Raw genomic sequence first — 60,941 nt, forward strand, 5'->3', positions numbered from 1 at the left:
TTTGTTTATATTATGTTAGATTTTTTTATTAGATTAATTAGATTTTTTTTTTGTTAGATTAGATGTGTAGTAATTTTGATATGTAGTTCATAAATTTTTTTTGTTAAATTAGATTTTTTTTGGTTAGATTAGATGTGTAGTAATTAATTTTGTTCATAGAATTTTGATGATTTTTTTGTTCATAGTATTTGGGAAAAGGAAAAAAATAAGAAGTAGTTTATATATAGTTGAACTAGCTAGTTGATTTAATAAACTAATTTATTTTACTATATATAGAGGTAGTTTGTTTTTAGTAAGTACTACTTATTTATTTATAGTAAGTGCTTAGTAGTTGAACTAGATGGTTGATTTAATTAATAAAACTAGTTTTATTTAACTATATATAGAAGTAGTTGCCGCATCGACGTCGGCGATGCCTATCCCGCATCCTCGTCGTTGTCGACTCGGCGGTGGAGGCCTGCTTGATCAGGGCCATGTTCGGGACTGGGCTCCACCGGGCTGGTATTGGGAGGTGCTACCTTCCGGGGGACGTAGGTTGGTGAGGAGGCAGCCGTTGTTGACCCGATCCTTGTTTGGTGGCGGTCGCGTGGGCCAGTGACGGTGGTGAGGCATCCGGACACCGCGGAGGTGGTACGTCACCGTGTCAGCGAGGAGGACGAGCACGTCCGTCGCTACATGGTTGCATTGGAGGGCAGATTCGACAATACGTGGCAGGTTCTTCAGGGATCTCACAGGAGCTATGATCCTGTGATGGTTCCTTATCTTTGGGTGTCCACCGCCCGCGTCGATACCCGTCGGGCGCTACGGTTCTAGTTGTATTAGTGATAATATTCGACGATGTACGAACACCAAGAGATGATGTACTTTTGCTTATAATTATTGAATGCATGCTAATTTGAATACTATACTTTATTTTATGATTTGGTTTTGCTTATTTTATGATTTGGTTTTGCTTATTGAATGCTCATATTGGATAAGTTCTCCTTCATTCCCGTGTGCTAGACAATTTGATATAATAATGCATTCGGGAATGAAAGGAGGAGCTACGTACATCGATCATCGATAGTCAACCCGTGATTAATAATAATGATCTAGTTTAATATTTGAATTATGAACGTAGGCCGGAAATGTCGTACTCATCGGACGACGAAAACCGCCCGGGGGAGTGCGACTGGTGCCACGACGACCGAGGTATCTACGACAGGTTCATTGTGCTGGACGAAGATCGTCGCTTCAGCATTAAGCTCGAGGAGACCTTCGATGTTCATACGGTACGCAACCGACGATAATAGTTTTTTTCGTAATTACTCATGACTTCAACTATTTTAATCATGACAATATTTTTCATCTTTTCCAATTCGACTAGCTTATCCCATGTTTTGCAAGACGCTATGTCTTGGAGAGGATGGGTTTTGAAGACCATGAAAGTTTTGAAACCAAAAAAATTAGCCTAAGTACCCATCATGGTGTGGATTTTCAAGTAAAGCTGTACAATGCTCAGAGTGTAACCCATTTTGGTTGCAAAAATTGGGAAGCACTTTGCAAGATGTATGGTTTTGATGAGGGTATGCTTGTTACCATGTATCTTGGTGATCCTACAATCGAGCAAGAGAGACCTACGATTTTCGTCCTTGTGGACACACCTCCAATTCTTCCCCCATGTGAGCTTAACATAGTTATTAAGTAATTTATATTGTTTATTTCAAAATAGTTGACAACTTATTCTCCATTGACATCTTATTTTCATTCTTCAAAGAATGTGCGGAAGATGGTAGACAGAACCTACTACACCGAAGGCTCCGAACTAACTTATCAGGAGAAAAATCATCTGGTCGCATTTTGTACTGATCTTGAGAATTACAATGTCCACAATCGAACTCCTCAATATTATGGTCAATACGTGCCACTAGTGCACGTGTTGAACTACGGTAACTACCATGGAGATACCCTGGTAAGATTTTTTACTATTACAACATCCGTGCATCTTTTTGCACACTTCTAAAACTAGTACATCATATCATTGCTAACTACGAAGTTATTACTATGTTTTTCAACAGATAATCCCGGATGATTGTGTGCCTCATCTGATGTATACACACGGTAGCCTTCATGTTTTCAACATACAACCAGGTCGTCCTATGAATCTCAACTGTCCATATCGGGTTTCTAAAAGAAGTGGAGACATGACAATCAAAGAATGGAAAAAATGTATGGACAGTCGTAAGGAGCTTCTTGGAAGCAACATTCAGCGAAGGGCAAAAATTGGAGACAGGATGATCGCCATTCTTCATAATGGAGAGTCAGGGTCTATATTGTTTTATGCTATTTTACCTTAAGGGTGTTTAGCTCCTACCTGATACTGATGATCATGTGTTAAGAACAATTATGTAGGGTTGGGTTCGATGACTATGAGGATGATGATCGTATGACTTATTATTAATAACGAGTAGAAGTTGTATGATGATGCATGATTAGTATAGGACGAGTACTTGTTATTATATATGCTGATGTATGCGAGCATGCATGAGTTATTATATCAGCGGGTAAAATGAACATATATAGCAGCAGTGTTGGTAAACCAAGGACGAAGATATAAGAGAGGACACTTCTCTCTATTAGCTAGCTAATATAACAACCTAAAAATAACCCCTAAAACCCCTAAAGCAGCCACTTTCCAAAAAAACATGGACTTTTGGTCCCGGTTGGTGCCACCAACCGGGACCAAAGGCCCCCTGACTGGGCTGGGTGCACAGAGCCACGTGGAGGCACATTAGTCCCGGTTCTTGTTTGAACCGGGACTAATGGGTGGAGGTATTAGTAACGACCCATTAGTCCCGGTTCATGATCCGGGACTAAAGGCCCTCACGAACCGGGACTATTAGGTGTTTTTCTACTAGTGATTGCTAACTACGAAATTATTACTATGTTTTTCAACAGATAATCCCGAATGATTGTGTGCCTCATCTGATGTATACGCACGGTCGCCTTGATGTTCTGAACATACAACCAGGTCGTCCTACGAATCTCAATTGTCCATACCGGATTTCTAAAAGAAGTGGAGACATGACAATCAAAGAATGGAAAAAATGTCTGGACAGTCATAAGGAGCTTCTTGCAAGAAAAAGGAGGCGAAGCCCAAGAATTGGAGACAGGATGATCTCCATTCTTCATAATGGAGAGTCAGGGTCTATATTGTTTTATGCTATTTTACCTTAAGGGTGTTTAGGTCCTACCTGATACTGATGATCATGTGCTAAGAACAATTATGTAGGGTTGGGTATGACTATGAGGATGATGATCGTATGACTTGTTATTAATAACGAGTAGAAGTTGTATGATGATGCATGATTAGTAGGACTTGTTATTATATATGAACATAGCAGCATGATGTATGATGCGAGCATGCATGAGTTATTATATATCAGCGGGTGAAATGAACATAGTAGTAGCTAGCATTAGTAAACCAAGGACTAAGATATAAGAGAGGACACTTCTCTCTATTAGCTAGCTAATAACAACCTAAAATTAACCCCCAAAAGCCCTAAACCAGCCACTTTTTTTAAAAAAAAGAAGGAAAACCTCAGCTGCTGACACGTGGAAGCCTTTTGGTCCCGGTTCATGTCACCAACCGGGACCAAAGGACCCTTGCTGGGCTGCTCGCAGTGGCCACGTGGAGGGCCTTTAGTCCTGGTTCGGGTTATAACCAGGACTAAAGGGTGGAGGCATTAGTAACGACCCTTTAGTCCCGGTACAAGAACCGGGACTAAAGGCCCTTACGAACCGGGACAAATGCCCCCTTTTCTACTAGTGTAAATTAAAGCTCTTACATGGAACCTTCTAGAAAATAAGATGAATTGCAATTGTTTGATGACTGAGAGCATAGTTTGTTAGTTTTCAAGAAAGTTTATGGTCTATGCTTTAACTTGTGAATAGCTTGTTACTTGATCATGAGAAGCTTTATGATATGAGCTACTGTTATGATATATAATGATGCTAGAAAAAGTGATTGAAATTATCATTGATCAAACTTGTGAACTTGCTAGCATTCACACTTCATAAATTATTTATTTTATCATTTACCTACTCGATGACGAGCAGGAATTAAGCTTGGGGATGCTGATATGTCTCCAACGTATCTACAATTTATGAAGTATTCATGCTATTCTATTATCCATCTTGGATGTTTTATATGCATTTATATGCTACTTTATATGATTTTTGGGACTAACCTATTAACCTAGAGCCCAGGGACAGTTCCTATTTTTTCCTTATTTTTTAGTTTTGCACAAAAGAAATACTAAACAGAGTCCAATTGACCTGAAAATTTATGGAGATTATTTTTGGACCAGAATAAGCCCACGGAGCAACAGAGATGGACCAGAAGAGTCCCGAGGGCACCATGATGGTGGAGGGCGCGCCCTACCCCCCTGGGCGCGCCCCCTACCTCATGGCTGCCTCGTGGACCCCCCCCCCTTACTTGTTCCCAATGCCAACACCTCTTATATATCCCCAAACTTCCAGAACAGAACCTAGATCGGAGTTCCGCCGCCGCAAGCCTCTGTAGCCACCAAAACCAATCGGGACCCTGTTCCCGCACCCTGCTGGAGGGGGAAACCATCAGCGGTGGCCATCTTCATCATCCCAGCACTCTCCATGACGAGGAGGGAGTAGTTCACCCTCGGGGCTGAGGGTATGTACTAGTAGCTATGTGTTTAATCTCTCTCTCTCTCGTGTTCTTGATATGACATGATCTTGATGTACCGCGAGCTTTGCTATTATAGTTGGATCATATGATATTTCTCCCCCTCTACCTTCTTGTAATGGATTGAGTTTTCGCTTTGAAGTTATCTTATCGGATTAAGTCTTTAAGGATTTGAGAACACTCGATGTATGTCTTGCATGTGCTTATCTGTGGTGACAATGGGATATTCATGTGATCTACTTGGTGTATATTTCGGTGATCAACTTGCGGGTTCTGTGACCTTGTGAACTTATGCATAGGGGTTGCCACATGTTTTCGTCTTGACTCTCCGGTGGAAACTTTGGGGCACTCTATGAAGTAATTTGTGTTGGTTTGAATAGATGAATCTGAGATTGTGTGATGCATATTGTATAATTAAACCCGCGGATACTTGAGGTGACATTGGAGTATCTAGGTGACATTTGGGTTTTGGTTGATCTGTGTCTTAAGGTGTTATTTTATTACGAACTCTAGGGTTGTTTGTGACACTTATAGTAATAGCCCAATGGATTGATCGGAAAGAATAACTTTGAGGTGATTTCGTACCCTACAATAATCTCTCCATTTGTTCTCTTCTATTAGTGACTTTGGAGTTACTCTTTGTTACATGTTGAGGGATTGTTATATGATCTAATTATGTTATCATTGTTAAGAGAACTTGCACTAGTGAAAATATGAACCCTAGGCCTTGTTTCGAAGCATTGCAATACCATTTTTGCTCACTTTGTTACTTGCTACCTTGCTGTTTTTATATTTTTCAAACCTATATCTACCATCCATATTGCACTTGTATCACCATCTCTTCGCCCTAACTAGTGCACCTATACAATTTACCATTGTATTGGGTGTGTTGGGTACACAAGAGACCCTTTGTTATTTGGTTGCAAGGTTATTTGAGAGAGACCATCTTCATCATATGCCTCGCACGGATTGATAAACCATAGATCATCCACTTGAGGGAAATTTTCTACTGTCCTACAAACCTCTGCACTTGAAGGCCCAACAACGTCTACAAGAAGAAGGTTGCGTAGTAGACATTAGTAGGCGGCCAGGGAGAGCGCGTGGGCGGCGACAGATCAGGTGGCGAGAGAGGGAGGAGCAGCGGAGGGGGGAAGAGCATTACCGGCGGCGACGGGTGTAACCCTAACCGCTGCGGCGTCGGGCGATATCGGAAGCAGGGGGCGGGGGCCGCTCGGGGTTTTCTTGTGGTATACTAGTAGTGCTCGGTACGGGCCGGCACTACTGCTAAGCCCACTAGGTGTAGCGTTAGTGGACAAGCCACGCTACAGCTAAGTGAGCTTCCGTTTTAGCCCTGCGGCCCACGTAACAACAACGTTGCCCGTGCTGACCAACGCTACTGCTAAGCCGTACCAGTAGTGTGCTTTGTAACCAGCGCTACTGCAAATTACTAGTACTTGGGGGCCCAAATGAATGCTACTGCTAAAATTCTATGTATAAGCATTTTCCTAATAATGGCGGCGGCGGGATGCGCATGCGTGTGCGTGGGTGGATGTGTGTTTGCGTGTGTGTGTGAGGGCCGGCCGGGGTGGCTATGAGGGATGTTTGCCGAGTGCCCGTGATCTAGCACTCGACAAAGCCTAGGTTTGCCGAGTGTTTTTTGTCTGGCACTCGACAAACCCATTTTGTTTTTGTTTTCATTTTCAAACCCTAAACCACTGTGCGAGTGTGTGGGCTGGGTTAGGGGGTTTGCCAAGTGTTCCATATCTGACACTGAACACTCGGCAAACCCTATCTTTGCCGAGTGCCAGATAAGGGCACTCGGCAAACCTATTTCTTTTCCATTTTCCTTCTTCTTCTTCTTCTTTTCCATAATGAGTTTTTCTCTATTTGTTCCGATGTAATTTGAAAATACCTTGTCAAATTCACTCAACAATATATATTTGATTTTTTTAGGAGAATATTTTTCTATTATTTTATGCAGTTGTAACTCAAATTTAATTCATATCAATTATAATTCTATAATGGCACTTAATTATTAAAAGTATCAAAATGTACCAAAATTTCACATGTAACAATCTATGTTCTCTACTGCCTATAAAAAAAGTTTTGAAGTTAGACCCCAATTCGACCGTCACTTTGACTCCAAATCTCACCGAATCCTTCTCAATGCTATGATTCTTCTTTGAAGATGCTTCGGTTTGTAGGCATCATACGTGACAAATTGTGTGAAACCTTCTCAATTTTTTACCCTAGCCTCCACGTATGAGATCTTGACAAATCTCATGATTCAGACTTTGTTTGCTTTTTTTAGAATTTAAAAACCATTCGGCCACACATTCGTGGTCGCGTTTCGTGAACAAGATGTTCGGAATTTCCTTTCATCTCCGGGATAAGCCCTCACACTGGACTCAATAACATGAATATCATTTTTCTACTCATTCTATTCTACTATTTGAATCACTTGCAGTTCAAATTTGACTGATACCAAAAAATTCCGTTAAATGCAATAAATTAATTAAATATAGCAAAAAATCAAAAAATATACAAATTATGACATGGAGTACCACATGTTGTATGTGGAGAGTAGACAAAGTTTCGAGGGCAGAGGAGGAAAAAGACTTATTTCTTTGCGGAGTGCCAATAAAAAATACTCGGCATAATTACTGATTTGCGAGTGCCAGATAAAACACTCGGCAAACCTATATCTTTGCCAAGTGCCACTAACGGACACTCTGCAAAGGGCTAATGGCCCTGACGGCCGGCACACGTGGTCTTTTGCCGAGGGCCTATTCTTTGCCGAGTGTTTGGTTCCGGTTTGCCAAGTGTTTTTGTCCTGCACTTGGAAAAGATGTTTTCTGCCAAGTGTAAATAGTTTGCCCAGGGTTTCTCTGGCGGCACTCGGTAAATATGTTGTTTTCCGAGTGACCAAAGGAATGCACTCTCTATCTACTGTTTCGGGTAGTGAGGTTGTCAGGGAAATTAACCCCTGGATCACTCAAACGCACGCGGTCTCGTGGACTCGATGAACACTCACACACGCAAACACACAGGAGACGAAGACAGCAGGTTTTGCGACGCGCTCAACTTGCGTCTTTTCTGTTTCTCTTCCCCTTATTCTCTCAGGCATCACGGAAAACAAAACGTGGCCCAGTACAACGCAAAAGCCTCCTCACAATCCTATTTTCCCGTGCCATCCCACGGAGCATCGCAAGGAGGGTGACCAAGTAATCTATTACTCGATCTAATCCTATGCGTGCACATACACGTGACAGGTCCTATTTATTTTCAAGGTGCAAACTGCAAAGGGAAACCTACAGCACATGTGACATCACCACAACGTGTCAGCCTACTGAAAATAGATTTCCATCGTGACAGAAACTAAAACACAACAAGGTTTATTATATGACAGAGGTGTCATCACAGGGATCACCTTTAGTCCCGGGTCAAAAACAACCGGAATTTTATTGAGGATGGAAGATCGTTTTTCTACTAGTGAGTGCTAGCAGGAGCAGCAATCTTAGAGTCGCATAAGGTAAAGCACCAGCATTGAAAGGTATGACAGGTGCCGTTAAGGTTGTTGCCTTCGTTATTGCATACTCTGTTGCAGTCGTCGTCCTTAATCCATGGCCAGCACGTCCCTTGATAAGTACCGCTCAGGTGCTCGTTGCAACCATCCCAAAAACCTTCCGATGACTCTGCATGTTCGGATGATCCAGACATGAAAGTATTACGTATATAAGTATATGCAAGAGCGTCGTCGGTTAGCCAGCGAAAAGAATAATCGAGAGACGACATCGCGTCATTCGACTTGTTATAGCTTGTGCGTGTACCGTACCGGCAGTCAGGATGACGAGTAAGAGGACGATGGCGGCGGCTGCAGAGAGATTCTTCCTTGCTGAAGGCTCCATTGGTACGTTGTAAGAAGCAAAGATCCTGGTGAGTGTGAGCCGATGAAGGATGAGTTACTACTAGTGAGCAGAAGTTTGGCAACATATATAGGATAGAAAGGGAGCTAGAGAGACCTCATGTAAGTAGCTAGATACAAAAATATTCGGAGAAAGCAATGCAATAGCACCTCCGGAAGACCGGAACTAGTTTTTCCTTGTGCAAAAGCAACGTGGGAAACGAAGGCGATGAGTAGGTGGCCGGCGCAGGAGGCGAGCAGAACCGCCGTGAGCACGAGCGGCCGCCGGAACCTGTAACGCGCCAGGAGGGACTCGGAGTCGTAGCCGGCAGCGACGCGGCCGGCGTAGTTCCAGTGATGAGGGAGACGAAGGCGTCCAGGGTCTCGGGAGGGTACGACCCCAGCGACTGCCTGATCTAACCCATGTTGTCGATCGCCGTCAGCATGCCTACGGGATCAGAATGTTTTTACTGGTGCCTACGGGATCGAGTAGTCCTTGCCATGCACCCACTACGCCAGAAAACGTTTTTACTGATGGGTAAAACAACAATGTGCTGACGGGTGCTCGCCCGCCAGCACAGAGACCCGCTCTGCTGTCGGGTGATATAACCAACTGTTCACTCTGCTGGTGGATGACATAACCAGTCGCCAGCACAGTGAACCTGGGCGACATAAGCACCCGCTAGCTCTGAGAAATACTGTGCTGGCGGTTGGTTACGCCACCCGTCATGAATATTTATTTTCCCACCCTATTTATTATTTCATGTAATTTATTTATAATTTTTATTTTCCGCTAGGTTTTAGCCGTGGAATTTAAATATGTATCTCCAACCACATAACAACTAACTTAAATAGTAAATAATTCACATTACTAAACATTCCATTATTCTCATTATTCATCAAAATTGAATAGTAAATAATTCACATAATTCAACAAATGGAATAGAGCTATACTTCCATCTACTACTTATATCGTCCATGCACGAAAACACCTGCATCCGTCCGCCACCAACTCGCCTTTTGGATTAGGGTTTCTGTCCTGTTCAGGAAGGCGAGACGGCGACGGCTTCGTGAAGATGGAATAAAGGTCTTCCCTCCTAGCCCCCGTTCCGGTGATGCATCTAGCATCATCGGTGGGCGTGTGGAGGTGTGTCTTTTGTGGATTTGCTCGGATCCGTTCGTCGTTCGTGCTCGTTCGTGTGTACTCAAGTTGGATTCTTTTGATCTACACTCTTCATCTACGGTGGCTGCTGTTCTGGTGCATTGGTTCTATGGGGTCTTAGCACGACGACTTTCCGACTGTCTACTACAACAACGTTTGCCCGGCTCCGGCGAGGGAGGGGCGATGACAGCGGCGCGTCTTCGGCTCGCTTCAGTGTTTGTAGTCGTCGCTAGGTGGTGTACGGATCTGGATGTAATTTTTTTATCTCTAGTGTTCGTTTGTACTACCATGATTGAAGATAAATAGATTGGAAGTTTTTCTCGTAAAAAAAAAAAAGAATAGCCCTTTCTCGTGACAAATCTCAATTTGGATGAAATGAGCCATGTCCCTACAAATGTTGACGATGCCTGTTCGTTTACATTGCCTATACGTCACCTGACTTCTTAAAAAAAGATACATGCATAAATACATGACCTGGGCTTATTTCTTTCTTTCCATATGGATGCATGTCTAGGACTTTTCTCATAAAAAAAAAAGCTACATGCAGGCATACATGCTTCCTTAACATAAGGACTCTCGCCGCCCACCAAAATGATTTGTTTATACCTACTATCGATCGATTGGTCGTTCCAGCTCGAGCACATCAGGGATCTTATATTTAAATCTGCCTGATGTATGCACCGAGACTTGTCGTTGATGTGTAAACTGTCGTGTTGGCTCGGTACCTACGGCCGACCGATCGGACGTTCACCCCAACTTCATCTATGGCCTACGCTCTGGCACCACCCTCAAGTTTCCTCTACAAATTGGCTCTTTGCGATCAAATAAACACCAAGTTCTTAATAGGTTACCTACAACCTCATAAGCGTAGGCAAATACTGGGCAAAGGGCCACCACATCGTACACAAACTCATAAAACTTTTGATTGGTCGACCAAGTAGCGCCGATCCACTGACTCTCGATCATCGTGGTGCATGTAAATAGCATGCAAGTAAGCATGAGCAATCCGAGCGTAGATATGCAACTTGACCGGATTCCTTTTTTTATCGGCATGTTGCATATGACATATTAATAAATAGGTATCAGTAAATAAAATTATTCATACACAAACACATTCTCATCTCGGTGTGTACATGCACACATCCTACAAGAGTGTAGGCACCTCTTATCTCAGTTTTCATGTCTCATTAGTAACTTTGGTTAGGTACACTAGTAGAAAACAGGCCTTTCGTCCATAGCATTAGTCCCTGCTGTGTTTTGAACCCGGACTAAATGTAACATTAGTTCCGGTTAAAAAGGCTAGTCATTAGTCCCGGTTCATATGGGACCAATTGTTCCGGTTTGAGATGCAAACCGAGACTAAAGGGGTGTTGGCAGGCTGGTCTCAATCTAGGGCCCCCACGAGCCCCTTTAGTCCCGGTTTGTATAACAAACCGGGAATCCGGGAAGCCTCCGCCAAGATCCAATTTATTTAAACCCATATTAAAGTTCTATCGTACGAATGAAACATAGTTTGAAAAAGATGACTAAACAAGTTTGCTTAAAACTTATTTATTCTTAAATTTCCACCCTCAACTAGTAGAAAACAGGCCTTTCGTCCATAGCATTAGTCCCGGCTGTGTTTTGAACCCGGACTAAAGGTAACATTAGTTCCGATTCAAAAGGCTACTCATTAGTCCCGGTTCATATGGGACCAATAGTCCCGGTTTGAGATGCAAACCGAGACTAAAGAGGTGTTGGCAGGCTGGTCTCGGTGTGGGGCTCCCGCGAGCCCCTTTAGTCTCGGTTTGTATCTCAAACCGGGACTATAGGTGGACCTTTAGTCCGGGTTTGTTATACAAACCGGGACTAAAGATGTCCCTATATAAACCCTTCTTCCAACCCAAGCCCATTCTCTCTGTTTTTCCCCTTCCTCTCCTTTGTTCTTCCCCTTGGTCGAGCTCACCTCCATTTTTGCCAAAGATTTGTCAAGATTTGAAGGCACCCCATCTATCCAAGTGTTCACAAAGGTTAGCAACTTTGTCTTTTCATCTCTAATTGCTAGATTAGCTCATTTAATGCTCTATAAGTATAGTGATTTGTGGGATTTAGTTTGGGAGTAATTATGTGGGAGGTTATTTAAATTATATGCAATTTGAGCTCAAATTAACTTCTTAGTTTGGATATTTGTAGTTGTGGTTTACCTGATCTAGTGCCTAAGATTCACAATCCTACATCCCTGTTGGGGAACGTAGTAATTTCAAAAAAAAAATCCTACGCACACGCAAGATCATGGTGATGGCATAGCAACGAGAGGGGAGAGTGTTGTCCACGTACCCTCGTAGACCGTAAGCGGAAGCGTTAGCACAACGCGGTTGATGTAGTCGTACGTCTTCACGATCCGACCGATCCAAGCACCGAACGTACGGCACCTCCGAGTTCAGCACACGTTCAGCTCGATGACGATCCCCGGGCTCCGATCCAGCAAAGCTTCGGGGATGAGTTCCGTTAGCATGACGGCGTGGTGACGATGATGATGTTCTACCGGTGCAGGGCTTCGCCTAAACTCCGCGACGATATGACCGAGGTGGAATATGGTGGAGGGGGGCACCGCACACGGCTAAGGAACGATACGTAGATCAACTTATGTGTCTATGGGGTGCCCCCGCCCCCGTATATAAAGGAGCCAGGGGGGAGGAGGCGGCCGGCCAAGGAGGGCGCGCCAAGGGGGGAGTCCTACTCCCGGTGGGAGTAGGACTCCCTTCTTTCCTAGTTGGAATAGGAGAAGGGGGGAAAGAGGAGGAAGAGGGGAAGGAAAGGAGGGGCACCGCCCCCCTTCCCTTGTCCTATTCGGACTAGGAAGGGGAGGGGCGCGCGGCCCCCTCCTGCCTCCTTCCCTCTTCTCCCTCGAGGCCCATGTAGGCCCAATAACCCCCGGGGGGTTCCGGTAACCTCCCGGTGCTCCGGTAAAATGCCGATTTCACCGGAACGATTCCGATGTCCAAATATAGGCTTCCAATATATCAATCTTTATGTCTCGACCATTTCGAGACTCCTCGTTATGTCCGTGATCAAATTCGGGACTCCGAACAAACTTCGGTACATCAAAACTTATAAACTCATAATAAAACTGTCATCGTAACGTTAAGCGTGCGGACCCTACGGGTTCGAGAACTATGTAGACATGACCTAGAACTATTCTCCGTCAATAACCAATAGCGGAACCTACATATTCTACGAAGATCTTTATCGGTCAAACCGCATAACAACATACGTTGTTCCCTTTGTCATCGGTATGTTACTTGCCTGAGATTTGATCGTCGGTATCCAATACCTAGTTCAATCTCATTACCGGCAAGTCTCTTTACTCGTTCCGTAATGCATCATTCCGTAACCAACTCATTTGGTCACATTGCTTGCAAGGCTTATAAAAATGTGCATTACCGAGAGGGCCCAGAGATACCTCTCCGACAATCGGAGTGACAAAATCTAATCTTGAAATACGCCAACTCAACATGTACCTTCGGAGACACCTGTAGTACTCCTTTATAATCACCCAGTTAAGTTGTGACGTTTGGTAGTACCCAAAGTGTTCCTCCAGTAAACGGGAGTTGCATATTTCTCATAGTTATAGGAACATGTATAAGTTATGAAGAAAGCAATAGCAATATACTAAACGATCAAGTGCTAGGCTAAAGGAATGGGTCATGTCAATCACATCATTCTTCTAATGATGTGACCCCATTAATCAAATGACAACACATGTCTGTGGTTAGGAAACATAACCATCTTTGATTAATGAGCTAGTCAAGTAGAGGCATACTAGTGACTATATGTTTGTCTATGTATTCACACATGTATCATGTTTCCGGTTAATACAATTCTAGCATGAATAATAAACATTTATCATGATATGAGGAAATAAATAATAATTTTATTATTGCCTCTAGGGCATATTTCCTTCAGTCTCCCACTTGCACTAGATTCAATAATCTAGATTACATAGTAATGATTCTAACACCCATGGAGTCTTGGTGCTGATCATGTTTTGCTCGTGAGAGTGGCTTAGTCAACGGGTCCGCAACATTCAGATCCGTATGTATCTTGCAAATCTCTATGTCTCCCACTGGGACTTAGTCCCGAATGGAATTGAAGTGTCTCTTGATGTGCTTGGTCCTCTTGTGAAATCTGGATTCCTTTGCCAAGGCAATTGCACCAGTATTGTCACAGAAGATTTTCATTGGTCCCGGTGCACTAGGTATGACACCTAGATCGGAAATGAACTCCTTCATCCAGACTCCTTCATTTGCTGCTTCCGAAGCAGCTATGTACTCCGCTTCACATGTAGATCCCGCCACGACCCTTTGTTTAGAACTGCACCAACTTACAGCTCCATCGTTTAATAAAAACACGTATCCGGTTTGCGATTTAGAATCGTCTGGATCAGTGTCAAAGCTTGCATCGACGTAACCATTTACGACTAGCTCTTTGTCACCTCCATATACGAGAAACATATCCTTAGTCCTTTTCAGGTATTTCAGGATGTTCTTGACCGTTGTCCAGTGATCCACTCCTGGATTACTTTGGTACCTTCCTGCCAAGCTTATTGCTAAGCATACGTCAGGTCTGGTACACATCATTGCATACATGATAGAGCCTATGGCTGAAGCATAGGGAACATCTTTTATTTTCTCTCTATCTTCTGCTGTGGTCGGGCATTGAGTTTGACTCAACTTCACACCTTGTAGTACGGGCAAGAACCCTTTCTTTGCCTGATCCATTTTGAACTTTTTCAAAATTTTATCAAGGTATGTGCTTTGTGAAAGTCCTATTAAGCGTATTGATCTATCTCTATAGATCTTGATGCCCAATATATAAGCAGCTTCACCGAGGTCTTTCATTGAAAAACTTTTATTCAAGTATCCCTTTATGCTATCCAGAAATTCTATATCATTTCCAATTAATAATATGTCATCTACATATAATATCAGAAATGCTACAGAGCTCCCACTCACTTTCTTGTAAATACAGGCTTCTCCAAAAGTCTGTATAAAACCATATGCTTTGATGACACTATCAAAGCGTTTATTCCAACTCCGAGATGCTTGCACCAGTCCATAAATGGAACGCTGGAGCTTGCACACTTTGTTAGCACCTTTTGGATCTACAAAACCTTCTGGCTGCATCATATACAACTCTTCTTCCAGAAATCCATTCAAGAATGCAGTTTTGACATCCATTTGCCAAATTTCATAATTATGAAATGCAGGAATAGCTAACATGATTCGGACAGACTTAAGCATCGCTACGGGTGAGAAAGTCTCATCGTAGTCAACTCCTTGAACTTGTCGAAAACCTTTCGCAACAAGTCGAGCTTTACAGACAGTTACATTACCATCAGCGTCAGTCTTCTTCTTAAAGATCCATTTATTCTCAATTGCTTGCCAATCATCGGGCAAGTCAACCAAAGTCCATACTTTGTTTTCATACATGGATCCCATCTCAGATTTCATGGCCTCTAGCCATTTTGCGGAATCTGGGCTCATCATCGCTTCCTCATAGTTTGTAGGTTCATCATGGTCAAGCAACATGACTTCCAGAATTGGATTACCGTACCACTCTGATGCGGATCTTACTCTGGTAGACCTACGAGGTTCAGTAGAAACTTGATCTGAAGTTTCATGATCAATATCATTAGCTTCCTCACTAATTGGTGTAGTTGTCACAGGAACCGGTTCTTGTGATGAACTACTTTCCAATAAGGGAGCAGATACAGTTATCTCACCAAGTTCTACTTTCCTCCCACTCACTTCTTTCGAGAGAAACTCCTTCTCTAGAAAGGATCCGATTTTAGCAACGAAAATCTTGCCCTCACATCTGTGATAGAAGGTGTACCCAATAGTCTCTTTTGGGTATCCTATGAAGACACATTTCTCCGATTTGGGTTCGAGCTTATCTGGTTGAAGTTTCTTCACATAAGCATCGCAGCCCCAAACTATAAGAAACGACAACTTTGGTTTCTTGCCAAACCACGGTTCATAAGGCGTCGTCTTAACGGATTTTGATGGTGCCCTATTTAACGTGAATGCGGCCGTCTCTAAAGCATAACCCCAAAACGATAGTGGTAAATCAGTACGAGACATCATAGATCGCACCATATCTAGTAAAGTACGATTACGACGTTCGGACACACCATTTCGTTGTGGTGTTCCGGGTGGCGTGAGTTGCGGAACTATTCCGTGTTATTTCAAGTGTAGACCAAACTCGTAACTCAAATATTCTCCTCCACGATCAGATCATAGAAATTTTATTTTCCTGTTACGATGATTTTCTACTTCACTCTGAAATTCTTTGAACTTTTCAAATGTTTCAGACTTGTGTTTCATCAAATAGATATACCCATATCTGCTCAAATCATCTGTGAAGGTGAGAAAATAACGATATCCGCCGCGAGCCTCAACATTCATTGGACCACAAACATCAGTATGTATGATTTCCAACAAATCAGTTGCTCGCTCCATAGTTCCGGAGAACGGCGTTTTAGTCATCTTGCCCATGAGGCACGGTTCGCAAGTACCAAGTGATTCATAATCAAGTGATTCCAAAATCCCATCAGTATGGAGTTTCTTCATGCACTTTACACCGATATGACCTAAACGGCAGTGCCACAAATAAGTTGCACTATCATTATTAACTCTGCATCTTTTGGTTTCAACACTATGAATATGTGTATCACTACTATCGAGATTCAATAAAAATAGACCACTCTTCAAGGGTGCATGACCATAAAAGATATTACTCATATAAATAGAACAACCATTATTCTCTGATTTAAATGAATAACCATCTCGCATCAAACAAGATCCAGATATAATGTTCGTGCTTAACGCTGGCACCAAATAACAATTATTTAGGTCTAAAACTAATCCCGATGGTAGATGTAGTGCCGACCGCGATCACATCGACTTTGGAACCATTTCCCACGCGCATCGTCACCTCGTCCTTAGCCAAACTTCGCTTAATCTGTAGTCCCTGTTTCGAGTTGCAAATATTAGCAACAGAACCAGTATCAAATACCCAGGTGCTACTGCGAGCATTAGTAAGGTACACATCAATAACATGTATATCACATATACCTTTGTTCACTTTGCCATCCTTCTTATCCGCCAAATACTTGGGGCAGTTCCGCTTTCACTGTCCAGTCTGCTTGCAGTAGAAGCACTCAGTTTCAGGCTTAGGTCCAAACTTGGATTTCTTCTCTTGAGCAGCAACTTGCTTGCTGTTCTTTTTGAAGTTCCCCTTCTTCTTCCCTTTGCCCTTTTTCTTGAAACTGGTGGTCTTGTTAACCATCAACACTTGATGCTCCTTCTTGATTTCTACCTCCACGGCTTTTAGCATCGCGAAGAGCTCGGGAATAGTCTTGTTCATCCCTTGCATATTATAGTTCATCATGAAGCTCTTGTAGCTTGGTGGCAGTGATTGAAGAATTCTGTCAATGACACTATCATCAGGAAGATTAACTCCCAGTTGAATCAAGTGATTATTATACCCAGACATTTTGAGTATATGTTCACTGACAGAACTATTATCTTCCATCTTGCAGCTATAGAACTTATTGGAGACTTCATATCTCTCAATCCGGGCATTTGCTTGAAATATTAACTTCAACTCCTGGAACATCTCATATGCTCCATGACGTTCAAAACGTCGTTGAAGACCCGGTTCTAAGCCATAAAGCATGGCACACTGAACTATCGAGTAGTCATCAGCTTTGCTCTACCAGACGTTCTTAACGTCGTCAGTTGCATCAGCAGCAGGCCTGGCACCCAGCGGTGCTTCCAGGACGTGACTTTTCTGTGCAGCAATGAGGATAATCCTCAGGTTACGGACCCAGTCCGTGTAATTGCTATCATCATCTTTCAACTTTGCTTTCTCAAGGAACACATTAAAATTCAACGGAACAACAGCACGAGCCATCTATCTACAAACAAACATAGACAAGCAAAATACTATCAGGTACTAAGTTCATGATAAATTTAAGTTCAATTAATCATATTACTAAAGAACTCCCACTTAGACAGACATCTCTCTAGTCATCTAAGTGATCACGTGATCCAAATTAACTAAACCATGTCCGATCATCACGTGAGATGGAGTAGTTTCAATGGTGAACATCAATATGTTGATCATATCTACTATATGATTCACGCTCGACCTTTCGGTCTCCGTGTTCCGAGGCCATATCTATATATGCTAGGCTCGTCAAGTATGACCTGAGTATTCCGCGTGTGCAACTGTTTTGCACCCGTTGTATTTGACCGTAGAGCCTATCACACCCGATCATCACGTGGTGTCTCAGCACGAAGAACTTTCGCAACGGTGCATACTCAGGGAGAACACTTCTTGATTATTAGTGAGAGATCATCTTAAAATGCTACCGTCAATCAAAGAAAGATAAGATGCATAAAGGATAAACATCACATGCAATCAATATAAGTGATATGATATGGCCATCATCATCTTGTGCTTGTGATCTCCATCTTCGAAGCACCGTCGTGATCACCATCGTCACCGGCGCGACACCTTGATCTTCATCGTAGCATCGTTGTCGTTACGCCATCTATTGCTTCTACGACTATCGCTACCGCTTAGAGATAAAGTAAATCAATTACAGGGCGTTTGCATTTCATACAATAAAGCGACAACCATATGGCTCCAGCCAGTTGCCGATAACTTCGGTTACAAAACATGATCATCTCATACAATATAATATAGCATCACGTGTTGACCATATCACATCACAACATGCCCTGCAAAAACAAGTTAGACGTCCTCTACTTTGTTGTTGCAAATTTTACGTGGCTGCTACGGGCTTTAGCAAGAACCGTTCTTACCTACGCATAAAAACCACAACGATAGTTCGTCAAGTTGGTGTTGTTTTAACCTTCGCAAGGACCGGGCATAGCCACACTCGATTCAGCTAAAGTGAGAGAGACAGACACCCGCCAGCCACCTTTAAGCACAAGTGCTCGTAACGGTGAAACCAGTCTCGCGTAAGCGTACGCGTAATATCGGTCCGGGCCGCTTCATCTCACAATACCGCCGAACCAAAGTATGACATGCTGGTAAGCAGTATGACTTGTATCGCCCACAACTCCCTTGTGTTCTACTCGTGCATATAACATCAACGCATAAAACCTAGGCTCGGATGCCACTGTTGGGGAACGTAGTAATTTCAAAAAAATTCCTACGCACACGGAAGATCATGGTGATGGCATAGCAACGAGAGGTGAGAGTGTTGTCCACGTACCCTCGTAGACCGTAAGCGGAAGCGTTAGCACAACGCGGTTGATGTAGTCGTACATCTTCACGATTCGACCGATCCAAGCACCGAACGTACGGCACCTCCGAGTTCAGCACACGTTCAGCTCGATGACGATCCCCGGGCTCCGATCCAGCAAAGCTTCGGGGATGAGTTCCGTCAGCACGACGGCGTGGTGACGATGATGATGTTCTACCGGCGCAGGGCTTCGCCTAAACTCCGCGACGATATGACCGAGGTGGAATATGGTGGAGGGGCGCACCGCACACGGCTAAGGAACGATCCGTAGATCAACTTATGTGTCTATGGGGTGCCCCCGCCCCCGTATATAAAGGAGCCAGGGGGGAGGAGGCGGCCGGCCAAGGAGGGCGCGCCAAGGGGGGAGTCCTACTCCCACCGGGAGTAGGACTCCCTCCTTTCCTAGTTGGAATAGGAGAAGGAGGGAAAGAGGAGGAAGAGGGGAAGGAAAGGGGGGGGGGGTGCCGCCCCCCTTCCCTTGTCCTATTCGGACTAGGAAGGGGAGGGGCGCGCGGCCCCCTCCTGCCTCCTTCCCTCTTCTCCCTCGAGGCCCATGTAGGCCCAATAAGGGGTTCCGGTAACCTCTCGGTGCTCCGGTAAAATGTCGATTTCACCTGGAACGATTCCGATGTCCAAATATAGGCTTCCAATATATCGATCTTTATGTCTCGACCATTTCGAGACTCCTTGTTATGTCCGTGATCACATCCGGGACTCCGAACAAACTTCGGTACATCAAAACTTATAAACTCATAATAAAACTGTCATCGTAACGTTAAGCGTGCGGACCCTACGGGTTCGAGAACTATGTAGACATGACCTAGAACTATTCTCGGTCAATAACCAATAGCGGAACCTGGATGCCCATATTGGTTCCTACATATTCTACGAAGATCTTTATCGGTCAAACCGCATAACAACATACGTTGTTCCCTTTGTCATCGGTATGTTACTTGCCCGAGATTTGATCGTCGGTATCCAATACCTAGTTCAATCTCGTTACCGACAAGTCTCTTTACTCGTTCCGTAATGCATCATTCCGTAACCAACTCATTTGGTCACATTGCTTGCAAGGCTTATAAAGATGTGCATTACCGAGAGGGCCCAGAGATACCTCTCCGACAATCGGAGTGACAAAACCTAATCTCAAAATACGCCAACTCAACATGTACCTTCGGAGACACCTGTAGTACTCCTTTATAATCACCCAGTTACGTTGTGACGTTTGGTAGTACCCAAAGTGTTCCTCCAGTAAACGGGAGTTGCATATTTCTCATAGTTATAGGAACATGTATAAGTCATGAACAAAGCAATAGCAATATACTAAACGATCAAGTGTTAGGCTAACGGAATGGGTCATGTCAATCACATCATTCTTCTAATGATGTGATCCCATTAATCAAATGACAACACATGTCTATGGTTAGGAAACATAACCATCTTTGATTAATGAGCTAGTCAAGTAGAGGCATACTAGTGACTATATGTTTGTCTATGTATTCACACATGATCATGTTTCCAGTTAATACAATTCTAGCATGAATAATAAACATTTATCATGATATGAGGAAATAAATAATAACTTTATTATTGCCTCTAGGGCATATTTCCTTCAATCCCTACATGCACTCATCGAATACTCCCTCTGTCTATAAATCATACTAGCAAAAGTGTCCGTGGGTTGCAACGGAAGAAAAACATACCACACTCCTCTTACTCAATAACCATCAGTGAAGACCCCAATAAGTCCACGTCCTTTCTTTCAACACATGGCATCCCATTATTTGTTACCATTTCTTCTCCTTCCCACCCTCGTCGACAGTGGCCTCAATGCTCAGACAATCACAACGCGTTTGAATGTTGACGACGTCTCTCTCTCTCTCTCTCTCGACATTTTTTTCTTGTGAGGTTATATATGGTTTCTTTCATCTCCAATTTGGTTTGCCAAGGTGTTCAGTTTCAATCTGGACTGGCACCGGTATGAAAGAAAGATGGATCATGCACTGCCGATTAAGGTTGCACCCTAAATTGCATATTTTTTTAATGGTTCACATGTAAAATAACATCCTATTCGTATTCTACACATTTTTCTATTCAAATTCCATATATAACATGTTAAATCTGGAGTTAGGGTTTAAAAGATATAACTTTTTAAAAGCATTTCATATGTACTTCAGGTAGATTGAGGCAAACACAAGGGATGTTTTTCTGTAAAAATGAAAATCGGAGTTAAAATTGGGTTTCAGGTTGATTACCCAATATCGGGAAGTTTTCTAAGAAAGTGAAAATCTAATTTAAAACTGACTTACGGGTTCACGACCAGAAACATCAGGGTGTTTTTCATAAAATAGCATGACAGACCAAGAATACTTATTTCTTTTATTAATAAAAAAGTAGGTATAGGTATATATACATGGATATAGATATGTGCTATTTGGACTGTGTTTAAGTCAATTTCTTTTATGTTGACACTTCATTGGTACTTTGGTTTTGATAACAAATATACATACTTTTTTTTAGGTTTAAGTCAATTTCTTTTATGTTGACGCTTTATTGGTGCTCTGGTTTTGATAACAAATATACATACTGTTTTAGGTTTTCGACAATGCTACGCATCCGCTGGATGGTAACCGATTAGTCTAACCATCAGATGAATCCCGAAACAGCCGTCCAATCTACCGTCCTAGCCAACTATGAACCTTTGCAATAGCTAGCTTGTTGCGCTCATGGACTTTGCAACAAGGACCTTGTTGCAAAGGTTCACCGAGACAGCAGCGCTCCCCTACCATGGCCTAAGCGGCTCGTCCATGGAGCACCGACGGCTATTGGAGTTGCCGCGCCTTCTTCGACCCAGCACCTTGTGCAGCTGGAGTTGTTGCACCTTCTTCGATCGAGCAACCGCCTCTACTCCAGCACAACGAGGACAAGCTCTCACGTCGGGCACTCTAGCGATTTCTACAACAGAAGGTATGTTTCTCAAACATGTGACGTGTTGCAATGGTTGGTCTTGCACGCTCTAAAGCTGAGCGCTCCTTCGATGCTTTTCTGGAATCGGGGTTATGTTTCTGAAACAAAACCCCTATTGCAGAGGAAAAAATATTCATCGTCGAGCCATTTCTTTTTCTTTTGAAAACAAGACCTCTGTTGCAGAAATCTTCTGAAACTAGATCATGTTGCCAAAAAAACTTCATCACCGAACCTTTTTTTTTTCTTTCTAAAACAAGACCTCTATTGCAGAAACCTTCTGAAACCATACGCTTGTTGTAGTAAGCAATCCAAACAATTAAAAAAACAATATGCTTGTTGCAAAGAAAAAAATGGTTGTGCAGGGCTTGTGATCAGCGTGAGCGTTCGATCAAGATCAATCCGACGGCTATGCAGGTGACGGGACGTTGTGCGTGCATCAGCCGGCTGAAGGATAATGTTTCCCTTTTTTAATGATAATAAATATACTTCGAAATTTCAGCTGACTCGTGGGGCCCAGTCGTCAGCACCTCTCAGTGGGAATCGATCCCCAATCTCCTCCTTCCGAACCTCCCATGGCGATGGCGGAGACCGACCGGCGACCAACCCTCGGCGCCTCCCTGCCGTGGCTCCGACCGGCCACCGCGTCGCCGATCCAGCTCTCCGTATTCTGGGCGTGTAGCATCCCCGTCGCTGTTGGCGGCCGTGGTTGGTCGCCGACGGCGGTCGCCGTGGGCGTGCGGCGCAGGGGTGGGATGGGAGAGGAGCGACTGGGTCGGCTCCGAGCACCTCGGCGCCTCTCCGATGAGCCGCGTAGGAACACCACGCGGCCGGAGGAGGGCCGGCCACGCCGCTCACGCCGCGGTGCTTCAGTGAGTTTCCCACAATCTTCAGTGAGTACTATCTGAATTTCAACGGGCCATACGATTCATTCCATTTCAGAAGCAAATGTACTAGTTCAAAGTACTAGTAATTTTGTCAGTCTTTGTGTTTAGATCAACAGGGTCTCTGCCCTGTTACGGTCTTCATCAGCAGTTTAAGCCCAAATTAGATCTGGCTGAGCATAGAAGAGCAGTGTCAGTGTGGCATACATCAGAAACTACTGCAGCATATCTTGCTAGCCACAGCTCAGGACAGTAGAACACTTGAACTAGCACAGGAGTAAACAGGGGCCTGGCATCAAGGAGTTGAAGTCGATGGTGCCAGAGGGCGCGTCGGGGCTCCAGGTGGGACTGCCGTCGCTTTTCTCTCCGTCAACAGCAAGCAAGCATTGTTCCATCGACACGTCCACCTCTCGGGGCATAGAGGCAAAGCATCGCTTCAGCGGACGCAACAGCCGCGTTAGTTCTTGTATTAGTCCATTCTGATAGCAGCCTCAACAAAAAAGGTTAATGTTGAACACTGGGGAGTCCAACAGAGGAAGCGAGCAGTTTGCTGACCCTTGGCAGGTCGCGGAAAACCGTTATCTGTCAAGACTGCAAACAGGAGAAAATTCTGAATGTTTTGTTCTTCATGATTGCAGGGTCACTTTGATGCTTAGAAATGTTGGCCAGTCAGGAAAGGGATATGCACTCTCTGGTGGAAGGTTGAGTGGCAACTGCAGAAAAGGAGGGCGTCATGGGATTGAAACTTCAAAACAGTCAAGTCTTGTATGCTCCTTCTAGACTAGCAGAAGTCACTAGATGACCATTTCCAAAAACATTCCATGCGAGAAAAAGATAGGACACAAACTTCTTTACATATGTCTCTTTCATTTTATACATTTGAACTCTTTGATCAAAGCAAAGTATAACACGACTTCAATGGAGAAGTAAGATGAAGACTCACGGTGTCCATATATATATATTGCTTCACCCAGCTTTGGCAGTTCATCCTTTGCAGTACAGCATTCCTCAAGAGGCAGTAAAGCGAGGAGGCTCTCAAACACACACACACACACATGGAGGTAATATTTTCTTCTGCTATGGGTGAGCTTGTCAGTAGATCCATATCTTTCCTGGTGAACAGATAGTTGAAGCAGCGGATGGCTGCGACAACTGAGGAGGAGAGGCTGCACAACCTGCAACGGCTCCTACTGCGGCTTCATGTCGTCGTTGAGGAGGCAGATGACCGACTCATCACAAACCAGGCCATGCTGCAGCAACTCAGCATACTGAAAAAGGAGATGTACAGAGGATATTACACCCTCGACATCTTCAGTTGCCGAGCCCATGGAGAAGGAAGGGCAAAAGATCATGAAGTCGACTACTCTTTTGCACCATCTATATTCAACCATGCAAAGCGTGTATGTTTCTGCAGGGGCAACAGTGAAGGTGCAGCACAAACTGAGCTGCTGGAGCAAGTTCTTGGCAGCATAAGGAACAACATTGAAGATGTGGGTGAGTTCATCATGTTTCTAAATAGATGCCCGCGTTTGACCCGCCGACCGTACAACATGTATCTGCTGCTGAACAAGTGCATGTTCAGACGCCAGATGGAGATAGAACATATTATGAACTTCCTGTTGCAAGCGGAGACTGCTCCCGGTGCTGCTGGTCATCATGCTGTCCTGCCGATCATCGGTCCTGGGAAAGTTGGAAAGAGTACCCTGGTCGAGCATGTGTCTGACGATGAAAGGGTGCGCAACCACTTCTTTCAGATTTTGTGTTTCAGTGGGGATGATCTAAAAGATGCAAGTGTAGAGACCCTAAGAGATGGCGGTAGAATCAAGCATCAAAACCATGGTATCGGCGGTGGAAGGACACTGATCATCATTGAGCAATTTCTGGACATCGACAAGTCTGAATGGACAAGGTTGTATTCAGCTGCAAGAAGCTGCATCGGAAAAGGCAGTAAGATCATAATCACGAGCCGGTCCGACAATATCGCAAACTTTGGAACCACAGAACCCCTCAGATTACAGTTCTTTACTCAAGAAGCATACTGGTACTTCTTCAAGGTGCGTACATTTGGGACCATGAGCACGGAGGACTACCCGAAGCTCGCAGCAATGGGCATGGAAATGGCCAGGCTAGCGAATGGGTGCTTCATGACTGCGACCATCTTGAGTGGATTATTGAAAGCAAATTTTGACCACAGTTTCTGGAGCATTGCCCTTGCAACCCAGAGGGATTTTATCCAGACAAACATCTCAGTGTATGGGGAGAGTTTCACTGACCCTTGGCAGATGGCGGAGCCTATATATGTTAGGAGAGCAAAGAAAACTTCGTCTGAATGGTTAATAATTTTTGGTGACTACCAGACATGTTGTGCTGAAACTGAAGCTGAAGATCCCGAGATGATTAACGTACAGGACCTTTTCTTAGGAGGCGTGATGCCTCGAGGAAAATTCAAGGTGCACGCATGGACATCTCACCTGGAGCCTCACTACAGTTACATCTTTCACTGTGAGATTCAAAGACCACAGCGTCTGGTCGCCAGGAAGAAGCGTTGTTAGAATATATATATGGGAGCAGCTGACTAGCTGCCTAGTCTTCAATTTCTTCTGTCAACATGATTTGAAGTGATGCAAAGTGGTGAATGCTCTCTTTACTGAAGTATACATACTACGGATGTATCTAGACGCGTTTTAGTGTTAGATACATCCATATCTAGACTAATTTAAGACAAGTAATTTGAGATAGAGGTTGTAGTGTGCAATCTCAATGTTATTTTGTTCTTGTTCCTGCTGTAAGTGTATTAAGCAATTAAGAACACTGTGTGGGCTAGAAGTTTTGGAAATTTCTTTGGGAGGGTGATCAGCCAGGCACTGTGGCTGATTAATTGTCTAGTCTTCATTTCTTGTCTCAGCCGTGATTTGAATTGCACCAATCCAACGCTCCAAACTCATGAATGGTTTATGGTTCTCAAACAACTTGAAATGATAGTTATTGTGAGTTGTGACTGTCATCTCATCCGTACTGAAATACCATATTCTCCAATTCTTTTTGGACAACTGTGAAATATAAGAAATGTCACTGCTGTTTTTTGTATTGTTCATGCTGCAAATAATAGCAATTAAGCACACCGTAGCATCTGTGCGTGTTTTTGGAAGTACGGAGTATTTATGTGGGGCCTAGCATTTAGCTCCTGCTCTCAGCGTTAGAGCATCTACGGCCGCCCAGTCAATGCCCTGATAGAAAAGGATGACTCAATGGACCCCTCATTTTCTCCTTAATTGTCCGGACCGACCGGCACACCTCAAACGGCGACCAAATATAGGGGCGATATGAGGGTGACCGGACACGCCCGGACACCCGGCTTGGTCCCACCTGCAGCGACCCACACCTCCTTCCTCTCTCATCTATCTATCGCAGAAATGACATGGGCAGAGAAGAAGTTGCCTCGCGGTGTCAACGGCATGAGCGGAGGAGGCGGCTGAACCTCGTGCCCGCTGGGGACGGAGCTCGTGTCGCCGGGGCTGGAGTTCGTGCAGTGTCAGTGTGGCATGCATACATCAAAAACTACTACAGCAGATGTTGCTAGCCGCAGCTCAGGACAGAAAAGCACTTGAACCCGCATAGGAGAAAACAGGGGATGGTGCCAGACGGCACGTCGGGGCTCCAGGTGTTGGCGGCTAACTCCAAGTGCTGCCGTCGCTTTTCTCTCCGTCAACAGCAAGCAAGCATTGTTCTCAGGGCATAAAGCCAAACCATCTCCGTCAACAGCAAGCAAGCATTAGTTCTTGTATTAGCCAATTCTAATAGCAGCGTCAACAAAGAGGTTAATGTTGGAGCACTGGAGACTCCAACAGAAGAAGCAAGCAGTTTGCTGAACTGTGGCAGGTCGTGAAACACAGTTATCTTTCAAAACTGCAAAGAGGAGAAAATTCTGAATATTCTTAATATGAAGCAGCACATAACTTGGCTCAATCGTCACTCCGGTCTCCGGGTTTGCAAAGTCATCGCAGGGTCACTTTCATGCTTAGAAAATGTTTGCCAGGCAGGAAAGGAATGTAGACTGTCCGGTGGAAGGTTGAGTAGCAACTGCAAAAAAGGAAGGGCGTTAAGTCTTGGTTGAACACCAGCTCCTTCTAGATTAGTAGAGGTCATTAGATGACCATTTCCAAAGTTCTTTCCAAGTCAGAAAAGATAAGACACACGTCTTCTTTCGGTTTATACAATCTCATATTCAACTCTTTGATCAAAGAAAAGAACAACACGGCTTCAACGGAGAAATAAGACGAAGCCTCATAGTGTCCTTGGGCCAATCCTCTGAGAAGTTTCAGATATATATAGCTTCACCCAGCTTTGGCAGTTCACCCAGTTTCAGATATATGTAAAGTGAGCGGGATCTCAAACACACATACATGGAGGTAATTTTTTCTGCTGCTATGGGTGAGCTTGCCAGTAGATCCATATCTTTCCTGGTGGACAGATACCTGAAGCAGCGGTCAGCGGAGGCAACCGAGGAGGAGAGGCTGAACAGCCTGCAACGGCTGCTACTGCGGCTTCATGTCGTCGTCGAGGAGGCAGATGACCGGCTCATCACAAACCAGGCCATGCTGCATCAACTCAGCATACTGAGACAGGAGATGTACAGGGGGCATTACACCATTGATATCTTCAGTTGCCGAGCCCATGAAGATTACAGGACAAAAGATTACTCTTTTGCCCCATCTAAGTTCAACCCTGCAAAGCGTGTATGTTTCTGCAGTGGCAACAGTGAAGGTGCAGCACAAGCTGAGCTGCTGGAGCAAGTTCTTGGCAGCATGCGGAACACCATTGAAGATGTGAGTGAGTTCATCATGTTTCTAAACAGCTACCCACGTCTGCACCGTCAACCGTACAACATGTATCTGTTGCTGGACAAATGCATGTTCGGACGCCAAATGGAGATGGAACTTGTGATGAACTTCCTGTTGCAAGCACAGACTGCTCATGGCGATCCTGATCATCTGGCTGCCTTGCCAATCGTCGGTCCCAGGAAAGTTGGAAAGAGCACCCTGGTCGAGCATGTATGCAACGATGAAAGGGTCCGCAACCACTTCTCTCAAATTTTGTTTTTCAATTTAGATGATCTTAAAGATGCAAGTGTAGAGACCCTAAGAGATGGAGGTAGAATCAAGCATCAAAACCGTGGGATGGGCGGTGGAAGAACATTGATCATCATTGAGCTACTTCTGGATATTGAGGAGCCTGTATGGAAGAGGTTGTATTCAACTGCGAAAAGTCGCATCACGAGTGGAAGTAAGATGATAATTGTAAGCCGCTCCGACAAGATCGCAAGGTTTGGAACCACAGAACCCCTCAGATTACAGTTCTTAACTCAGGAAGCATACTGGTACTTCTTCAAGGTGCGTTCCTTTGGGAGCACGAGAGCAGAGGACCACCCGAAGCTCGCATCAATGGCCATGGAGATGGCCAATTTGACGAGTGGGTGCTTCATGTCCGCAAACATCTTCAGTGGGATACCGAAAGCAAATTTTAACCCCCATTTCTGGCCCTTGCAGCCCTCAGGAATTTGAAGAAGACAAACTTGAAGAGAAGCAAGCAGAGTAGGTACAGGTTGTGAGCTGAGAGCCTGAGACTGTTCTCCTTTCTGAAATACCATATTTTCTCTTCTTTTTGGACAGCTCTGAAGTAGTACAAATTTCACTGTTATTTTTTATATCCCAACTATAAGTAATAGGCAATTAGGCACACTGTATGGGTCAGTAGTGTGGGAAGTTTCTTTGGGTTGGTGATATTAGCCAGGTACCTCTGTTTTTTTTATCATGTGTACTGACCGGTGAGAAAGCATGCAAGTTTCTTTGACTGTTTCCATTTGTCCACCTAATCTTTTCCAATTTCCATGATACCACAGGCCGAGTCAAAGATATCCTGAAAACACTAAAGGTTATCCTGATATCGACGGTCAATGCATTGTTTGTTTATTTTACTTTTTGACAAAATAGACCGCAGATGGCCACAAAGTTTGAAATCAAGTCTGCATCCACATCGGAAAAGGAAAACGAAACCAAGAGCCAGACCAACTTCAATAGTGAGGCCTTTCGGGTTCTACAGTGGTGTCAAGTAACTTAGAGACGGTGACAAGTCAAACATGCACATGTTTTTGGAAGTAAGAAGTATTTCCGTGGGACCCAGCATTCAGTGCCGACTGTCAGTAGTAAGAATCCAATCTAGTTTGTTCGTTCTCCTTTTTCGGTTTTTGAATCTGAACTGATTCCGGTTTCTGTATTTTCGCAACTGAATTTCAGAGTCCAGTTGCAGGATTCATACAATAACAGAGATAAAATATATACGTTTGGGAGTGATTTTACTGAGATTGATTCGATTACAGAGCAAAGTTGAGGCCCAACCATCACAAAGGTGCGGCCAGGATTTAAACGAATACAAGGATAGATGCCCAGTGCTGCTCCCAAACCATGGCTTTAGTGCAACAAAGCTGTTGTTGGAAAGTTAATGTTTAGAAAGCCGTTAGCCGTCAGATGTAGGATCCACGTTCGCGGTGAGACTGCCTCGCGACACAAAACAGCAAGTAGTCACCTAGTCATTCTTTGGAGTTAACTGTTGATTTCATCAGGTTTTTCAGGTTCAGATGCGGACAAAAGCTCTGCACTTGCCACGGCTGCTACTCAAGTTTGTAGTGCCATCCACCTCCTCGTAAAGCAGGTATCGCATTACCTGGAAATAAAGCATTGGTTGATTGGATAGAATCTTAAGTATTACACACATATATAATATTGTTGGTTGGTCCTTGCATGGTCTCAATGATAGCAAATGCTCATGGCAATCATGATTTTGGTATTTGAATCTGAAACTGGTTTCAGTTTTATGTATTTTCGCAAAAAAAAAAAACACTCGTTTTGGGAACGCACTGACCCGGGATCTTGCTGTGTGTGTAGTCTGCAAGTTTAACCCAGCAGATTGGTAGTTTCAGCCTAGCAACTTGTCAATACGTTTTCATGGCACCCATCCAGGCAGGCATGCACATGTACAATTTTTTGTTTTGTTATTCTTTTGAAAAACAAAGGAAAGCTCTGCACTAGGCATACCTGCTACACCCCACTTTGTAGTGCCACCCACCTCGTACTGCACTAGGCATACCTGCTACACTCCACTTTATGATCTAGAATTGAAGTATTAGCTGATTGGATAGAACCTTAAAGATTAGACTTATACTCCCTCCGTTCCGAATTACTTGTCGCAGAAATGGATGTATCTAGAACTAAAAAATGTCTAGATACATCCATTTCTACGACAAGTAATTCCGAACGGAGGGAGTAGTATTGTTGGTTGGTACTTGCATCGCATGGTCTCAATAACAACAAATGTTTATGACGGGGCCTAATGACAATCATGATTACTAATTATATCCAAACCACAGCCGCCCCAGAGTGGATAATTATATTTCCACGCATACGTAGTGTTGGTTGGGCCCTTCTGTTGGAAGCAGAAATGGCCAACAGGAACTGGATTGAGCAAAAAAAAAAAAAAACTGGAGAAGGGCAAGGTTGTTCATTGAGAATTAATTTCTGATGGCAGATTCCTAATTTTTATTGGTTTTTGCTGGTGTGACTTCTGAGTATTTGGTGGTGAAACTCTGAAACTGGAGGTACAAAATTCTAGAGATACTACTTCCTGGCTACAGTTTCCCATGAGATTATATTTCCCATGAGACTACAGTTTCTTTGGAGGGACTCACGAAGGTTTTTGCAGATGAGATTATATTTCCCATGAGACATGGACTCCGATGCAAACCAAGATATGCCTTGCTATAATTCTTAACCAAGTGCTGTAGGACCTATCTTGGCTACCGAGTAGGTAGATATGTAGCAATAGTGAATGGCTGGTGCATGTCTTAATTAATTAAGCCACTGTGACATTACTTTTAATTAAGTATGGTTGGAGGCTCAAAAGTAGTTGCTTTATTCCATGCGCATTGCTTGCTTTTTTTTTTATGTAATAAAGAAAAAAGGGTACATACTGTTCCACTTTTGAATTCTGGTATTTAAGTTCCAGCCAAGCACTGCCCTAAGTGCCGCCATCTCTCTCTGCCGCTACTTCCTGCTTGCTCTTCGGTACAGCTAGCACTGGTGCTGCTGTTACAGGTATTGCCACTGTCACATTTCACTGCACTTATATATATGCATTTCGATATCGATTGTCTATGCCATTTATTTTGGCCTGTCACAGGTATATATCCATTTCGATATCGATTGTATATATGCACTTGTACGAGCATACATTTTAGTATTAGTAGTGAAAACACTGGTAAATTCATTAGTTCCCACCGATTTTCTTCACGGGACCCAGTGTTCAGGGCCTCTCAATAGGAACCAATCCTCAATTCCCTGTTAGTTGCTCCTGCTCCAGGATTCACCCTCGTTGCCTTCTTGCCGTGGCTTGGACTGACCAGGCTGTTAACTACCTCCTATGCCATGACATGCTCCTGGAGTATAGTATTGTTGGTTGATTGAATGCAGCCTGTGCACTGCATGGTCTCAACCATAAAAAAGAACTCATGAGAAATAATGGAGGCACATGCTCGAGACTGTATTTATCCACCTAATTCGTCTTTTCCTTCCTAATTTAGTATTGACAAGCTAAACAAATGATTAGTTGGCCTGACAGAAGCATCCAGCGCACACGTTCACATGTGATTCCTCACTATTTTCAGTGTTCTTAATTTCTTGATTCTTTGGTACTCCTTGTTGCCTAGCTCTGCATTGGTCTTGACTTGGCACTTGATGGTCGAATTCACTGTTTTGACCTTTTTTGTAAACTTTAGCGCAATCTGACCTCGATCTGAAAAAAAATCGTGATCTGACCCTTTTCCTACCACCATCGTCCTTCGCGGTAGGGTAACACAGCCTACCGCTGAGGGCTATGGCGGTAGGATTTGATTGCACCGTCACGGTCGTTTGAGGTTGAAAATACCCTACCGCCATAGTCCTTGGCGGTAGGGGCTGGAATGTATATATTGGCTAGCGCGTGTAGGTTTACCTGGTTGGCCTTGGGTTCGAGCATTCCTTAGGTCACTTTTTGTTTATTTTTTATTTTCTGCAATAAACAATAAATAATTTGTACAATTAATATTAGGATGTGAATTGTTGATAAAAATATAGTTTTACTTATCTGTAAACGTTTTATAAAATCCTCGCAAAGATATAAACGAATATGATGTAATAAAAATATTGTCCAATTAATGTTAAGGCATGGATTATTTATATAATTTTTTTTGAAGCTGCTCAATCCATTTTAAACTGCTCAACACTTTTGGAATCAGCCGGACTTCTAATTTGCAGTTTGTATATGTTCTTTTGAAACTTGTGTTCTGACATTGGAACCCAAGAAAGGATGAAATATGGCTTTATGACCGTTTATTTATCCTCTTCCATATCCACAAATAATTTGCTTACCCAGTGGTTGTACTACTTCCTGCTATTTTTCTTAGTTAGTTTAAAGTTTGAAAGACCATTGCACACCATGATTTGTAACAGTGTTTGGATGATAATACTGAGAACAAACTTACATCGTATTTGATCTTATTGGAGAGGTCATCTTTGTATCGCAAAATTTATAACTATAGTAGCAACTAAACCATCGTCTGTGATCATTCAACTAGTTAAATTAAAGGTCAGATCTTTCTAATTATTGTGGGAATTTCAAGATAATTTCTATATTTTTAAGCGTGCAGGACGAGAGCAATGGCTGGAGGGCCTATAAACTTCTGGAATGCGTGGGCGGTTCAGAGCCTGGTGCTGACGAGCCTAACTCTGCAGGTTGCCCTCGTCCTGTTAGCGGGGATCCGGCGGCGTGGCACATCCTGGCGTACGTTCAGGTTCATGCTCTGGCTGGCGTACCAGCTCGCCGACGCCACCGCGATATATGCTCTCGGCCACCTCTCATTCGATGGTGCCACACCCCGTGAGCATCGCCTGGTTGCATTCTGGGCGCCGTTTCTCTTGCTGCATCTTGGCGGCCCGGACAACATCACCGCCTACTCGCTCGAAGACAACATGTTGTGGTTGCGACACCTACTTAATCTCGGTTTGCAGGTGCTGGGAGCTTCCTACGTCCTCTACAAGCATTACATCGGCACTCAAGACATGCTCCTTCTCGCCGCCATCTTGATGTTTGTCGTCGGTGTTGTCAAATATGGCGAGAGGACGTGGGCGCTCAGGTGCGGCAACATGGACATCATCCGGGGCTCCCTCAAGAAGAAACCACCTCCTAGATGTGACCTTGTTTACCTTGAGTATGAGCTCCCACAAGGTGGATGCAAGGGTAGTGTCGATGAAGAAGAATTCCTCATGCGGCATGCTCATTCCCTGTTTCAGTTCTGCAAGCGCGCAATAGTTGAATCGTCAGAGGACAGGGACAAAGACAACCCTGAAATCAAAGTTCTTGACCACATCACCCATGAACAGTGGTATGTGGTGATGGAGTTGGAGCTGTCACTGCTCTACGACATCCTGTACACAAAGGCAGGTGTGGTGCATACCTCATTTGGTTACTGTGTCCGTATCGCCTCACCAGCCGCTACTGCAGTAGCGCTGTTGTTCTTCCAGTTGAGTGGCAAAGATGGTAACAGCAGAGTCGATGTTGCTATCACCTACATCTTACTGGGTGGTGCATTACTCCTGGAGATAAGATCCCTGCTGAGTGCACTTGGGTCTAGTTGGACACTCCCCTTCCTGTGTGCCACAAGATGGAGTTTTCTGAAACATGCATTTCTCTGCATGGGGAGATGGGATCGGCTTCGCCGTTGGATAGTATCTCTTCACCGGCTCATAAAGGTGATGAGAGTTGGTGGGTGCTTGAGGCCGGCAAGGAGGTGGTCAGGTACTGTGGGGCAATATAACATGTTGCATTTGTGCAGCCGTCCCAGCAAAAGGAATAGTCCTCTGCCCGGTAGATTTGCCATGATGCTGGGATTCGAGGAGTGGTGGAACAGGGAGCATCACTCGCAGACCGCCAGGATTTCAGAGTACCTGAAGGAGGAATTGAGGGTTTACATTCATGAATTAGTCACGGAGGGCCACGTGAGCACCCAAGGCATTGTCAGGAAAAAATGGGGTGAGTATGCAATCCAGACGAAATGTACTAATATGTACAAAAAGCTCAAAGACAACCTAGGCGTTGAGTTCCAAGAGGGCATCATTATCTGGCACATCGCCACCGACCTCTACCTCCTCGACGACAAGCACACTGGGTTGGAAACCATGGAAGGCCAAGCAATGTATGAGGCGGTGAGGGTGTTGTCCAACTACATGATGTTCCTCCTGGTGGAACGTCCCTACATGTTACCAGGCCTTGCTCAGAGCAGATTGTACCGGCGGACCTGTGAGAATCTAGTCCAAATATGGGCCCAAGAAGGCCGAACGCACCAAGCCCCCAGCTGGCGCGACATGTTCCGCCTTCGTGATGGCCCCAATTCCCGCTCTAGTCTCCAACGGAGAAAGAAGCTTGCCGGCATGGTACAAGACAAGAAACCAAAAGCCGGCCCTGGAACCCCCCGTCTCAGTTACGCAATCGACGTAGCCAAAGAACTTGTCAGTAACGACCATCAGTGCAACTCATTGCAGGTGCTCCTCTACGTGTGGATGGATTTCCTGGTCCACGCGGCAAACAGGTGCAGCAGGGAGTCCCACGCCAAGAAGCTTAGCAGTGGAGGTGAGTTCACAACCGTCCTCTGGCTTCTCATCGAGCACCTCCACCAACTAGTCGAGCCTAATCCATCGTCATCGTCAGCGGAGGACGGCGATGAAACTAAGGGCACCCAGCGTGCAGCCGTGGACAAATAGTTGTAAGAATGCAATGTGTCCCTCGATAAAAAAAAAAGGTTTCCTCTTAATCAAATAGCTCACAGTCACAGGCTATATATTATTGCATGTACTGTATAGGAGTGAGGACGTCCTGCACACGGCGACCCCTCATGCGTGCTATCTCGCCATTCATTTTTTAATTGTTGAGATCCGTGCCTTTGTATTCTTTTTTTTCTCAAAGAACCTCATACGAGGGCGGGGTTCCTGCATTTCATTTCAGTAAGAGGAATAGAGATGATCTAGTTTATAAGAAAAACCGGATCCAAAAAACCGAGTGAGCACCCAAGGACAAACACACACAAAAAAAGGACACTAGAGCTTGGAGGTAAGGACTAGGACATGCACGGACGATCTCAATGAATGTCGTCTGAGCCAGACACAAGCGCGCCAAGGCCTAAAGCGATTAGGTGTGGCTCAAGTGCAACCGGACTGACCACCTTACTTTTCGAAAAACCTTACTTTCGAAAGATACACTAGTAGAAAAGGGGGCAATGGTTCAGGTCGGGCCAGCCCATTAGTCTCGGTTCAATCCAGAACCGGGACCAATGGGGGCATTGGACCCGGTTCGTGAGCCCCGGGGGCCGGCCGGGCCACGTGGGCCATTGGTCTCGGTTTGTCTGGACCTTTTGGTCCCGGTTGGTGGGATGAACCGGGACCAATGGGCCTCGTTCCTGGCCCACCACCATTGGTCCCGGTTGGTGGCATGAACCGGAACCAAAGGCCGCCCTTTAGTCCCGGTTCAAGCCATCAATCGGGACCAATTAGTTGCCTATATATACCCCTCGCCCGCGAGCAGAGCACTCCCCGTGCTCTGTTTTTCGTGGCCGGCGAGGGGAGAGCTTTGTGGTGCTCTAGCTCACCTCCTATGCACACGAGGTGTTCGATGGAATGCCCGAGCCACACTACTTAAGCTTTCTCCTCTCCAAGCTCGACCTCCAAGCTCCATTTTCTTCAATATTTGTCTAGGTTTAGCGGTCCGTCACGTCCCGTCCCCGTCTTCACCGCCGTCGATCGCCCGCGCCGATCTCGTCGCCGGCACCACCGTGGTGAGCCTCTTGTTCTTATCTTCTTTCTGAAAGGAAAAAAATTCTTACTTGTATGTTTATATAGATACTTGTATAATTTTCTTACTTTTATTATTGCATCTTATATAATGCAATGGTTTTCGTATCCGTCCCCGTCGGCCCTCGTCCTGTCTATGATTTGGATGTGGTATATATTATCTTTTCATAACTATTGGTTCATTTATTGTTTATGACAATTATGCCGACCAACGTGACATAGATTTTATTTATCTAGGAGGTTGTTGAACCGGAAATTCCAACCGACCCTATTGTCGAGAGGTTAAATTTAGTTGAAGAAGAAAACAATTTGTTGAAGGAAAAAATTAGAAAAATTGAGGAGGAGAAGATGATATTGGAGTTGCATGTTGCGGATGTCGTCGATGATCACAAGATCAAGATGGATGCAATGCGCTTGAAGATTAGAAAGATTAGAAAATATGCCATTCATACCGAGGCTTGGTATCATTATGCCGTTGAATCAGTTGTTACATTGGTTGCGATTATGATCGCATTTGTTTTCGCATTGAAATGTTTTACATAGTTTCAGTGTATGGTTTAATTAATTTAGATGCTCTGCAGAGCTTTATGTTGTTAGATGAGAACTATGTATGTACTTTGGTTTTAATGTGATGATGAACTTCTATTAATTTGATCACTTAATTATCTATTCATGATGTTCTGTAATAATTTTTGACATACTTAATTATATATAATGCACGCAGATGAACCGGCAATGGATGTACGGTTCAAGACACACCTCCGAGTACATTAAGGGCGTGCATGATTTTCTCGAAGTGGCTGAGGCAAACAAGCAGAATGGTTTTATGTGTTGTCCATGCCCTATATGTGGGAATACGAAGTCTTACTCTGACTGGAAAATCCTCCACACCCACCTGCTTTACAAGGGTTTCATGCCACACTATAATGTTTCGACGAGGCACGGAGAAATAGGGGTTATGATGGAAGACGACGAAGAAGAAGAGTACGATGATAACTATGTGCCCCCTGAATACGGTGATGCTACTGAAGATCAAGAGGAACCAGACGATATGCACGATGATGCTGCAACGGGCGAAGCTGCTGAAGATCAAGAGGAACCGGACGATGTGCCCGATGATGATGATCTCCGCCGGGTCATTGTCGATGCAAGGACGCAATGCGAAAGTCAAAAGGAGAAGCTGAAGTTCGATCGCATGTTAGAGGACCACAAAAAAGGGTTATACCACAATTGCGAAGATGGCAACACAAAGCTCGGTACCGTGCTGGAATTGCTGCAGTGGAAGGCAGAGAATGCTGTGCCTAACAAAGGATTTGAGAAGCTACTGAAAAGAAGCTTCCAAAGGATAACGAATTGTGAAGGAAATATGCCCTAGAGGCGATAATAAAGTTATTATTTATTTCCTTATTTCATGATAATTGTTTATTATTCATGCTAGAATTGTATTAATCGGAAACATGATACATGTGTGAATACATAGACAAACAGAGTGTCACTAGTATGCCTCTACTTGACTAGCTCGTTAATCAAAGGTGGTTATGTTTCCTAGCCATAAACATGAGTTGTCATTTGATTAACGGGATCACATCATTAGGAGAATGATGTGATTGACATGACCCATTCAGTTAGCTTAGCACCCGATCGTTTAGTATGTTGCTATTGCTTTCTTCATGACTTATACATGTTCCTATGACTATGAGATTATGCAACTCCCGTTTATCGGAGGAACACTTTGTGTGCTACCAAACGTCACAACGTAACTGGGTGATTATAAAGGTGCTCTACAGGTGTCTCCGAAGGTACTTGTTAGGTTGGCGTATTTCGAGATTAGGATTTGTCACTCCGAATGTCGGAGAGGTATCTCTGGGCCCTCTCGGTAATGCACATCACTATAAGCCTTGCAAGCAATGTAGCTAATGAGTTAGTTACGGAATGATGCATTACATAACGAGTAAAGAGACTTGCTGGTAACGAGATTGAACTAGGTATTGGATACCGACGATCGAATCTCGGGCAAGTAACATACAGATGACAAAGGGAACAACGTATGTTGTTATGCGGTCTGACCGATAAAGATCTTCGTAGAATATGTAGGAACCAATATGGGCATCCAGGTCCCGCTATTGGTTATTGACCGGAGACGTGCCTCGGTCATGTCTACATTGTTCTCGAACCGTAGGGTCCGCACGTTTCAGGTTTCGATGACAGTTTTATTATGAGTTTATGAGTTTTGATGTACCGAAGGAGTTCGGACTCCCGGATGAGATCGGGGACATGACGAGGAGTCTCGAAATGGTCGAGACGTAAAGATCGATATATTGGATGACTATATTCGGAGTTCGGAAAGGTTCCGAGTGATTCGGGTATTTATCGGAGTACCGGAGAGTTACGGGAATTCGCCGGGGAGAAGTATTGGGCCTTATTAGGCCATACGGGAAAGAGAGAGGGGCTGCCTAGGGCAGGCCGCGCGCCCCCCATGGCCTAGTCCGAATTGGACTAGGGGGAGGGGCCGCACCCCCTCCTTCCTTCCCTTCTCTCTTCCCCTTCCTTGTCTCCTACTCCTACTACTTGGAAGGTCTCCTAGTTGGACTAGGAAAAGGGGAATCCTACTCCCGGTGGGAGTAGGACTCCCCTAGGGCGCGCCATAGAGAGGGCCGGCCCTCCCCTCCTCCACTCCTTTATATACGGGGGCAGGGGGCACCCCATAGACACACAAGTTGATCTTCGTGATCATTGCTTAGCCGTGTGCGGTGCCCCCCTCCACGATATTAGACCTCGGTCATATTGTAGCGGTGCTTAGGAGAAGCCCTGTGACGATTGAACATCAAGATCGTCACCACGCCGTCGTGCTGACGGAACTCCTCCCCGAAGCTTTGCTGGATCGGAGCCCGGGGTGCATCATCGAGCTGTACGTGTGTCAAGAACTCGGAGGTGCCGGAGTAACGGTGCTTGGATCGGTTGGACCGGGAAGACGTACGAATACTTCCTTTACGTTGCGTCAACGCTTCCGCTTCGGTCTACGAGGGTACGTAGACAACACTCTCCCCTCTCGTTGCTATGCATCACCATGATCTTGCGTGTGCGTAGGAAATTTTTGAAATTACTACGTTCCCCAACAGTGGCATCCGAGCCTAGGTTTTATGTGTTGATGTTATATGCACGAGTAGAACACAAGTGAGTTGTGGGCGATATAAGTCATACTGCTTACCAGCATGTCATACTTTGGTTCGGCGGTATTGTTGGATGAAGCGGCCCGGACCGACATTATGCGTACGCTTACGCGAGACTGGTTCTACCGCCGTGCTTTGCACACAGGTGGCTAGCGGGTGTCAGTTTCTCCAACTTTAGTTGAACCGAGTGTGGCTACGCCCGGTCCTTGCGAAGGTTAAAACAGCACTAACTTGACGAACTATCGTTGTGGTTTTGATGCGTAGGTAAGAACGGTTCTTGCTCAGCCCGTAGCAGCCATGTAAAATTTGCAACAACAAAGTAGAGGATGTCTAACTTGTTTTTGCAGGGCATGTTGTGATGTGATATGGTCAAGACGTGATAAGATATAAGTTGTTGTATGAGATGATCATGTTTTGTTGAAGTTATCGGCAACTGGCAGAAGCCCTATGGATGTCTCTTTGTTGCATAAGATGCAAGTGCCAAATAATTGCTTTACTTTATCACTATACGATAGCAATAGTTGCAAGAGCAATAGTTGGTGAGACAACCATGTGATGACACATTGATATAGATCAAGATGATGAAGATCATGGTGTCGTGCCGGTGACGATAGAGATCATGACAGTACTTTGGAGATGGAGATCAAAGGCGCAAGATTATCATGGCCATATCATGTCACATATTTTGATTGCATATGATGTTTATCTATTATACATCTTATTCTTGCTTTGATTGACGGTAGCATTTTAAGATGATCTCTCACTAATTATCAACAAGTGTTCTCCCTGAGTATGCACCGTTGCCAAAGTTCGTCGTGCCCAGACACCACGTGATGATCGGGTGTGATAAGCTCTACGTCCATCTACAACGGGTGCAAGCCAGTTTTGCACACGCGGAATACTCAGGTTAAACTTGACGAGCCTAGCATATGCAGATATGGCCTCGGAGCACGGAGACCGAAAGGTCGAGCGTGAATCATATAGTAGATATGATCAACATAGTGATGTTCACCATTGAAAACTACTCCATCTCACGTGATGATCGGTTATGGTTTAGTTGATTTGGATCACGTGATCACTTAGATGACTAGAGAGATGTCTGTCTAAGTGGGAGTTCTTAAGTAATATGATTAATTGAACTTAAATTTATCATGAACTTAGTCCTGGTAGTATTTTGCAAATTATGTTGTAGATCAATAGCTTGCGTTGTTGCTTTCATATGTTTATTTTGATATGTTCCTAGAGAAAATTGTGTTGAAAAATGTTAGTAGCAATGATGCGGATTGGATCCGTGATCTAAGGTTTATCCTCATTGCTGCACAGAAGAATTATGTCCTTAATGCACCGCTAGGTGACAGACCTATTGCAGGAGCAGATGCACATGTTATGAACGTTTGGCTAGCTCAATATGATGACTACTTGATAGTTTAAGTGCACCATGCTTAACGGCTTAGAATCGGGACTTAAGTTAATATTTCAAGCAAATACCCGAGTTGAGAGATATGAAGTCTCCAACAAGTTCTATAGCTAAAAGATGGAGGAGATCGCTCAACTAGTGAGCATGTGCTCAGATTGTCTGGGTACTACAATCGCTTGAATCAAATGGGAGTTAATCTTCCAGATAAGATAGTGATTGACAGAATTCTCTAGTCACCATCACCAAGTTAGTAGAACTTCGTGATGAACTATAGTATGCAAGGGATGATGAGAATGATTCCCGAGTTTTTTCATGATGATGAAATCGATGAAGGTAGAAATCAAGAAAGAACATCAAGTGTTGATGGTTAACAAGACCACTAGTTTCAAGAAAAGGGCAAAGGGATAGAAGGGAACTTCAAGAAGAACGGAAAGCAAGTTGCTGCTCAAGTGAAGAAGCCCAAGTCTGGACCTAAGCCTGAGACTAAGTGCTTCTACTGCAAAGGGACTGGTCACTGGAAGCAGAACTACCCCAAATATTTGGCGGATCAGAAGGATGGCAAAGTGAACAAAGGTATATTTGATATACATGTTATTGATGTGTACTTTACTAGTGTTTATAGCAACCCCTCGGTATTTGGTACTGGCTCAGTTGCTAAGAGTAGTAACTCGAAACGGGAGTTGCAGAATAAACAGAAACTAGTTAAGGGTGAAGTGACGATGTGTGTTGAAAGTAGTTTCAAGATTGATATGATCATCATCGCACACTCCCTATACTTTCGGGATTAGTGTTAAACCTAAATAAATGTTATTTGGTGTTTGCGTTGAGCATGAATATGATTTGATCATGTTTATTGCAATACGGTTATTCATTTTAAATCAGAGAATAATTGTTGTTCTATTTTAATGAATAAAACCTTCAATGTTCATACACCCAACGAAAATAGTTTGTTGGCTCTCGATCGTAGTGATGCACATATTCGTAATATTTATGCCAAAAGATGCAAAGTTAATAATGATAGTGCAACTTATTTGTGGCACTGCCGTTTTGGTCATTCGGTGTAAAGCGCATGAAGAAACTCCATAAAGATGGATTTTCGGAATCACTTGGTTATGAATCATTTGATGCTTGCGAACCGTGCCTTTTGTGCAAGATGACTAAAACTCCGTTCTCCGGAACAATGGAACAAGCTACTAACTTATTGGAAATAATACATACCGATGTATGCGATCCAATGAGTGTTGATGCTCGTGGCAAGTATCGTTATTTTCTGACCTTCACAAGATGATTTGAGCAGATATGGGTATATCTACTTGATGAAACATAAGTCTGAAATAGTTGAAAGGTTCAAAGAATTTCAGAGTGAAGTGGAAAAATCATCGTAACAAGAAAATAAAATTTCTGCAATTTGATCGCGGAGACGAATATTTGAGTTACGAGTTTGGTCTTCAATTAAAACAATGTGGAATAGTTTCACAGCTCACGCCACCTGGAACACCACAACGTTATGGTGTGTCCAAACATCGTAACCGCACTTTATTGGGATATAGTGCGATCTATGATGTCTCTTACTGATTTACCACTATTGTTTTTGGGTTATGCATTAGAGACAGCTGCATTCACGTTAAAAGGGCACCATCTAAATCCGTTGAGACGACACCATATGAACTGTGGTTTAGCAAGAAACCCAAGTTGTCGTTTCTTAAAGTTTGGGGCTGCGATGCTTATGTGAAAAAGTTTCATCCTGATAAGCTCGAACCCAAATCGGAGAAGTGCATCTTCATAGAATACCCAAAGGAAATTGTTGGGTACACCTTCTATCACAGATCCGAAGGCAAGACATTCGTTGCTAAAAATGGATCCTTTCGAGAGAAGGAGTTTCTCTCGAAAGAAATGAGTGGGAGAAAAGTAGAACTTGATGAGGTAACTGTACCTTCTCCCGAATTGGAAAATTGTTCATCACTGAAATCAGTTCCAGTGATTTCTACACCAATTAGTGAGGAAGCTAATGATGATGATCATGAAACTTCAGATCAAGTTACTACAGAACCTCGTAGGTCTTCCAGAGTACGGTCCGCACCAGCGTGGTACGGTACTCCTGTTCTGGAAGTCATGTTACTAGACCATGATGAACCTACGAACTATGAGGAAGTGATGATGAGCCCAGATTCCGCAAAATGGTTTGAGTCCATGAAATCTGAGATATGATCCATGTATGAGAACAAAGTATGGACTTTGATGGATTTGCCCGATGATCGGCAAACCATAGAAAATAAATGGATCTTCAAGAGGAAGACGGACGTTGATAGTAGTGTTACTATCTACAAAGCTAGACTTGTCCAAAAAGGTTTTTGACAAAGTTCAAGGTGTTGACTACGATGAAATTTTCTCACTCGTAGCGATGCTTAAGTCTGTCCAAATCATGTTAGCAATTGCCCCATTTTTATGAAATCTGGCAAATGTATAAACAAAACTACATTCCTTAATGGATTTAAAGAAGAGTTGTATATGATGCAACCAGAAGGTTTTGTCAATCCTAAAGGTGCTGACAAAATACGCAAGCTCCAGCGATCCATCTATGGACTGGTGCAAGCATCTCGGAGTTGGAATATACGCTTTGATAAGTTGATCAAAGCATATAGTTTTATACAGACTTGCGGTGAAGCCTGTATTTACTAGAAAGTGAGTGGGAGCACTACAGCATTTCTGATAAGTTTATGTGAATGACATATTGTAGATCGGAAATAATGTAGAATTATTCTGCAAAGCATAAAGGAGTGTTTGAAAGGAGTTTTTCAAAGAAAGACCTCGGTGAAGCTGCTTACATATTGAGCATCAAGATCTATAGAGATAGATCAAGACGCTTGATAAGTTTTTTCAATGAGTATTTACCTTGACAAGATTTTGAAGTAGTTCAAAATGGAACAGTCAAAGAAAGAGTTCTTGCCTGTGTTACAAGGTGTGAAATTGAGTAAGACTCAAAGCCAGACCACGACAGAAGATAGAAAGAGAATGAAAGTCACTCCCTATGCCTTGGCCATAGGTTCTATAAAGTATGCCATGCTGTGTACCAGATCTATTGTATACCCTACACTGAGTTTGGCAAGGGAGTACAATAGTGATCTAGGAGTAGATCACTGGACAGCGGTCAAAATTATCCTTAGTGGAATAAGGATATGTTTCTCGATTATGGAAGTGACAAAAGGTTCGTCGTAAAAGGTTACGTCGATGCAAGTTTTGACACCGATCTGGATGACTCTAAGTCTCGATCTAGATACATATTGAAAGTGGGAGCAATTAGCTAGAGTAGCTCCGTGCAGAGCATTGTAGACATAGAAAATTGCAAAATACATAACAGATCTGAATGTGAAAGACCCGTTAACTAAGATTTTCTCACAAGCAAAACATGATCACACCTTAGTACTCTTTGGGTGTTAATCACATAGCGATGTGAACTAGATTACTGAATCTAGTAAACCCTTTGGGTGTTGGTCACATGGCGATGTGAACTATGGGTGTTAATCACATGATGATGTGAACTATCGATGTTAATCACATTGTGATGTGATCTAGATTACTGAAGGAAATACGCCCTAGAGGCAATAATAAAGTTATTATTTATTTCCTTATTTCATGATAATTGTTTATTATTCATGCTAGAATTGTATTAATCGGAAACACGATACATGTGTGAATACATAGACAAACAGAGTGTCACTAGTATGCCTCTACTTGAATAGCTCGTTAATCCAAGATGGTTATGTTTCCTAGCCATAGACATGAGTTGTCATTTGATTAACGGGATCACATCATTAGGAGAATGATGTGATTGACATGACCCATTCAGTTAGCTTAGCACCCGATCGTTTAGTATGTTGCTATTGCTTTCTTCATGACTTATACATGTTCCTATGACTATGAGATTATGCAACTCCCGTTTATCGGAGGAACACTTTGTGTGCTACCAAACGTCACAACGTAACTGGGTGATTATAAAGGTGCTCTACAGGTGTCTCCGAAGGTACTTGTTAGGTTGGCATATTTCGAGATTAGGATTTGTCACTCCGAATGTCGGAGAGGTATCTCTGGGCCCTCTCGGTAATGCACATCACTATAAGCCTTGCAAGCAATGTAGCTAATGAGTTAGTTACGGAATGATGCATTACATAACGAGTAAAGAGACTTGCTGGTAACGAGATTGAACTAGGTATTGGATACCGACGATCGAATCTCGGGCAAGTAACATACAGATGACAAAGGGAACAACGTATGTTGTTATGCGGTCTGACCGATAAAGATCTTCGTAGAATATGTAGGAACCAATATGGGCATCCAGGTCCCGCTATTGGTTATTGACCAGAGACGTGTCTCGGTCATGTCTACATTGTTCTCGAACCGTAGGGTCCGCACGCTTAAGGTTTCGATGACAATTTTATTATGAGTTTATGAGTTTTGATGTACCGAAGGAGTTCGGAGTCCCGGATGAGATCGGGGACATGGCAAGGAGTCTCGAAATGGTCGAGACGTAAAGAGAGATATATTGGACGACTATATTCGGAGTTCGGAAAGGTTCCGAGTGATTCGGGTATTTATCGGAGTACCGGAGAGTTACGGGAATTCGCCGGGGAGAAGTATTGGGCCTTATTAGGCCATACGGGAAAGAGAGAGGGGCTGCCTAGGGCAGGCCGCGCGCCCCCCATGGCCTAGTCCGAATTGGACTAGGGGGAGGGGCCGCACCCCCTCCTTCCTTCCCTTCTCTCTTCCCCTTCCTTGTCTCCTACTCCTACTACTTGGAAGGTCTCCTAGTTGGACTAGGAAAAGGGGAATCCTACTCCCGGTGGGAGTAGGACTCCCCTAGGGCGCGCCATAGAGAGGGCCGGCCCTCCCCTCCTCCACTCCTTTATATACGGGGGCAGGGGGCACCCCATAGACACACAAGTTGATCTTCGTGATCGTTTCTTAGCCGTGTGCGGTGCCCCCCTCCACGATATTATGTTGGGTAACGTAGTAATTTCAAAATTTTCCTACGCACACGCAAGATCATGGTGATGATATAGAAACTAGGGGAGAGTGTTGTCTACGTACCCTCATAGACCGAAGCGGAAGCATTGACGCAACGTAGAGGAAGTAGTCGTACGTCCTCCGGTTCAACCGATCCAAGTACCGTTACTCCGACACCTCTGAGTTCTTGACACGCGTACAGCTCGATGACGCACCCTCGATCTCTGATCCAGCAGAGGCGCCGAGGGGGAGTTCCGTCAGCACGACGGCGTGGTGACGATCTTGATGTTCTCCTGTTGTAGGGCTTCGCCTAAGCACCGCTACAATATGACCGAGGTGTAATATCGTGGAGGGGGGCACCGCACACGGCTAAGGAACGATCAATGATCAACTTGTGTCATCTAGGGTGCCCCCCTACCCCCGTATATAAAGGAGGGAGGGAGGAGGTGGCCGGCCCTAGGGGGGGCGCGCCATGAGGAGGGGGAAACCTACTCCAAGTAGGTTTCCCTCTCTTTTCCTTATCTTATTTGGAGGGGGAAGGAAAGAGTACTAGTATTAGGAAGTAGTACTAGTAGTAGTAATAGGAAGAGGGGGAAGGAGAAAGGAAAGGGGGGGCCGGCCCCCTCCCCAATTCGGATTGGGCTTGGGGGGGCACGCCCCCTTCCCTTGCTCCTTCTCTCTTCCTCCTACATGGGCCCAATAAGGCCCATATACCTCCCGGGGGGTTCCGGTAACCTCCCGGTGCTCCAAACTTCTCCGGAACCTTTCCGGTGTCCAAATATATCCGTCCAATATATCAATCTTTATGTCTTGACCATTTCGAGACTCCTCGTCATGTCCGTAATCATATCCGGGACTCCGAACAACCTTCGGTACATCAAAATACATAAAATCATAATATAACTGTCATCGAAACCTTAAGCGTGCGGACCCTATGGTTCGAGAACGATGTAGACATGACTGAGACACATCTCTGGTCAATAACCAATAGCGGGACCTGGATGCCCATATTGGTTCCTACATATTCTACGAAGATCTTTATCGGTCAAACCGCATAACAACATACGTTGTTCCCTTTGTCATCGGTATGTTACTTGTCCGAGATTCGATCGTCGGTATCCAATAACTAGTTCAATCTCGTTATCAACAAGTCTCTTTACTCGTTCTGTAATACTTCATCTTATAACTAACTCATTAGTTACATGCTTGCAAGGCTTAGGTGATGAGCATTGCCGAGAGGGCCCAGAGATACCTCTCCGACAATCGGAGTGACAAAACCTAATCTCGAATTATGCTAACTCAACATGTACCTTCGGAGACACCTGTAGTACTCCTTTATAATCACCCAGTCACGTTGTGACGTTTGGTAGTACCCAAAGTGTTCCTCCGGTAAACGGGAGTTACACAATTCTCATAGTTATAGGAACATGTATATGTCATGAAGAAAGCAATAGCAACATACTAAACGATCGGGTGCTAAGCTAATGGAATGGGTCATGTCAATCAGATCATTCAACTAATGATGTGACCTCGTTAATCAAATAACAACTCATTGTTCATGGTTAGGAAACATAACCATCTTTGATTAACGAGCTAGTCAAGTAGAGGCATACTAGTGACACTCTGTTTGTTTATGTATTCACACATGTATTATGTTTCCGGTTAATACAATTATAGCATGAATAATAAACATTTATCATGAAATAAGGAAATAAATAATAACTTTATTATTGCCTCTAGGGCATATTTCCTTCAGTCTCCCACTTGCACTAGAGTCAATAATCTAGTTCACATCGCCATGTGATTTAATAGCAATAGTTCACATCACCATGTGATTAACACCCATAGTTCACATCGATATGTGATCAACACCCAAAAGGTTTACTAGATTCAGTAATCTAGTTCACATCGCTATGTGATTAACACCCAAAGAGTGATCATGTTTTGCTTATGAGAAAAATTTAGTCAACGGGCCTGCCAAATTCAGATCCGTATGTATTTTGCAAAATTCTATGTCTACAATGCTCTGCACAGAACTACTCTAGCTAATTGCTCCCACTTTCAATATGTATCCAGATTGAGACTTAGAATCATCTCGATCAGTGTCAAAAACTTGCATCGACGTAATCCTTTTACGACGAACCTTTTGTCACGTCCATAATCGAGAAACATATCCTTATTTCACTAAGGATAATTCTGACCGCTGTCCAGTGATCTACTCCTAGATCACTATTGTACTCCCTTGCCAAATCAGTGCAGGGTGTACAATAGATCTGGTACACAGCATGACATACTTTATAGAACCTATAGCCAAGGCATAGGGAATGACTTTCATTCTCTTTCTATCTTCTGCCGTGGTCGGGCTTTGAGTCTTACTCAACTTCACACCTTGTAATACAGGCAAGAACTCTTTCTTTGACTGCTCCATTTTGAACTACTTCAAAAACTTGTCAAGATATGTACTCATTGAAAAAACTTATCAAGCGTCTTGATCTATCTCTATAGATCTTGAAGCTCAATATGTAAGCAGCTTCACTGAAGCCTTTCTTTGAAAAACTCCTTTCAAACACTCCTTTATGCTTTACAGAATAATTCTACATTATTTCTGATCAACAATATGTCATTCACATATACTTATCAGAAATGCTGTAGTGCTCCCACTCACTTTCTTGTAAATACAGGCTTCACCGCAAGTCTGTATAAAACTATATGCTTTGATCAACTCATCAAAGCGTATATTCCAACTCCGAGATTCTTGCACCAGTCCATAGATGGATCGCTGGAGCTTGCATATTTTGTTAGCACCTTTAGGATTGACAAAACCTTCTAGTTGCATCGTATACAACTCTTCTTTAGTAAATCCATTAAGGAATGCAGTTTTGTTTATCCATTTGCCAGATTTCATAAAATGTGGCAATTTCTAACATGATTCGGACAGACTTAAGCATAGATACGAGTGAGAAAATCTCATCGTAGTCAACACCTTGAACTTGTCGAAAACCTTTTGTGACAATTCTAGCTTTGTAGATAGTAACACTACTATCAGCGTCCGTCTTCCTCTTGAAGATCCATTTCTATGGCTTGCCGATCATCGGGCAAATCCATCAAAGTCCATACTTTGTTCTCATACATGGATCATATCTCAGATTTCATGGCCTCAAACCATTTCGCGGAATCTGGGCTCATCATCGCTTCTTCATAGTTCGTAGGTTCATCATGATCTAGTAGCATGACTTCCAGAACAGGATTACCGTACCACTCTGGTGCGGATCTCACTCTGGTTTACCTACGAGATTTGGTAGTAACTTGATCTGAAGTTACATGATCATAATCATTAGCTTCCTCACTAATTGGTGTAGTAGTCACAGGAACAAATTTTGTGATGAACTACTTTCCAATAAGGGAGAAGGTACAATTACCTTATCAAGTTTTCTACTTTCCTCCCACTCACTTCTTTCAAGAGAAACTCCTTCTCTGGAAAGGATCCATTCTTGGCGACGAATTTGCCTTCGGATCTGTGATAGAAGGTGTACCCAACAGTTTCCTTTGGGTATCCTATGAAGACGCACTTCTCCGATTTGAGTTTGAGCTTATCAGGTTGAATTTTTTTTTCACATAAGCATTGCAACCTCAAACTTTAAGAAACGACAGCTTAGGTTTCTTGCCAAACCATAGTTCATACGGTATCATCTCAACGGATTTAGATGGTGCCCTATTTAACATGAATGCAGCTGTCTCCAATGCATAATCCCAAAACGATAGTGGTAGATCGGTAAGAGACATCATAGATCGCACTATATCTAATAAAGTACGGTTATGATGTTCGGTCACACCATTACACTAGGGTGTTCCAGGTGGCGTGAGTAGTGAAACTATTTCACATTGTTTTAATTGAAGGCCAAACTCGTAACTCAAATATTTTACCTCTGCGATCATATCGTAGAAACTTTTTATTTTCTTGTCACGATGATTTTCTACTTCACTCTGAAATTCTTTGAACTTTTCAAATGTTTCAGACTTATGTTTCATCAAGTAGATATACTCATATCTGCTCAAATCATCTATGAAGATCAGAAAATAATGATACCTGTCGCGAGCCTCAATATTCATCGGACCACATACATCAGTATGTATGATTTCCAACAAATCTGTTGCTCGCTCCATTGTTCCGAAGAACAGAGTCTTAGTCATCTTGCCCATGAGGCATGGTTCGCAAGCATCAATTGATTCATAATCAAGTGATTCCAAAATCCCATCAGCATGGAGTTTCTTCATGCGCTTTACACCAATATGACCTAAACGGCAGTGCTACAAATAAGTTGCACTATCATTATTAACTTTGCATCTTTTGGTTTCAATATTATGATTATGTGTATCACTACGATCGAGATCCAACGAACTATTTTCATTGGGTGTATGACCATATAAGGTTTTATTCATGTAAACAGAATAACAATTTATTCTCTTACTTAAATGAATAACCGTATTACAATAAACATGATCAAATCATATTCATGCTCAACGCAAACACCAAATAACACTTATTTAGGTTCAACACTAATCCCGAAATTATAGGGAGTGTGTGATGATGATCATATCAATCTTGGAACCACTTCCAACACACATCGTCACTTCACCCTTAACTAGTCTCTGTTTATTCTACAACTCCCGTTTCGAGTTACTAATCTTAGCAACTGAACTAGTATCAAATACTTAGGGGTTGCTATAAACACTAGTAAAGTACACATCAATAACATGTATATCAAATATACTTATGTTCACCTTGCCATCCTTCTTATCCGCCAATTACTTGGGGTAGATCCGCTTCCAGTGACCAGTTCCTTTGCAGTAGAAGCACTTAGTCTCAGGCTTAGGACCAGACTTGGGCTTCTTCACTTGAGCAGCAACTTGCTTGCTGTTCTTCTTGAAGTTCCCCTTCTTCCCTCTGCCCTTTTCTTGAAACTAGTGGTCTTGTCTACCATCAACACTTGATGTTTTTCTCGATTTCTACCTTCGTCAATTTCCGCATTACGAAGAGCTTGGGAATCGTTTCTGTTATCCCTTGCATATCATAGTTCATCATGAAGTTCTACTAACTTGGTGATGGTGACTAGAGAATTCTGTCAATCACTATCTTATCTGGAAGATTAACTCCCACTTGATTCAAGCGATTGTAGTACCCAGACAATCTGAGCACATGCTCACTAGTTGAGCGATTCTCCTCCATCTTTTAGCTATAGAACTTGTTGGAGACTTCATATCTCTCAACTCGGGTATTTGCTTGAAATATTAGCTTCAACTCCTGGAACATCTCATATGGTCCATGACGTTCAAAACGTCTTTGAAGTCCCGATTCTAAGCCGTTAAGCATGGTGCACTTAAACTATCAAGTAGTCATCATATTGAGCTAGCCAAACGTTCATAACGTCTGCATCTGCTCCTGCAATAGGTCTGTCACCTAGCGGTGCATCAAGGACATAATTCTTCTGTGCAGCAATGAGGATAAACCTCAGATCACTGATCCAATCCGCATCATTGCTACTAACATCTTTCAACACAATTTTTCTCTAGGAACATATCAAAATAAATATATGAAAGCAACAACGCGAGCTATTGATCTACAACATAGATATGCTAATACTACCAGGACTAAGTTCATGATAAATTAAAGTTCAATTAATCATATTACTTAAGAACTCCCACTTAGATAGACATCCCTCTAATCCTCTAAGTGATCACGTGATCCAAATCAACTAAACCATGTCCGATCATCACGTGAGATGGAGTAGTTTCATTGGTGAACATCACTATGTTGATCATATCTACTATATGATTCACGCTCGACCTTTCGGTCTCTGTGTTCCGAGGCCATATCTGTATATGCTTGGCTCGTCAAGTATAACCTGAGTATTCTGCGTGTGCAACTGTTTTGCACCCGTTGTATTTGAACGTAGAGCCTATCACACCCGATCATCACGTGGTGTCTCAGCACGAAGAACTTTCGCAACGGTGCATACTCAGGGAGAACACTTCTTGAAAATTTAGTGAGAGATCATCTTATAATGCTACCGTCAATCAAAGCAAGATAAGATGCATAAAAGATAAACATCACGTGCAATCAATATAAGTGATATGATATGGCCATCATCATCTTGTGCTTGTGATCTCCATCTCCGAAGCACCGTCATGATCACCATCATCACCGGCGTGACACCTTGATCTCCATCGTAGCATCGTTGTCGTCTCGCCAATCTTATGCTTCCACGACTATCACTACCGTTTAGTAATAAAGTAAAGCATTACATCGCGATTGCATTGCATACAATAAAGCGACAACCATATGGCTCCTGCCAGTTGCCGATAACTTGGTTACAAAACATGATCATCTCATACAATAAAATTCAGCATCATGCCTTGACCATATCACATCACAACATGCCCTGCAAAAACAAGTTAGACGTCCTCTACTTTGTTGTTGCATGTTTTTACGTGGCTGCTACGGGCTTAAGTAAGAACCAATCTCACCTACGCATCAAAACCACAACGATAGTTTGTCAAATAGACTCCGTTTTAACCTGCGCAAGGACCGGGCGTAGCCACACTCGGTTCAACTAAAGTTGGAGAGACAGTCGCCCGCAAGCCATCTATGTGCAAAGCACGTCAAGGGAACCGGTCTCGCGTAAGCGTACGCGTAAGGTTGGTCCGGGTCGTCTCGTCCAACAATACCGCCGAACCAAAGTATGACATGCTGGTAGGCAGTATGACTTGTATCGTCCACAACTCACTTGTGTTCTACTCGTGCATATAACATCAACATAAATAACCTGGCTCGGATGCCACTGTTGGGTAACGTAGTAATTTCAAAATTTTCCTACGCACACGCAAGATCATGGTGATGATATAGCAACGAGGGGAGAGTGTTGTCTACGTACCCTCGCAGACCGAAGCGGAAGCGTTGACGCAACGTAGAGGAAGTAGTCGTACGTCCTCCGGTTCAACCGATCCAAGTACCGTTACTCCGGCACCTCCGAGTTCTTGACACGCGTACAGCTCGATGACGCACCCTCGATCTCCGATCCAGTAGAGGCGCCGAGGGGGAGTTCCGTCAGCACGACGGCGTGGTGACGATCTTGATGTTCTCCTGTTGCAGGACTTCGCCTAAGCATCGCTACAATATGACCGAGGTGTAATATCGTGGAGGGGGGCACCGCACACGGCTAAGGAACGATCAATGATCAACTTGTGTCATCTAGGGTGCCCCCCTACCCCCGTATATAAAGGAGGGAGGGAGGAGGTGGCCGGCCCTAGGGGGGGCGCGCCATGAGGAGGGGGAAACCTACTCCAAGTAGGTTTCCCTCTCTTTTCCTTATCTTATTTGGAGGGGGAAGGAAAGAGTACTAGTATTAGGAAGTAGTACTAGTAGTAGTAATAGGAAGAGGGGGAAGGAGAAAGGAAAGGGGGGGCCGGCCCCCTCCCCAATTCGGATTGGGCTTGGGGGGGCGCGCCCCCTTCCCTTGCTCCTTCTCTCTTCCTCCTACATGGGCCCAATAAGGCCCATATACCTCCCGGGGGGTTCCGGTAACCTCCCGGTGCTCCAAACTTCTCCGGAACCTTTCCGGTGTCCAAATATATCCGTCCAATATATCAATCTTTATGTCTCGACCATTTCGAGACTCCTCGTCATGTCCGTAATCATATCCGGGACTCTGAACAACCTTTGGTACATCAAAATACATAAACTCATAATATAACTGTCATCGAAACCCTAAGCGTGCGGACCCTACGGTTCGAGAACGATGTAGACATGACTGAGACACATCTCTGGTCAATAACCAATAGCGGGACCTGGATGCCCATATTGGTTCCTACATATTCTACGAAGATCTTTATCGGTCAAACCGCATAACAACATACGTTGTTCCCTTTGTCATCGGTATGTTACTTGTCCGAGATTCGACCGTCGGTATCCAATACCTAGTTCAATCTCGTTATCGACAAGTCTCTTTACTCGTTCTGTAATACTTCATCTTATAACTAACTCATTAGTTACATGATTGCAAGGCTTAGGTGATGAGCATTGCCGAGAGGGCCCAGAGATACCTCTCCGACAATCGGAGTGACAAAACCTAATCTCGAATTATGCTAACTCAACATGTACCTTCGGAGACACCTGTAGTACTCCTTTATAATCACCCAGTTACGTTGTGACGTTTGGTAGTACCCAAAGTGTTCCTCCGGTAAACGGGAGTTACACAATTCTCATAGTTATAGGAACATGTATATGTCATGAAGAAAGCAATAGCAACATACTAAACGATCGGGTGCTAAGCTAATGGAATGGGTCATGTCAATCAGATCATTCAACTAATGATGTGACCTCGTTAATCAAATAACAACTCATTGTTCATGGTTAGGAAACATAACCATCTTTGATTAACGAGCTAGTCAAGTAGAGGCATACTAGTGACACTCTGTTTGTTTATGTATTCACACATGTATTATGTTTCCAGTTAATACAATTATAGCATGAATAATAAACATTTATCATGAAATAAGGAAATAAATAATAACTTTATTATTGCCTCTAGGGCATATTTCCTTCATATTGCACCTCGGTCTTATTGTAGCGGTGCTTAGGCGAAGCCCTGCGATGGTTGAATATCAAGATCGTCACCACGCCGTCGTGCTGACGGAACTCCTCCCCGAAGCTTTGCTGGATCGGAGCCTGGGGTGCGTCATCGAGCTGTACGTGTGTCAAGAACTCGGAGGTGCCGGAGTAACGGTGCTTGGATCGGTTGGACCGGGAAGACGTACGACTACTTCCTTTATGTTGCGTCAACGCTTCCACTTCGGTCTACGAGGGTACGTAGACAACACTCTCCCCTCTCGTTGCTATGCATCACCATGATCTTGCGTGTGTGTAGGAAATTTTTGAAATTACTACGTTCCCCAACAAATTGCCCGACAGTACATACGCAGCAAAGAAGGTCGTTTGCCCTCTAGGATTGGAGGTGCAGAAGATACATGCATGCCCTAATGACTGCATCCTCTACCGCGTTGCGTACACGGATCTGAACGCATGCCCGGTATGCGGTGCATTACGATATAAGATCAGACGAGATGACCCTGGTGATGTTGACGGCGAGCCCCCCAGGAAGAGGGTTCCTGCGAAGGTGATGTGGTATGCTCCTATAATACCACGATTGAAACGTCTGTTCAGAAATGAAGAGCATGCCAAGTTGATGCGATGGCACAGTGAGGACCATAAGAAAGACGAGAAGTTGAGAGCACCCGCTGACGGGTCGCAGTGGAGAAAAATCAAGAGAAAGTACTGGGATGAGTTTGCAAGTGAGCCAAGGAACATATGGTTTGCTTTAAGCGCGGATGGCATTAATCCTTTCGGGGAGCAGAGCGGCAATCACAACACCTGGCCCGTGACTCTATGTATGTATAACCTTCCTCCTAGGATGTGCATGAAGTGGAAGTTCGTTATGATGCCAGTTCTCATCCAAGGCCCTAAGCAACCCGGCAACGACATTGATGTGTACCTAAGGCCATTAGTTGAAGAACTTTTACAGCTGTGGAATGGAAACGGTGTACGTACGTGGGATGAGCACAAACAGGAGGAATTTAACCTAAAGGTGTTGCTGTTCGTGACCATCAACGATTGGCCCGCTCTCACTAACCTTTCAGGACAGACAAACAAGGGATACCACACATGCACGCACTGTTTACTTGACACCGATAGTATATACCTGGCAAGCTGCAGGAAGAATGTGTACCCGGGCCATCGTCGATTTCTTCCGACCAACCATCAATGTCGAAAGAAAGGCAAGCATTTCAAAGGCGAGGCAGATCACCGGAAGAAGCCCGCCATCCGTACCGGTGATCACGTACTTGCTATGGTCAATGATTTACACGTAATCTTTGGAAAGGGTCCCGGTGGACTAGCTGTTCCGAGTGACGCTGGGGGACACGCACCCATGTGGAAGAAGAAATCTATATTTTGGGACCTACCCTACTGGAAAGACCTAGAGGTCCGCTCTTCGATCGACGTGATGCACGTGACGAAGAACCTTTGCGTGAACCTGCTAGGCTTCTTGGGCGTGTATGGGAAGACAAAAGATACAACTGAGGCACGGGAGGACCTGGAACGTTTGCACGAAAAAGACGGCATGCCTCCAAAGCAGTATGAAGGTCCTGCCAGCTATGCTCTTACCAAAGAAGAGAAGGAAATCGTCTTTGAATGCCTGCTTAGTATGAAGGTCCCGACTGGCTTCTCGTCGAATATAAAAGGAATAATAAATATGGCAGAGAAAAAGTTTCAGAACCTGAAGTCTCACGACTGCCACGTGATTATGACGCAACTGCTTCCGGTTGCATTGAGGGGGCTTCTACCGGAAAACGTCCGATTAGCCATTATGAAGCTATGTGCATTCCTCAATGCAATCTCTCAGAAGGTGATCGATCCAGAAATCATACCAAGGCTAAGGAGTGATGTGGTGCAATGTCTTGTCAGTTTCGAGCTGGTGTTCCCACCATCCTTCTTCAATATCATGAAACACGTCCTAGTTCATCTAGTTGACGAGATTGTCATTCTGGGCCCCGTATTTCTACACAATATGTACCCCTTTGAGAGGTTCATGGGAGTCCTAAAGAAATATGTCCGTAACCGCGCTAGGCCAGAAGGAAGCATCTCCATGGGCCATCAAACAGAGGATGTCATCGGGTTTTGTGTTGACTTCATTCCTGGCCTTAAGAACATAGGTCTCCCTAAATCGCGGTATGAGGGGAGACTGACTGGAAAAAGCACGCTTGGAAGGGACTCAATAATATGCAGGGACGGATATTCTTGGTCTCAAGCACACTACACAGTTCTACAGAACTCTACCTTGGTGACCCCGTATGTCGATGAACACAAGAACAGTCTGCGCTCCAAACACCCGGAGCAGTGCGACGACTGGATTACATGTGAACACATTAGGACTTTCAGCAGTTGGTTGGAAGCACGTATCAGAGGTGACACCACTGTTTGTGATGAGCTGTACTTGTTGTCCAGGGGACCATCTTTGACTGTATTGATTTGGAAATGATACGAGATAAATGGGAATACATTTTACACGATTGACCAAGATCAAAAGAGCACCAACCAAAACAGCGGTGTCCGCTTTGATGCAACAACCGAGAGGGGAAAGGACACATATTATGGTTACATAGTGGACATATGGGAACTTGACTACGGACATGATTTTAAGGTCCCTTTGTTTAAGTGCAAATGGGTCAATCTGTCAGGAGGCGGGGTACAGGTAGACCCACAGTATGGAATGACAACAGTGGATCTGAAAAATCTTGGGTACACTGACGAACCGTTCGTCCTAGCCAATGATGTGGCACAGGTTATCTATGTGAAGGACATGTCTACCAGACCTAGAAAGAGAAAAGATAAGGAAGCGAATACATCATACGATGAGCCAAAGCGCCACATAGTTCTTTCAGGAAAAAGGGACATCGTGGGAGTGGAGGACAAGACATACATGTGTGAAGATTATGAAAAGTTTCATGAAATTCCTCCCTTTAAAGTCAAGGCTGATATCCATGGTTACGGCGCAATAAGCAAATGACACAAGCGAAGAAAAAGTGAAGACTTTCTCCCGCAACTATTATGATGATACCATGCCAACTTTGTAATTGACGAGTATGATACCATTGTCCGTTTTGTACATGCACATGCTATGTGTGGGTCAATTTATGATACCATGCCAACTTTCAACTTTTTCAGAGTTTATTTAAAATGTTTTAATGTCTTATGGTTCGGCCCTCGTAATAATTAAAAATAGCAACAATAAGTATTTTGTTGTAAGTAAAAAAAAATAAAAAAAATAAAGCAAGAAAAAAAACAAAAAAACAAAAAAAGTGTTTTCAAATTTGAAAACTAATGACACTAACAGAAAGTTTATAATTTTCCTAAAACTAAAAGCAAAAAGAATTAAAAAATAAAGCAAAAAACAAAAGAAAATAAATAATGTAGAAAACAAAAAAATAGGAAAAAAATTAAAAATAGCAACAATAAGTAAAGAAAAAATGCCTCCTACTGGGCCCCCACGGCCTGAATACGACATGAAACCCTACTATGGGCCAGGATTCAGGCCCGCAGTAGGCCCAGAAGGCCCACCAGGCAAAGTTTAGCAAGTAGGCCCGAAAGCCTGCGGTGGAGAGGAGCTCGAGAGGGGTGCGGCAGTGGGGCTTATAAACCACTGCGCGCCCCTCTCAACTAGCGAGGTGAGACTAAATTTTGGCTCCGACGCGGGCAGCACAGGGGCCTTTGGTCCCGGTTGGTGCACCAACCGGGACTAAAGGGGGGGCATTGGTACCGGTTGGTACCACGAACCGGTACCACTGCCCACCCTTTAGTCCCGGTTGGAGCCACCAACTGTGACCAAAGGCCGCCGCTTCCCACCCTTTGGGCTGTTGAAAAGAGGCCTTTGGTCCCGGTTGGTGCCACCAACCGGGACTAAAGGGTGCATTAGTCCCGGTTGGTTCCATCAACCGGGACTAAAGGCTATGCTATATAAGCAACACTTAGCAGTTTCCAGCCAAATCGCCCACTTCTCCCCCGACGCCCCCTGCTCCTCCTCGTCGTCATCGCCGCCCGAGGCCCCTGCTCCACCTTGCCGTCGCCACCGCCACCGACGCCGTCAGGCTGCTCGCCTTAGCCGTCGCCGCCGCCCCCTATGAGCATAGCCTGCTCCCGCGCCCCTCCCCTCCCGCGCCCCTGCGCGCGCGGCCACCGCGCCGCCGCCCCTGTGCGGCCGGCGCGGCCACCGCGCGCCGCCCCTGCCCTGCGCAGCCACCACGCGCCGCCCCTGTCCTGCGCGGCCGGCGCGCCGCCGCCCCTGCCCTGCGCGGCCGCCGCGCGCCGCCCCGCCGCCCCTGCCGTGCATTTTCCTCCATAGCATTTTTTTGCATTTTTTTGTGTATATGTGTTTGTATGTGTATATATGTGTACATGTTCATAGTATTTTTTTTTTCATAAGTGTATTTTTTTTGTTCATTGCATTTTTTCATATATATATAATGTATATATGTATGTGGTAGCTATATATATGATGAATGGATGTGGCTATAAATGTATGTATGAATATAATGTTCATACCATTTTTTTGTTTATATATGTTTTTTCAAATATGTATTAATTTTATATTTAGGTTGTTAGTAGATATCGATTTTAGGTTAGTGCATTTTAGGTTAGTGTAGAGGAGAAAGTAAAATAAGGAAAAGGAAGAAAAGAGGAAGAAGGAAGAAGGAAGAAGAAGAAAAAAAGAATGAGAGGAAAAAGGAAAAAGGGAAATAAGAAGAGGAAGAAAGGAGAAAATCGCGGCGGTTACCTCGCTCGTGGCGGACAACTTCATCGCGGCGGTCACCTCGCTCGTGGCCGCGTCGGCTCCTGGCAAGAAGAAGAAGGCCCGTGAGGAGGCCACCGGATCGGGCTTGGCCGTCGCCATGCAGGCGTAATGTTTCTACCTGACCTTGTGTGTTCAGAGTGTCACCATGTTAGTCATCCTCTCTGTTACTGCCCCCTGTGGCTACTATTGCTGCTGGGCGGAATTAGTTGTCTCGATGTCTCTCTTTCTGTGGCTAGATGATTGGGTTACTCTCTGTGCCCAAGCGCGAGTTTGTTCTGGTTTCCAATGGAAGTGGCCCTAATTAACTGGAATGTTCATGGCCTTTGCAATCCGGCTAAGCGAAGGACTGTTCTGAACCTTGTCACACAACTGCAATGCAATATTGCTTGTCTCCAGGAGATTAAAGTTGCTCAGGTTGATAGTGCGTTTGTGACTGAGGTGTTGGGTCGCCGGTTCAGTGACAATTTCATTTTCAAGCCTGCTGATGGAACGAGAGGGGGAATTTTGCTGGCCTGCGCTGACTGCTTGAGTATTGTTGAGATTGACACCGGCTCTGCTGGGTTTACCTTGTCAGGGCTAATCACAGACCGCACTTCGGGCAAAGTTTGGTCGATCGCTGGGGTCTACGGGCCTCAACTAGATGCGGACAAGATCAGATTTATGCAAGAACTAAACACAATCAAGCTTCTGATGATGAAGGAATGGATGGTACTGGGTGACTTCAACCTGATTAAGCGAGCCAGCGAAAAGAGTAACGCCACGTCAACTTGCAGATGCTCGGAAGATTCAGAAATGTGATTGATGCACTTGAGCATAGAGATCTTCCTCTCACCGGGCGATCCTTCACATGGTCCAATGAGAGGGAGAGTACTACCCTAACCATAATTGATAGAATTCTTATCTCCAACGACTGGGAATGTGCCTTCCCCCAATATCAGCTTTCCCCTGCTTCGACTGCTGTCTCGGACCACTGCCCCCTCCTCCTAAGGAAAATGCAGCTCCAGAAGTATAAAGGATTCAGATTTGAGTCAGCTTGGCTAAAGATGGATGGGACTCAACCGGTCATCGAGAAAGCTTGGTCCAAGAGCTGCCACACTAGGGATGCCATTAGAGCACTGCATATTAAGTTATCTAGAACCGCTGCAGCCTTACGGAGATGGAGCAAGCAGCTAAGAGCCAGCCAAAACTTGGCTTTCAATATTGCAAACGAGGTGATCCTCAACCTCGATATTGCAATGGAGACGCGGCCTCTCTCGACGAATGAAGCACCAACCAGGACTAAAGGGTGTGATGCCCTTTAGTCCCGGTTCGTGTCTCAAACCGAGACAAAAGGGGTTCCGAAATTTGTTTTTTGTTTTTAGTTTCTGTTTTAAATTGCTTATATTTTTTATGATACTTGATGTTTTTGAGTGATTCTTTTTGCATTAGATTCAAAATTTTGTCTAGTTTCTGTTTGTGCCATTAGTTTTCAATTGAATGATTTAAATATGAATTTGTTCAAATTTGCTTCAAACCCTAGATTGTGAATAATTTGAGTTTAAAAATAGTTTTTAATTTAATTCTTTGTGCTCCTAGTCACATGTCAGATTGTTGTCACAGTAAGATTTATTTGGTTACTTTTAAAATAATTTAAATTAGGATTTTAATTAAAACAATACTGCTTTGCTTATATAGTTGTTTTAGTCCTATAATTGTTGTTTTCAATTATTTTTAGTTACTTCTTTCTGTAGATTTTAACATATTGTAGTATGCTTCTGTTAGACAACAGCAGATAAATTTGTATAATTAATTAATATTTATTTTGCTACTGTTTTGTATTAGTAGTTGTTTAGCCTTTAATAATAGTTGATAGAATTAGTTTTGCTATATTTAAAAGTAATTCTTTTTGCCACTTTAATAGAATGTGACTCTGGCTTGGTTAACCTTAGTTGTGACTCTGGCTGGGACAGTGCTAGAAGATGTAATCGATGGTAGGATTGGAAGGACACTCTCGCTTGGTTAACCTTAGTTGCGACTCTGGCTGGGACCGTGCTAGAAGATGTAATCGATGGTAGGATTGGATGGACACCATCCCGGACTAAAGGGG

At 44.0% G+C, this 60,941-nt stretch overlaps 1 protein-coding gene and 3 pseudogenes across 1 annotated transcript; 3 read left to right on the forward strand and 1 right to left on the reverse strand.

Moving 5' to 3' along the window:
• Window positions 1-8,610, reverse strand: part of LOC119360215 — a 19,721-nt pseudogene extending 11,111 nt beyond the window's left edge.
• A 13,963-nt stretch (window positions 8,611-22,573) lies between these two features.
• On the forward strand, window positions 22,574-25,827 carry LOC119361743 (annotated as a pseudogene).
• A 1,401-nt stretch (window positions 25,828-27,228) lies between these two features.
• LOC119361747 lies at window positions 27,229-29,616 on the forward strand (annotated as a pseudogene).
• A 2,651-nt stretch (window positions 29,617-32,267) lies between these two features.
• On the forward strand, window positions 32,268-34,941 carry LOC119361744. Its single transcript, XM_037626885.1, has one exon. The coding sequence runs from the start codon at window positions 32,682-32,684 to the stop codon at window positions 34,779-34,781; it is 2,100 nt and encodes a 699-aa protein (XP_037482782.1). The 5' UTR covers window positions 32,268-32,681; the 3' UTR covers window positions 34,782-34,941.
• Window positions 34,942-60,941: the final 26,000 nt, after the last annotated feature.

The sequence above is a fragment of the Triticum dicoccoides genome, chromosome 2B (genome assembly GCF_002162155.2).
Source record: "Triticum dicoccoides isolate Atlit2015 ecotype Zavitan chromosome 2B, WEW_v2.0, whole genome shotgun sequence".
Lineage (NCBI taxonomy): Eukaryota > Viridiplantae > Streptophyta > Magnoliopsida > Poales > Poaceae > Triticum > Triticum dicoccoides.

Coding starts and splice junctions, on each gene's coding strand:
- LOC119361744 (XM_037626885.1), top strand. CDS start 32,682: ATGGCTGGAGGGCCTATAAACTTCTGGAATGCGTGGGCGGTTCAGAGC.